General features: G+C 42.2%; 1 protein-coding gene across 1 annotated transcript; it reads left to right on the forward strand.

Moving 5' to 3' along the window:
* The first annotated feature begins 9,164 nt into the window (after nucleotides 1-9,164).
* TES (testin LIM domain protein) lies at nucleotides 9,165-54,681 on the forward strand. The gene is made up of 7 exons (XM_038387304.2): nucleotides 9,165-11,397; nucleotides 31,465-31,550; nucleotides 41,912-42,164; nucleotides 43,474-43,806; nucleotides 47,065-47,280; nucleotides 47,798-47,956; nucleotides 53,215-54,681. The coding sequence occupies exons 1-7, from the start codon at nucleotides 11,371-11,373 to the stop codon at nucleotides 53,404-53,406; spliced, it is 1,266 nt and encodes a 421-aa protein (XP_038243232.1). The 5' UTR covers nucleotides 9,165-11,370; the 3' UTR covers nucleotides 53,407-54,681.
* The last annotated feature ends 17,408 nt before the right edge of the window (nucleotides 54,682-72,089 follow it).

Consider the following 72,089-nt stretch of genomic DNA (forward strand, 5'->3'; position numbering starts at 1 on the left):
GCAGAGGCAAAGATAGAATACAGTTCACCAGAGTGGCATTCATCTGCCTAAGCCACAAGACCATCCTTTTTTCCTCCCTGCAATCCACTGCCTAATTCCGGAGATCCAACACACAACCCTGATTCATTATCTAGGTACCATTCATTCTGTATACTGAATGAGGCCATGACCCTGTGGAAAGAATAGTATATGATCATGTAATCACTTTACAATAAAACTTATGCACAAAGGGGGCAAATTAAATCACATCAGCAGCCTTACTTTTGGCATTTCCTAACTTTTGAGTGCTTGGCTTTGCAACCTGAATGTCCTTTTAATGCAGTAGTTTGTATGTAATTTCCTAGGTCTTTAAAAAAGCAGACTGAAAGGATGGAAAGAAAAGAAAAGACCTGAAATTCCATTAGCAGAGTTCATCAGCAGAGTTTAGAGCGCTCCTCACCAGTCCTTGTTTCCTCAGCTCACCTCATTCCTTCATCCCAATCCTCCATCTCAGTCTTTACCACCACCACCATCCACAACCATCACCAGCTCTCCAGGCATGGCTTTTTGACCTCTGCATTCCAGTCAAGATGTGTCTGCCTTCTCCTCCTTGCATGCTGCTTGGTTGCCAGGAGGGGGGCATTGTTCATGGGAGATACAGTCTTCCAGTTCTCAGTTCCAGCCACAGCTGCTGGTAACAGCAATTGCAGGGGAAAGTCCAGCTAATCCCCTGGGCTGGAGCCTGCTCAGGACAGAAGCTTGCGAGAATTCAGCTGTAACAAGTGTCCTCTGAGCATGAGCTCATGGGCAAAACAAAGTATTTTCCCTTATTCTCATTCCGAAAACAGCTGAAATTTTTTGGCTGAAAATAACAAATAAAAAAATAGCATGAGGCGGATACCCGGCATGGAAAATTTCATCCCAAAGGGATTCCGTATGGCAAAGGTAAAAGCAACTTGAAAACAGGGGTCTTACAATGAAAAGTGTTCAGCAACTTTAACTGCCATTTTTATTTATATGATGAAGGGGAAGGGGAGGAGAAAAGAAACAATGAGGTTGGGAACACTGCTTCAACTAAATATTTCCTTTCCTCATTGCTTTTTCACAAAAAGAAAAGGAGTACTTGTGGCACCTTAGAGACTAACAAATGTATTTGAGCATAAGCTCACGAAAGCTTATGCTCAAATAAATTTGTTAGTCTCTAAGGTACCACAAGTACTCCTTTTCTTTTTGCGAATACAGACTAACACGGCTGCTACTCTGAAACCTGTCATTGCTTTTTGTGTCTTGATCAGCTGGCTTGGTGATAAAGAACTGATGCTACAAAATTGTATTTAAAATATGTTGGTTATGAAGCAATCAAAAGGTGGATGGGATAGGTGAGCTCAGATCTTAGTTTCAGAGTAGCAGCCGTGTTAGTCTGTATTCGCAAAAAGAAAAGGAGTACTTGTGACACCTTAGAGACTAACAAATTTATTTGAGCATAAGCTTTCGTAAGCTACAGCTCACTTCATCGAATGCATCCGATGAAGTAAGCTGTAGCTCACGAAAGCTTATGCTCAAATAAATTTGTTAGTCTCTAAGGTGCCACAAGTACTCCTTTTCTTTTTTCAGATCTTAGTGATTCCTTTAGAGAGAGAGAGACAAGGGAATTTAGATGCAGTTAATAGAGCAGCACATGGACAAGGAGGACAGAGAAGATATGTGGCAAATATAAAGCAAAGTATGAGCAAAGGTTGTGAAAAACCCTTATTTTGACTTTTTTATTGTCTTATCTTACTAACGTATTACAAATCCTTTTCAGTCAGTATTAAGAGAGGTACATAGGCACCTATGCCCCAGATTTAGGCACCTAAATCCCAGTTTTGGCTCCACTGTTATCCACAAAACTCCTGCCATACCCCATAGGTGCCTAAACTCACTTGGTGCCTAAGTTTTCAGGGTAAAGGTTCCCTCCACACTTAAGTATCTGCCTCTGAACATGTGCACTGCTTCCTCCTTCTAGGCATCCAGATGCTTATCTCCCAATTAAACCCCAGAGCAAATCACAAACCAAGGGAAGATGGGCATTTGACTGCCTAGCTCATATGTGGGGACAGATCCAGTAGATAGCCTCTAAGCACACCTACCCAGCCAGGTCCCACATAAAGTCTGGCTGGAGGAGGAGGAGTTGCTCGCCATATAACTTTTAGCCTAGTGATTAGAACACTTGCTGGGGATGTGGGACACCCGGGTTCAATTCACTCCTCTCTGCCAGAGGGGGAGAAACGATTTGAATAGGAGCTTCCCACCTCTTAGGAAGCTGCTCTAACCACTGAGCTATGGGATTTTCTTATTTGGGGGCACTTCGTTTTTCCTTTTCCTCCAGCTGTTTTATGTGTGAAGCAAAGCAGACACCTAACTCATTGCCTCAAGAAGGGGTGTAGGTACCTCCAGGCAGCAGGTTCCTGGATCGCTAAGACGACATAGGTACCTCCCTGCAACCCAAATTTAGGTGCCTCTCTCTGAGCCAGGGCTTAGCAAACACCCCTCTTGTTGGCATTTCCCATTGGTAGCTTAAGTGGCTCCCTGCCTAGCGTGCTGACTTTTGTGGATCACATTCATTGTATAGGTTTCAGAGTAGCAGCCGTGTTAGTCTGTATTCGCAAAAAGAAAAGGAGTACTTGTGGCACCTTAGAGACTAACAAATTTATTAGAGCAGTGAGCTGTAGCTCACGAAAGCTTATGCTCTAATAAATTTGTTAGTCTCTAAGGTGCCACAAGTACTCCTAATCATTGTATAGGTTTCAGAGTAGCAGCCGTGTTAGTCTGTATTCGCAAAAAGAAAAGGAGAACTTGTGGCACCTTAGAGACTAACAAATGTATTTGAGCATAAGCTTTCGTGAGCTACAGCTCACTTCATCGGATGTATTCATTCATTGTATAGGGAGACTCGGTATCTCAACTGGTTTTGTGTACTGCAGTGATGTTCCTGTGCTTTTCTAGGCATTTAAAAGTTAGGTGTTTTGATCCTCAGCATTGCAAATGCTTAAGTCCTTTCATGGATCCTACCCCTTGTGCTTAACTTAATGCCTGTCAATATTCCCTTTGAAAGCACTGGGACTAATTTAGAGTGTAAAGTGAAGCACATAGGTAAGTCTTTGCAGGATCAAGGCCTAAATAAAGACAAGGCACAAGAAGTGAGTGTAAAACATGATGGTGTGGTTAGGCTCATGGCTGCTTGTGAGAGGTTTCTGTGTTAGAAGAAAGATACTGAGTAGGGGTGCCAACTTTCTAATCGCACAAAACCAAATACCCCTGCCCTGCCCCTTCTCTGAGCCCCTCTCCCTCCATCACTCGCTCTTCGGCACCCTCACTCACTTTCACTGGGTTGGGAGGGGATGACGCTCTAGCTGGGGGTGTGGGCTCTGGGGTGGGGCCAGGGATGAGGGGTTTGGGGTAAAGGAGGCTGGCGAAGGGGATTGAGGTATGGGGGGGTGGGCTCTGGGAGGGAGTTTGGATGCAGGAGAGGACTCCAGACTGGTGCAAGGGATTGGAGTGCAGGAGGGGCTCAGGTCCGGGGCAGGGGTTGGCGTGTCGGGGGGGGGAAGGGAGAGTGGTCCCAGCGGCGCTTATCGTGGCTCCCAGGAAAAGGATGCTAAGTCCTTGCGGCCCTAGGCGTATGGGTGGCTAAGGAGGCTCCGTGCATGAACTTGTGCCCACAGACACCACCCCCCGCAGCTCCCATTAGTTGCGATTCCTGGCCAATGGGAGCTGCAGAGCCAGGACTTGGGGTAGGGGTAATGCGCGGAGCCTCCCTGGTCTCCCATGTACTTAGGGGCCACAAGGACCTGGCGGCCGCTACCGGGAGCCATGCCGAACTAGGGCAGGCAGGGAGCCTGCCTTAATTCCGGGCCCTCGCTGCACTGCTGACCGGACTTTTAATGGCCCGGTCACCAGTGCCGTCCAGAGTCACCAGGGTCCCTTTTCGACCAGGCACTCTGGTCGAAAACTGGACGCCTGGCAACCCTAATACTGAGTCTTTTTTTTAAATTCATAATAGACCTAGAGGTCTCTCCAGCAAAAGGCTTAAGAACAAGGGGCTGTCCAAGTTGCCTTTAGAAACACTTCAGCATATGAGGGATGTGGTGAATTACACATAAGAAGCTAAAAAGCAACTATTGCTACCTACAGCAATTACTGCTGTAATTCCAGTTTTAAATTTTAATTGAGTCCCAAATATGGAAAAAGTTTTCCATGGATGGGTCCCAATGCCCACAGGAAAGGGTTCTGCTGGTACACGATTCTGTCCACACAGAGCAATCTGCAGGACTGGGGCCTAAATTGGTACTTAAAGAGGATACCTATAGCTACATTAGGTTAACTATGCCTTACTATTCTGTCATGAGAGTCTGAAGAAAGATTTGAGTGTGACAAGAAAAGGAGTACTTGTGGCACCTTAGAGACTAACAAATTTATTTGAGCATAAGCTCAAAGTGAGCTGTAGCTCACGAAAGCTTATGCTCAAATAAATTTGTTAGTCTCTAAGGTGCCACAAGTACTCCTTTTCTTTTTGCGAATACAGACTAACACGGCTGCTACTCTGAAACCTTTGAGTGTGACAGTAACCCTTAAAGTACTGGAATAACAGGTTAAAGGATATGAAAGGAGGGAAACATTTTAGCATTTACCCTAGATAACTACTTCCAGTTCATTTGCAGATGTAGGGAGGGAACTACTTATCATTCTGATCAAAGCTTCTTCTAGTACTGTTCTATCAGGATTTTACAACTTCTCTCTGATTTATTGAGTAGTGCAGGGGGCCACTTCTCAGTTGGGAATCTCTTTTTCCAGTCTAGTTAGTTTTTCTGGGCATGAAATAAATAGAGGGGGAGACTTTGAGCTATTCAGTATTTCAAGTACTAGCTTGGCGATGCATGACCCTGACAGCATTATTAATCCACTTCAAGAAAATGCTCTAATTGTGCAGCCAAGCCTGGAGTTTTTCCTAGGGCTAAAAAAGGAATCAGTATTTAGGAGGGTTGATGCATAGAGACTGTTTCCTAAGACCTAGCTGGCTGGGTCTGCTTGGGTGTGGCTGGCAAAGCTCACAATAGCCTGTAATACCGAATGACAGAATATGTAAGTCGATTACTGTTTGTTTTAGCATTTGTAGCCATAAAGCATGATCTCATGTGATGTGACGACGCTTCTTAAATAGTGTTTGAGCCTTTCTGGCAATCCAGATAGAGGTTATTAAATAATACTTTATGCCATAAAAATAACTATTTTTCTGACTAGAGGGTTGTTACATTATTCCCTTATGAAAAAAAATGCAGTTAATCTCTAAATTACTACTAGTGAAAAAATAAGGGAGCTATGATGAGTGCTGGAGTCACCTTGCAAGGGAGGGAGTCCAAATGTAAGATCTCATGATTTCATATTAGTGTTTTTTGCTACTGGATATTCTTTCAGTGACCTTTGGTCCGGATTATAACAAGGAAAATTCTACGTTACTGACTTGATTAAAAGTCAGTGCATTTCTGAAAGCCGGTTTCTTTTTATTTCCTTGTCTTTGTGCTTCTTAGGGTAGAAGATGCAGAAAACTAGATAAGTGTTCTGAATAAAGACAAGATAGAAGTATGTATATATAGTAAATACATGGAAACAAGGAGAGCAACAACACAACAAAAAGCACAGGTAAAATTAACCTAGCTGTCTCTTGGTTATTTTCTCACATCTTCATGTGAAGCAAATGACACTTCTATCACTGTCAAAAACCAAATGAAATATTATGGAAACTATTATTGTGTAATCAGCTTTTCACAGAGCCAAGGAGTATCTCTGGCCTTATTTGGTACTTTTCTGACATTTTTTGGCTAACTTTATTTGTTTAAACTATAGATTGTTTTAACATATTAAATCGTGTTCAGGTAGGAGCAGTGCACTTCAGAATGTACATAACTACTGATTTTGCTATTAGGAATAAAAGATAGAGCACTAATAAGTGGACTAAAGAAGCAGCTCCATTTTCCCAGTAATTGATCTCTCCTCAAGCCATTACACCAGTATTTGTATCTGTTTAAATATAACAAGACAAATGTCATCCCTTTTTAGGGCTGAATTGTTTTCTGAAAACTAAATTAATGTATTAATCCATGTTGAGGTAAAATATGCTACACTTCAGATTATACTTAAGAAAAAAAATTTTAAAAGCACAACACTGTCATTTTCTGTAACATATGAAGGTTTGAGTAAACAGCACAACCAGAAGAATTCAGCTGCAAGTTAAAGTGACATAGCCACTTTAAATGTTTAAATAAAAGAACTGTTTATTGAATATCAGCTTCACCAGAAGTGAATTTTAAACATTATGAATAACCATTATGACATCATCCTACATCAGATTTAGGGTTGGATTTATCAAGGCATCTGTCTAATCTACCTAATGCATCTGGATTGTTACTTATAATGCACTCATTACTTTGGTATCTAGCCCTCATGCCCTCTTAAAAAAAAAAACGCACCATCCTCATCGCTGTGGAACATGATGCAAATGCTGGTTATGTCAGCATCACAACTGCCAGCTGGTGCCTTCCACATTGTCTTTTCTTTCATTTCTCATCATGACGTGACCTAAAGAGCCACCGTTGCATCTACTCTATAGATCCCTTATTAGGAGCAGCTGCCTGCTACTAGAGTTCCAGAATAGAAGTCAATTGGAATTTTGTCATTACTTCAATGGGCAGGACTGAACTTTCAACAGCTGCTGTGATGTGGCCAAGAACCAAAGGATCCTATATTAATTTTCCTTTCCCTGTAATAATGTCTCAGCAAACAATGGCAGTAGTAACATTTAAAAAAAACCTCAGGTTTCAGAGTAGCAGCCGTGTTAGTCTGTATTTGCAAAAAGAAAAGGAGTACTTGTGGCACCTTAGAGACTAACAAATTTATTTGAGCATAAGCTTTCGTAAGCTACAGCTCACTTCATCGAATGCATCCGATGAAGTGAGTTGTAGCTCACGAAAGCTTATGTTCAAATAAATTAGTTAGTCTGTAAGGTGCCACAAGTACTCCTTTTCTTTTTTAAAAAAACTCAGATTCCCTTCGCCCTTTTTGTAAATAGGAACAATTGACACACCTTTCCCTACTTTCCATGCACTTTCTTTACAAATTTCAAGAGTTCAGAGCGTAACTATGGCACATAAATGTTTTATTTCAAATAGTCAGGAAAGGTGGAATGTATTGCTTCAGATCTAAATAAACAGAATAACTGTTTCCATGCCAAGAGCCTTATCCAAAACCCATTTCATTCAATGGAAAGATTCTCAGGGCTAGATTCACAAAAGGTCTTAGGTGCCTAACTGCCACTTTGGGCACCTAAATCCCAGAATCAGGCCCCACTGAGATACACAAAACCCCCACTTAGCAGCCCCTAAGGCCTTTTGGCTCCTAAACTTGCTCAGCACCTACATTTTTGCAGTAAAAGTTCCCTAGAAGCCTGTTTTTCTCACTGTGCACATGTATACTGCAGCCCCACGCTGGACATCTAGACACCTAAGCCCTAGAGTGAGACCCATTGAGAGACATTTGGGGCCCAGTACATCGTATTTGCTGGGGCCCCACCAACTCCCATTTCACCCCATTACAGATTTTTTTGGGGGTGGGGAGGGCTGAGCTCAGAACCCCAATACAATTGTCTCCCTTTTCTCCCTCCCATCAGCCCTTCCTTTGAGTGATGCACAAACTGGGGACAGATAAGTGTTCCTCAGCCTAACGTGCCTGCGGGGCCCAATCCAATAAGTGTGCTCAGAGCTTACACAAAACAGCTGGAGGAAAAGAACTTTCGTCAAAACTTGTAGCCCAGTGATTAGGGAACCCACCCAGGATGTGGGAAACCCCCAGTTCAAATCCCCTCTCTGCTTGAGTGGGAAAAGGAGTTGAACAGGGATCTGTCACCTTTCAGGTGAGTGCCCTTGCTATTGGGTTATTCTGATGGGGAGGGCTCCCTCAATCTCTCCTGTTGAAACTTTAAAAAGTCATTGTAGCTGGGGGACTTGACCCTGGCTCTCCCACCTCTCGAGTGTGCAAACCACCAGGCTACAGAGGCATTTTCATTCTTGCTTTTTCTTCTTTCATTAATTAAGTACCTACCTCCAGGAGAGGGCTAACAGCTGACAACCCAAAGAAGAAGGGTTTCAGAGTAGCAGCCGTATTCAGTCTACTTGAATGCATCCGATGAAGTAAGCTGTAGCTCACGAAAGCTTATGCTTAGATAAATTTGTTAGTCTCTAAAGTGCCACAAGTCCTCCTTTTCTTTTTTCCAAAGAAGAAGGCTTCGTCTCCCTGCAGCCCAGACTTAGGCACTGAACTCCTTGAGAGATGTGTAATTTAGGACACATCTCTCTTGCTGGAATCCCCCATAGTCTCCCATAGGATTGTGTAAACTACTGCCCAGGTGCCAGATTCGGTCTTTGTGAATCTGGCTGATTTTCTAGGTGCCTAAATCTGGGATTTAGGCAGCTAGGGTGGAATCCACAAAGCTATGTAGGCACCTAGGTCCCCCACTACGACCCACAAAACTCCCACTTAGTGCCTAAGTTTTTCAAAGTAAAAATTCTCTCGGCACTTAAGTTTCTGCCCCTGGGCATGCACATTGCTACCTCACTCGAGGCATCCAGACTCCTATCTTCTGCCTAAGACCCAAAGAGATTCATGAACCAGGGAATATAGGCATTTGACCACCTAATTTTCCCATGGGGCTTCATCTGGCAGGCATGTTCAGAGGGCACCTACTGGCATCAGGCTCCATTTAAAAACCACCCAAAGCAGATGGAACCCACCCTATAATTTTTAGCCCAGTGGTTAGACTAGTCACCTGGGATGTGGGAGACTGTGATGATTCTCAGGGTACATAGAACTAGGTTTACAAGGGTGCCAATGGCACCATGGCACAGGGCCCACACTCAGAAGGGAAGAAGGGGCCCCGCTCCACCCACTCGGCCTCTTCACCCTGAGGCCTCACCTGCTGCTCGTTCCTCTCCGCCCCCGCCTCCCTGCTGTATCCACTGAAGTATTTCCCTGTGATATCCAGCTCCTGACAATAGCTACTCACAGAAATCCCAGATCCTCTTCCACCAAAGGAGCAGTGTATCCCAGTTTTACCTTAAATCACCATTCCTGTATCACACACAACACTTGTAATGAAACAAAAGAAGGTTTATTTAAGAAAGAATAGAGACTCCAGTAGAAACAAGCAACAGTGATGGAAACAAATGGTTACAATACAAAAAAAGGTCAAAGTGTGAATTAGGGCCTACACTTATTAACAGTTACCTTTCCGATCTAATAAAGTAGGATTTCCCCCAAACTTCAGTCTGTTGCAGAGATGGCTGGCTTCACAGGAACCAGGATCTAATCTTTCATGAAAAACACTCCCACTCAACAATATATCACCTCAGTGAATGGATACAGAGTGCTTCTTTCCACTCTCAGGAGGGTGCTCTAACAACTGAGCTCTGGGATAATCTGATGTAGGGCTCTCTCAGTAGATCCAGTTGAAGCTGTTCCACTGTATATAAATCCTTAAATGGTCAATGGACCACAGAGAGAAAGAGTGGGAATAACTCAGTGGCCCCAGGTATTAGGAGACCATGTGTTGAGTCACCCCTGTGCCAATCACTCTTTATTTCTCTCTTCACCAGGAGAGACGGAGGGAGCCCTATCAGCCTATCCCGCAGCTCAATGGTTAGAGCAGCCTCCTGAGAGGTAGGACACCCCTGTTCAAATCCTTTCTCCTCTGCCAGGGTTGCGGGAATTGAACCCTAGGTTCCCAGATTAATGTTTAGCCACTGGGATAAAAGTTATAAGGGGGGGTACCACCTCCATCTTTGTGTGGGTCAAGACAGGCCCATAACTCTTTCCCAAGAAACTATATAGGCACCTAAGCACGGAGACAGGTCCCAGATGTGGATCACTAGCAGAGCTAGGCATCTCCCTGCAGCCACGATTTAGGCGCCTATTTCTGAAAAAGGGGCAGGGCTTAACACATCAGCATCTCCCATTAGTCAGTTTAGGCATGCTCTCTTTTGTAGATCACATTTTAAGGCACCTCTCTCTCCCCATTCTATAGAGAGTCTAGGTGTCTAACTCTGCTTTGTGGATCACAGGGCTGTTCTTGTGATTTTGTAGGTGCCTACAAATTAGGAGAGTGTTGCAATGCCTAAATCCCTTTGTGGAGTCCACCCTTTTGTAAATCCCATTGTTAATGGAATTTTTAGAAGTGCCTGGATGGGTGGGTGCCAAATGCCAATGGAGTTTTATATACCTACATACCTTGAAAAATCTGACTCTAAATCCCCCAGTGCCTAACTCCCCAGTTTTCTAATCGCCTCTAGGCACTATGAGAATACAAATTAGAACAAATACAATAAACAAATCAGAAAAGAGGAAAAAAGTGATGCCCCAGCCAAGCAGCCTACAATTAGCCAGATGGTGCAAACTGTAGCACAGACAGAGCCAAAATCTAACCCTCTGACATTTTCTTTAAACAGAGCTTGTGTCATCTTGACATTCAGATGAGCTGCTTTGTGACCTCAGTGATTTATCGGTGAAATTCCTTAAAGCTTCGACTACCCACAGGCAGTAGTAGAGCTGAAGGCAGAGGGAATACATTTATCAAGTCAAACCCCAGGAAAAAAAAAAAAAAAAAAAAAGCCAGAGACTAGTTTCTGGCTGGGAAGTTATCCAACGTGTGAGGACAGCTTTAGGGAGGCAGGCCGTGATCCTGTCGCCTGCCAATACATCACTCGATTTCAGGCCATTTCCCCTTCTTGGGGAGGAACCAAACTTCCAGGCGGATCTGCCCAAAGCTGGAGAGTTGTGCCAGCAAATACCTTCTCCCTGACCTTATCAGCTGACTCAGGCTGTGAATGATTCAAAAGCCAAACTCACAGACCCCTCTGCCCCCCTCCAACTTCGCAGCTCCACCCAGACCGACGCCTGGCTCCGAGCACGCAGAGGGGCTGCCACGGGCCGCTGGTGCGGCGGCTGCACAGCGCTGAACCGGGGAGGTCGGCAGTCCCGCCCCCTCCCCGAGTCGGGCCTTTTGCGAGCCCCGGCCTGGGGCCGCTCAGCCGGCAAGCTAGCGGGTGTGAGACTCTGATTGGCTCGCAGACCAGGGAGCCGCTACACCGGGATTGGCTGGGGGGCCGCCTTTGTTGCCTGTCCACGCCTTCCACGGCGGCCCCGGCCGCGGGGCAGCGGAAGTTTGAGTGCAAGAGCGACGCTGGCTGGGTGCACGCCGGCGGGAGGCCAGCGCAGCCCGCACCGCACCGCACCGCACCGCATCCGCGGGCCTCTGGGGAGCGTCTCCCTGCGCGGACCCAGCCTTGCTCCTAGCGGAGAGAGACAATGGACTTGGAGAGCAAAGTGAAAAAGGTAAGGGCGGGCCGCTGAGTCACCCCGCTCCTGGGGCGAACAACGCCCCAGCTCCCCGCCGCCGCTGCTGCTGCTCCTCGTTGTTCTTTTCCTATATAGCAGGAGCCCTGGCTGCTCTCCTCTCCCTCCTTCCTCCAGATCCATTGCCGCCGCTGTCCTGTCTCCAGTGTCTGATTGGGAGGGGATAGATAAACTCACTACACGGAGTATGCACCTCCTGGTTCAGTCAGAGCTAATGCGGGAGGGGCGGAGTGGGAAACCCCCCCCACACACACAAACACCCCCCCCCCCCCAAATTTTATGTTGTGCAGGATCTGCTTGTATTGTGTTGACTTTCCCCCTCGAGCTGCTGCTGTCTTCTGGAGGGAGCGAGAGTTGGGCCAGTTAATTGGGGCTCCGAGTTGGGTCCCATTAGAATACGAAGTGAAGGCATCCGATGAAGTGAGCTGTAGCTCACGAAAGCTTATGCTCAAATAAATTTGTTAGTCTCTAAGGTGCCACAAGTACTCCTTTTCTTTATGCTAACCTGTGTTCATGTATATACCCTGTATAAAGGGCACCTTCAATTGAATCTTTAGCTAATTCAGTAAGTATAGTGTAGGGATACTCAAACGACCAATTTTCAGAGTAGCAGCCGTGTTAGTCTGTATTCGCAAAAAGAAAAGGAGAAATGCATCCGATGAAGTGAGCTGTAGCTCACGAAAGCTTATGCTCTAATAAATTAGTCTCTAAGGTACCACAAGTACTCCTTTTCTTCAAAAGACCAGTTGACTCATTTTGGGGAGAATATTCCATCTTGAGTCAGTTATGGATTTCTTTTTCTGTATGTCTTGCCCATTGATGACCTTGCTTTATTGATGTGGAAAATGGGCTCTTTGCTACCTGACAGCAAACTTTTCTTTGGGACATCACAATTATTTGATTTGGAGACAAGTAAGAGAAGCTGATGGAGAGTCAAAGTTTTAGTTTAATGCAAATTTCTTCAATAATGAATTTTGGAAAGGCAGATGGAATATCATATGTGGAATTCTGTAACATGTCATCTTAAATAGATTTGAGAAATCATCATTGATTTTTTTCTAGTGTGGTCTCAACTTAAAACTGATTTCATATTTAAAAAGGAACCTTGCTATTTCATTTATCTAGTGTAGTAGTTCTCAAACTGTGGGTTGGGACCCCATTTTAATGAATTCGCCAGGGCTGGCTTAGACTTTCTGGGGCCCACAACTAAAGCCCGAACTCCACTGCTTGGGGTTAAAGCTGAAGCCTGAGGGCTTGAACCCTGGATAATGGGGCTCAGGTTACAGGCCACCTGCCTCGGGCTGAAGCCTTTGCACTTCGGCTTTGGCCCCGCCAGCTCACGGTGGTGCAGCTCAGACTTTGGCCCCTCGTCCTGGGGTCATGTAGTAGTTTGTTGTAGTCAAAAGGGGGTTGCGGTACAATGAAGTTTGAGAACCCCATGTCTAGTAACAAATATCACAAATGCAGAAGAAACCTTGCATGTGTGATAAACATAAACCTGGAAGCATCTTAAATAGTTATGTCAAAACTTGTCTTGAGGAACAAAGGTTGTGTTCAAGCGTGAACTTTTACATTTTTCCATGTATTTGGCTAGATACAGAGGTTTATAAATGATTTTATTGCTCTTTTATCCAAACGTGCAGATATCCAAAATGTTCCTTTGTTTTTAAAAAAAAGTGGAAATGATGTTTATAAGAGACTTAAGAAATGTTGGTTTATTAGCCAGAAACTTACCAAAATGACAAGGGTGTCATGGGACTGTGGGTTAACAACTTATTTGTGACTCCTACTCAAGTATAACCAACTTGCCTAACTCTTCTCAACCTTTCACTGAGTTAGTGTGTGGGGAATGTAATCTGTATGAAAAGCCTGATTGATTTTATAGAATCTGCATAAAACGTTACTTAGGCCCTGATCCTGCAGTTGACTGTGGGTGGGTGCAGCTACACACAGATCCATTGATTTTCATGTGGCTGTACAGAAGGGCAGAGACATGCCTGCACAGTCTCTTGTATGTTTGGAACCTTAATTAGTTTAAAAAAAAAAACTTTTTGAATGCAGTTATGAAATGTACTCTAAGCCCCTGTACAATATTTAGATGTTTGACAGCCTCAGGTTCCCCACTCTTTCTGAAATATTACTCCCTCTTTGTATAAGATGAAGAGCTGGGGGAAAGAGTAAATCTAAAATTACACACCTGTTTTCATAGTTTCACATATTAGTTGTGAAAACAGATGGTATCAGGTTCTACGTTTGCTTAATAGTTTGGTCTTGGCTTGAGCAAAATTGTCATGGGTGAACACCTGCTTTAAATCATAAAATAGCAAATGGAAATAGTGAAAGATATTATTACACGCAGGGCTTTTCTGTTTGTTCTGTCTTGTTTTTACCCAACTTTCACTTCTCTCTGACTCCAAAACTAGTCTTTGATATCAGCAGAAAAGTCTTTGGTGAGAGACCTATAGACTTCAAAGTGGACACAATAAAAAGAGCAATTAATTTTCATAAATTAACCTGATGAAGTCAGGGATATGGGGGACTCCTCCCGGCCCTCCCAAATGTATACATTAATAAACTCTTCATCATTCTTTTTATCACCTCTCCTCAATTTTTTTAAACAAAAGAATAATACATTTACATTTCTCAAAATGAAAGAAAGTGGCCCTGTCAAGGTTCCTTCCCCACTCTGAACTCTAGGGTACAGATGTGGGGACCTGCATGAAAACCTCCTAAGCTTACTTTTACCAGTGTAGGTTAAAACTTCCCCAAGGTACAAACTATTTTACCTTTTGTACTTGGACTTCTACTGCCACCACCAAACATCTAACCGGGTTTATTTTTGAGAAAGCGTTGTTTGGAAATGTCTTCCCTCCCCCCCCCCCCCCAAAATCCTCACCAAAACCTTGCACCCCTTTCCTGGGGAAGGTTTGATAAAAATCCTCACCAATATGCATAGATGACCACAGACCCAAACCCTTGGATCTTAAGAACAATGAAAAAAGCATTCAATTTCTTACCAGAAGAATTTTAATAGAAGAAACAGTAAAAAGAATCCGCTCTGTAAAATCAGGATGGTAAATACCTTACAGGGTAATTAGATTTAAAACACAGAGAATCTCTCTAGGCAAAACCTTAAGTTACAAAAAGACACACAGACAGGAATATCCATTCTATTCAGCAGATCTTATTTTCTCAGCCATTTTAAAGAAATCCTAATCTAACGCATATCTAGCTAGATTACTTACTAAATTCTAAGACTCCCATTCCTGTTCTGTCCCTGGCAAAAGCCTCACCCAGACAGACACAGACCCTTTGTTTCTCCCCCCTCCAGCTTTGAAAGTATCTTGTCTCCTCATTGGTCATTGTGGTCAGGTGCTAGTGAGGTTAGCCTAGCTTCTTAACCCTTTACAGGTGCAAGGGTTTTTCCTCTGGCCAGGAGGGATTTTAAAGGTGTTTACCCTTCCCTTTATATTTATGACAGGCCCCTGACAGATCCTGTTGCTGATGAACTGAAAGCTTCACTGTGTGATCCTGTGTTTAGTAGTAAATCACCAGCCTTAGTTGTACAACTGCTTTTCTTTCCCTAATGGGGGGTGGTGGGGGAGTGAAATGTTTTGATTAAAATGGTTTTATATTGCCATGAATTTACAAAAGGCCACAGCCCTGAATTTCCACATTACACAACAAATGAATCCCTGCTGTCTCCTTTCTTCCTAATGCCCTCTCTACTCTTTATTGAGCCCCGTTGTCTTTTCTCCCATTTCTTTCCAAGCCCCTTTTCACTTTATTTTCTTGGAACTTTTCTCCAACTGTCTCTCTAACAATCAAAAATAACCTCAACAATGCCAGTCAGGTTTGCCACCCCAGAGTTTACACTCCATGCATCTGATGAAGTGCGTTCTAGCCCATGAAAGCTTATGCCCAAATAAATTTGTTAGTCTTTAAGGTGGCACAAGGACTCCTCGTTGTTTCTGCAGATACAGACTAACACGGCTACCACTCTGAAAGGTAACTGAATAATCACTATGTCCAGACTGAAGAACCTATTCATTTTTGGCGGGAGGAGGGGGGAGAAGAGAAACTTGGCCTGATGTTTAGTCGGAAGTAAGAAATGGATGTCATTGTGGTTGTATCTGATGCCCTAAATCTACGATGTGGTTGGTGCACAACAGTAGTTCATTGTCCTGAAAGACTTTAGATTCTAAAAAGGAACAAGGGACAATGGACTGAGCATACACTTAGCAGAGTGTGGCATGAAAACTCCAAAAGATGGTGTTGATAGAAACTAGAAATGGAAAAGAGACATTCCATTGGTTTTTCTATAATACATTGAGTATCTTGTTTACGTTGCTACTAAATGCATCAAGTGATGAAGCTTCTAATATGATACTTCTAGGACTCCTGAAGCTCTAATGAACAAAATTAGAGCTTATAATTCTTCCTCCCTACTCCCACGCACATAGCCATTGACAGCCAGGATGGACAGGGATGCAAAACTATGCTCTGAAGTGTCCCTAGCCTCTGTTTGCTCCTGGAAGCTGGGAATGGGTAATGGGATGGATCACTTGATGATTATCTGTTCTGTTCGTTCCCTGTGAAGCACCTGGCATTGGCCACTGTCATCAGACAAGATACTGGGCTAGATAGACCATTGGTCTGACTCAGTATGGCCATTTTTAAGAAATCTTTCATTGCCTTTAATTTAGGCTAAAAATAATATCAAAGCAAATGCTTACTGAATTGCCAAATTGGTTCAAGTGTGGGTTTTATTTTATTTTTTTAATCTGGTTCAAATACACTATTTTAGGGATATGCTTTGATGTAACTGGATTCATTTTAAAAATAGGTACACTGGCACCGCTGCTGCGTTTTTTTTGTTTTTTTGTTTTTTTTTACAAATGTCTATGCTGGACAAAATCTGGGTAAGCCTTATCCCCTGTACCATTTATCCAGGTTTGGAGGTGCTTTAAGTCTAAGCTAGTTGGCTGAGTGGGGGCCATGGGTGAGAGCCCAGGCTCCACTTTAAGTTGGGCTGGTACCTGCTCACTTTGCAGATGATATACCGGCCCAAAAAAAAAAATCACTGAGCCCTATGCACTTCCCACAGTTCCTCCCTTCCCATCTCCCCCACCCCCAGGATAGACAAGTGTTCTCACAATTGACTGGGAAAGTTCTTAGTGCATCTCAGAACAAAGAGCCATGGGATGTGCCCCAGACACACTCAGGCAAGTGCACAAATGGTGAGGAAGTAGTAATGTGGGTAGATCTTTGAAGTGGGGGAAGATCACATCCAAGCTAGGCCCAGATTCAGGTGTGATTACTTGGGTTAACTGTGCAGTATAGACATAGCCTAATGTACACAAACCCAGAGACTCTAGTTCCCCTCCAGACCAAGAGCTCTGAGATGGAGGATACAAAGTAGCAGGAAGCTGTGCTCTTGATCTACGCCCTTCTTTTTTTAAAACAGTTCTGTAGTTCAGTTATTTTAAAATCCTCTTTGAGGAGAGCTGCAGTGGAGACAGTGGGGAAACTAAGGGCACAAGCAATTCAGGATCAGGCGCTGGCTATTTCATCTTAACTTAATAGTGAATCTGCCTGCTCTGTAGTACTCATTTCACCTCCCCCTTGCACTGTAAAATTCTTTGGCTGTCCTTAACTCATTTGGCTATCACTAACTCAATCTTTGTGTGTGAGATTCTATGATACTACCAACACATGAGCTCAAAGACTGATGAGCATCCCAGAATTCATGAGGTTTGCCTAAAAATCATGAAATAATTTTAAAACAGAACAAACATGGGGGGGGGGGGTTAATCTGTATCCTAGTTTCTGAAATACTCCCATTGTGTGGTGTGCTTGTGTTGGTTTTGTTTTGGTTTTTTTATTTTTTTTTTTTGAATTTTCAACCTGTAAATCACAGGCTGAATCTGAACATACAAAAATGCAGGTCTCTGCTCTCCTCCCCCCTCCCCCCCCGCCAGTCCCTTGTCTTCTCCAGCTGGACTGTTGCCTTCATTAACTCCTCCTCCCTGCACTGTGTTGGGGGAGGGAAACTGCTGTCCATCTTAGAGGAGTTCCTGAGCTAGCAACCTGTGTACTTATGAGATTGAGTGTCCCCCAAAACTGCCCTGAAATTGCAGTACTGACAATAATATAACAGTACAACAGTAGTTGGAATAAGTAAACTTGGTTCTCTTTTTAATTTCTTATTTTAATTTCACTGTTTCTAAATATATAAAAAATTCATCTTTCCAATCTATTCCCAACAAAATTACTTTAAAGAGTTAAAAAAAAATCTTTAATAAACTAGGGATAACAAAAATGCCTTGTATCTAAGGAGGGGATGAAGATTATACAATAGATGTAACCTAAAGTACAGTACGCTAAATATTTGAGAGCATTATAGGCATATATTGTATTTGATAGAAATAGTAGTTTTAGTCTTGTCTTATAACTTTCATTAACTTCACTATGGGAACATAAGAAAACTGAACAGTTACATTTCATTAAATTCCCTGTTAAGACCTTTGTTCTAAGGCTTTGTCTACACTGGCACTTTGTCTGCAAAACTTGTGGTGTTCAGCAGTGTTAAATACCCCCCCGAATGGCAAAAGATTTACCAACGAAAAGCACTGGTTTGAACAGCACTTTTGACAAAGCCACTGGTGCTTGGAGGGGAGGAAGCTTTTTTTGTCAGCAGGAGAGCTCTCTCTTGCTGACAGACAGCTACACTGCACACCTTTTAGTTGCACGGCTGTAGCAGCACAGCCATGTTGCTAAAAACCTCATAGTGTAGCCATAGCCTAAATCTGAATTGGCTTTGCCCCTGTCTGTCACATTGGTGACCTTTGTAAAATGAGTCATTAGGTCATAGTCCATCCTGCATTGCAAACAATGTGATAATGCTGTAAGCATAGCTTTCCAGAGGAAAGGAAAAGCTGTCAATGAGTTCTATTATTCTGTACAACTTCTGTGGTACAGTACTTGCTTTAAAAAAAGTCTACATAGTTATGATAGAAAAAGATCAAAGCACTGCTCTTAAACATGTGGAATGTAAGCTATCTTTCCCCCGCACCCATAACTAGAATGTCAAAATACTCTAGTATGTTGTAAAAACTGAATGCAAATGGTGAAACAACTTGGGAAACCAATAGTAAAGGTATTTGGGGAAAAAGCGCAACACTAACTTGACATGGGAACAGTCTACTTTCTGTGTTTTGCAGGGCATGGTTCAGGAATTGCTCTTGAAATGCACTTCCTGTTTGTGACTCTTCTGTTTGGTTATTACTGCCATGGAAACCAGTTATAACAAAGCTCAGCCCAGTCGCTGTCAATGTAGTGTTCAAAAATAAATAAATAAAATTAAGGAAAATCCATTTAACTTCAGTGTAAACTAAATTTTGCCTGCAAGGGGGGAAAAAAAAGCCAAACTGAAAGGGGATAGAGGGGGACAATGACTCTAATTCCATTTTAATCGATCTTGGAGCAATTTCTTTTCTTCATTTGAAGAAAATAAAAATGAGGAAATGCTCACATTGTGCATCCTGACTGGCTGTCTGGAACATGTGTTCTACCGATCAGCAAATCACTTCTGAAGTGAAAAAGTTGTCCTATACTTAGGCTAAGATGCTAAAAGAAGACTACCTCCAAGTGTGTTTGGAAAAGATAACTAGCAGTTCTTTCCTTATAAGCAAAAGTAATGAGGCCCAAACAACAAGGTCACTAACAATGTTTGGTGCTGAGATTTTGCTAAGAGAATAATGGTTAACATCCTCTTTTGTAATTGTCAAGGTTCCTTCCCCACTCTAAACTCTAGGGTACAGATGTGGGGACCTCCATGAAAAACCCCCTAAGCTTATTTTTACCAGCTTAGGTTAAAACTTCCCCAAGGTACAAACTATTTTACCTTTTGTCCCTGGACTTCATTGCTGCCACCACCAAGTATCTAACAAAATATAACCGGGAAAGAGCCCACTTGGAAACGTCTTTCCCCCCCAAGCCCTACACCCCCTTTCCTGGGGAAGGCTTGATTAAAAATCCTCACCAATTTGCATAGGTGAACACAGACCCAAACCCTTGGATCTTAAGAACAAGGAAAAAGCAATCAGGTTCTTAAAAGAAGAATTTTAATTAAAGAAAAAGTAAAAGAATCGCCTCTGTAAAATCAGGATGGTAAATACCTTACAGGGTAATCAGATTCAAAACACAGAGAATCCCTCTAGGCAAAACCTTAAGTTACAAAAAGACACAAAAACAGGAATATACATTCCATTCAGCACAACTTATTTTATCAGCCATTTAAACAAAACAGAATCTAACACATATCTAACTAGATTGCTTACTAACTCTTTACAGGAGTTCTGACCTGCATTCCTGTTCTGCTCCCAGCAAAAGACACACAGAGACAGAGAGAACCCTTTGTTCTCCCCTCTCCCCCCCCCCCGTCCAGCTTTGAAAGTATCTTGTCTCCTAATTAGTCATTTTGGTTAGGTGACAGCCAGGTTACATTTAGCTTCTTAACCCTTTACAGGTGAAAGGGTTTTTCCTTTGACCAGGAGGGATTTAAAGGTGGTTGACACACACACCCCCAAATCACAGGTAGATAGGGTGAAATGCTGGCTGTGATTTCTTCTTGGAGCTCTAGGAGAACAGAATTAATAAGACGCCTCTAAATATACTACCATGTATTTAAAGACTAACAATATTTTTCACATCTCAAGGACTATTTTAACCAGTTGATTCTGGGAAACTTTCACGGAGCCACTTTATTAGAAGCTCCTGAGATGTGTTGGATGTCAAAATCAAAATCTTGGAGAGCTAAATTCCACCAAATAAGTTCTTTATTTCCCACGGCGTTATGAAGCCACTGTAGCACAGCATGGTCAGATGGAAACGCTGTCCCCAAACATATGGGTGTAGCTTTTCCAGAGCGTAGACAATGGTGTAACATTCTTTTTCGCTGACTGACCAGTTGCTTTCCCTCTCAGACAGCTTCTTGCTGAGAAACACTACAGGGCGGAATTTTTGATCCGGTCCTTCCTGCATTAAAACTGCTCCCACACCATGCTCGGACGCATCTGTGGTTCCTAGGAATGGTTTGTCAAAGTCTGGGGCCCGTAGTACAGGGTCAGACATGAGTGTCACTTTAAGCTGATTAAAGGCCTTCTGACACTCTTTGGTCCACCTAACAGCATTTGGCTGTTTCTTTTCGGTTAGGTCTGTCAGTGGGGCGGCGATTTGGCTGTATTGCGGTACAAATCGCGTGTAATATCTAGCCAAGCCTAAGAAGGATTGGACCTGTTTCTTTGACTTTGGGACAGGCCACTTTTGGATAGCATCCACTTTGGCCTGTAGGGGGTTGATAGTTCCTTGACCAACCTGATGTCCAAGGTAAGTCACTCTGTTTAGGCCTATATGACACTTCTTAGCCTTTACAGTTAGTCCTGCCTCCCTTATGCGCTCAAAGACTTTGTAGATGTTCCAGGTGTTCTGTCAAGGTAGGCGACTGCATATTCTCCTAATCCCGCTAGGAGGCCATCTACAAGTCTTTGGAAGTTGGCGGGTGCATTCTGTAGCCCGAAAGGGAGTACATTAAATTCATACAGCCCAACGTGTGGTGAAGGTTGACATTTCCTTGGCGGATTCATCTAGCAGTATCTGCCAGTACCCCTTGGTTAAGTCCAAGGTAGAGATGAACTGGGCCCGTCCCAGTTTCTCTAATAGTTCATCTGTGCGTGGCATTGGATAGTTGTCTGGGCAAGTTACAGCATTTAGCTTACGGTAGTCCACGCAAAAACATATCTCCCCATCTGGTTTGGGAACTAGAACCACTGGAGATGCCAATGCACTGCCAGAGGGGTGGATTACCCCCATCTGTAGCATATCCTGGATCTCCCGTTCTATAGCAGTTTTAGCTTGAGGAGACACCTGGTAAGGTTGGGATTTAATTGGGTGAGCATTACCTGTGTCAATGGAGTGGTATGCCCGTTCAGTCAGTCCGGGGATGGCTGAGAACGTCGGCATGCAGCTAGCTCCTTGATCTGCTGTCACTGCCTATGCCCAAGGGTCATGGAGAGGTTCACCTCTTCCACGCCAACATCGCTTTTCCCTTCATAGTAGACACCTTCAGGCTACTCAGCGTCATCTCCTCCCTAGGCTGTAAACTGACAGACCTTTAATTCTCTAGAATATTCTCTAATATTTAATTTTAATTCTATTTAATTCTCTAATATTCTCTTAGAATAAAAGGGCTTTAGAGAATTAATATGTTACACCTTGGGCTTTCAATTAGAGGTGGGGAATGCTATGAGATAATTAACAACTCCCAAGCACTCCTGGACCATGAATGGCCCTTCCCATGATGCTTCCATTTTATGGGCCTGGAGCGCCTTTAAGACCATGACCTGGTCCCCTACTTTGAAAGAACGTTCTCTGGCATGTTTATCATACCAGGCTTTTTGCTGTTTTTGAGCATCCTTACAACCTTTTTGTAGGTTTTCTTTAGCAAGGGCTAAAGAGGTTTGGAAGGTGTTTTGTTACAAAGCCCAGAATGTTAGCTCCTGGGGAAGGTGTAAATGCCTCCCATTGCTGCTTCACCAACTGTAATGGCCCCTTAATCTTGTGGCAATATACAAGTTCAAAAGTCCTAAACTGGGATGTGGTACAGCTTTGTAGGCAAACAGCAACTGCTGCAACACTAGGTCCCAATCATGGAGTGCTCATTTACGAATTTATGTATCACGACCCCCAAAGTCCCATTAAATTTCTCAACCAGGCCATTTGTTTGATGATGGTAAGGGGTGGCAACCAAGTGATTCACCTCATGAGCTTCCCAAAGGCTTTCCATAGTTCCTGCCAGGAAATTAGTTCCTGCATCTGTGAGGCTGGGCCAACCTACCCTGGCAAAAATGTCTGCTAGTGCCTGGCACACACTTTTAGCCCTGGTGTGGCTTAGAGCTACTGCTTCTGGCCATTGGGTGGCAAAATCCATGAAAGTCAGTATGTACTGCTTTCCTCCGGGTGTCTTTTTCGGAAAAGGACCCAGAATATCCACAGCTACTCGCTGAAATGGAACTTCAATGATGGGGAGTGGCTGGAGAGGGGCTTTGACCTGATTTTGGGGTTTTCCCACACTTTGGCATACCTCACAAGACTGGACATAGGTAGAAACATCCTTGCCCATTCCCTCCCAGTGGAATGACCTCCCCAAACGGTCTTTGGTCCTGTTCATCCCAGCATGGCCACTAGGATGATCGTGGGCTAAGCTGAAGAGCTTGACCCGATACTTAATTGGATCTACCAACTGTCTCTGAGGATGCCAGTCTTCCTGGTGTCCACCAGAAAGTTTCCTTGTATAAAAGTCCTCTTTCTACAACAAACCTGGATCGATTAGAAGAGCTGAGAGGCGGTGGGTTGCTCCGTGCCGCTGTCCAAGCTCTCTGGAGGCTTTCATCTACTTCCTGTTCGGTCTGGAACTGTTCCCTTGATGCTGGAGACATCAGTTCCTCATTGAATTGTGGACCTAGACTTGGTCCCTCTGGAAGCAATGTAGGGGATGGGGCTGTTTCCGTTGACTGTGAACCGCTCTCCGCTGGTGCACTATGTTGGGTTTCAGGCTTTGGCTGAGCCTCTTGTGTAGGGTTATCGGCTGCTGCTGGTTCAGGTTTGGTGGGGCCCTCTGGTGTTGGGGTTGCTGGATTCAGTGTTGGCAGTGGGTTGTTGGTGGTTTCGCCAGTTCCGGTTCTGGGACTAACTCTGTCTGGGTCTCTGGGACTGGATCCACTACTGCTGTTACAGACGCTGGCCTGGAGTCCGGTTCCATCACCTCTGACCGGGTCCTGGTAGAAGTTTCCGGAACAGAGCTAGGTGTGATGGCTTGCTTAGCCTGGCTGTGGGTGACCGTTCCCACCCTCTTAGCTAGCTTCACATGATTAGCCAAATCTTCCCCCAATAGCATGGGGATGGGATAATCATCATAGACTGCAAAAGTCCACATTCCTGACTAGCCCTTGTACTGGACAGGCAACTTGGCTATAGGCAAATTGGAAGGGTTGAATTGTCACTTGGATCTTGGGGTCGATTAAATTGGGGTCCACTAAGGAAGCATGGATAGCCAACACTTGTGCTCTGGTCCTCCACGCGGTGACCTTCTTCCTGCCCACACTCACAGTTTTGAAAGTATCTTGTCTCCTCATTGGTCATTTTGGTCAGGTGCCAGCGAGGTTATCTTTAGCTTCTTAACTCTTTACAGGTGAAAGGGTTTTTCCTCTGGCCAGGAGGGATTTTAATATGGTTAGCCTTCCCTTTATATTTGTGATAGTAAATAAAGAGCAGATCTCACAGATTCATAATTTTTTTTATACAGTTACTGAAATTGAACAAAGCATAAGAGGAACTTGAAGGAAATATTGATTTTTTTTTTCTTACTTCACTAAAAGTACTGTTACATCAAGCACCCCTCCTTTAGGATTGTATTTAAAAAGTCTCTCCTAACACAATTGTCCAATTTCAATTGATTGCATAAAATGATTGTTGTGCAGGATGCAAGCTACTGAACTCACTAAAGTGGGAATAGACTGAAATAAACGGACAGTGGTGCTTTGTGTTTGTGGCTAGTTAGTTTTTTCCTATGCCCCTTCCCCAACCTCTCAAAGCTGAGTACTCGGACTAAAAATCACTAGAATTGAATTGAAAGGTGGATGATGGTTTTGTATTGTGTTATGACCATGGTTATAATTCCCACATCTGACAGCTGGATGTGTATATAGCCAGCAAATACTTGTACAATTTGAATAAACACAACTAGCATTCTTTGACAATTTTAAGATTATGTAAGTCTCCTTAATAGCCTTAGGCTTTATCGCTAGGCAGTGTACCAGTGCCTTAATGTTTACATTCTGGCTCTTGCATACAATTTTTAGCTAGAGAATGTTGTAACAAGTGAATTATTTGACTACTTGTGTACTAATCTTCTACTGCTGCAGCCAGCTCCATGATTTATACTGTTGTCTGTGCTGCTCTGACAGTCTTCACTAATGATCTGCTCCTTAGATACAAACATTTTTCTGACATCTCTTAATATTGTTAAATGGATTTTTCCCCCCACAATGCTCCTAAATCATAGAAGTGTAAGACTGGAAGGGACTTCAGTAGGTCTAGTCCAGTCCAGTGCGCTCAAGGCAGGACTACATAATAGCTAGACCATTCCTGACAGGTGTTTGTCTAACCTGTTCTTAAAAACCTCCAATGACTGAGATTCCACAACTTCCCTAGGCAATATATTTATTTTAAAAATAAATTTTTGGTGTGTTTTTTTTTTTATACCTTCATAAAACCATTATCCTACTTAGACAGATTACATGCCACAGTTTTATGATTCTGCTGGGGGAGGGTGTAACATGATGCTCCTTGTTATACACATAGCTGTCACCAAATTTCATAGTCATTGTCTCAGAAGCCTACACCTACATAGAAAAGCTCTACATCAAGACAGTAACTCTTTAAATTTCTATAAATTGTAGTTAACTTGCAATCGTAAGAAATGGAATGTGAAATCTAACAACTCTTACTATTGCTGGATTTCATTTCAAATTCCATTTCATCAAGTTTATCTATTATAGATGCCAATCCAACAATGAAGGTAAACATAATCACCCGATCAAAATAGCATCAATATAGTATTTCCAGCAGCTGAATCTCTTGTGTGGATTTTGTCCTTTGTCCATATCTTTACACTTTTCCTAAACTAAATTAGGGTCTGTCAGTAATCTGTTTGTTTTGTGTGACTTTTTCTAAAGTGTGGTGGGGCCCTGTGGATAGTTTTACTCCCCTCCCTCTTTTTGTTGACTCTTCCACATCCATATAGATGAATAGTTGATTGCTTGAAGCAGAAGAACTTGTAGTTTGTAGCCAAGCTCTCAAGGACACCTGTATAAAAGAATGAAGGTAAAGTATGTTCCCTCGTGTTTGCTTTGAAGACTTGAATAATGTGGATGATTCTTCTCTCTCTCAATAGCAAAATAATGTATCCAAGAATACAGCATATTGAAGATTCTTCCAACATGAAGTATTGCATACCTTAATGTGACACTTCTCCTTGTGTAGATGCTTTAAGAGTTGAGGAAAAACTTTTCATTGGGTTGAGAACTTTGGAGAATGTTTTGTACAACTTCTTAAATTCTGGAAAGATCTGAAAACAATGGAAGTATTTAGGTACCCTTTGTTTCTGGAGATTCTAGAGGTTGACATTTTCATGGAGCTAGTTCAGTTTAGTTTCTGTGATTCATGAGGCAGCCAAATCAAATAGGCCTCGCTGGTTCCAAGTATAGAAGGTGGCTCTTAAAGGAAGAGAGGTACTCAGGAGTAAGAAAGGAGGCCTTGCAGCAGAAATTCTCTAGAAATGACATTTTAAGTTATGTCTCTTCTGCTCTTTACCTCCTTCACCTAGCTCTCTTCAGTTAAGCATAAAGGAAAACCAAGGAAAGGTGAGAATTCTGAGTGCTAACCCCTAGACGTGGGAAGAGGGTGAGACTGACTATGCTCATCTTTAAAGAGACTTCCAAGTAGCTTGTGCTAGAATTCTGGTGGACTCTAGAATTTTTATTTGTAATAGAAATTCAGTCAAATTTTAGGTATCTTGACTACATCTCCTCAGATGAGGTACCACTGGATGATCTGTTTTCTTATAATGTGACTTCCATCTCTTTTGTACTTAACTTTAGAAGTGATAACTCTTGGGCTAGTATTTCATAAATGTTTTTAAAAAAAAACAACAAACAAAAAAAAACCTCATAGTGGTTACAAATGACTTCTTTGTTTCTAGCGCTATGCGTCATTAGTCATCCATATTGTGCCAGGTAGGAATAATCACAAACAGCAATGGCAACTGAAAGTGATACTTGATGGTAACATGCTAAGACCTGAAACAAGTTATCCCCAAGGCAGGCATGTTGGAATGAATCTGAATCCGGAAATGTCAGAATGTTCTGCACTCTAACTTCATCCTTTCATTAATGACTTTACTCTCTGACCATTCAATCTGTAGCTTATAAACCAAACTGCACTTTTGGAGGGACTACCTACTTCCTCACATTGTTTCCCCAGTACCTCAGTGTTGAAGTGTCCACTGTCCATACTCTTAACTTTGTTTTAAAAACAAACAAACAAAAACAAAAAACACCACACCTCTATTTCCAGTGTAGTGGCCCTTTTGCAAGTGCTAATATCTCTTTAAAATGCTGTCAGCCTGATTTAAAATCGTATCTGATAAAAAGGCAGTAGGAAACTCTGAAGATATCTTTTATGCCAAATTTCAGCCTCAGGCAAATATTTGTGGTCTAGTTATAAATTCCTGATAATCCAGGCTAATAGTAGAAATTCAGGGCTGCTATAATATCAAACATATGAACAAACTATTAAGTGCTTATGAACAGCCACTGGGGTTGCTAAAAGTTCTGAAATATATAGATTGTCAGCTGTGACAGTTGGTTCAGCTTGGAATGGTAAAGTAGTCTTTTAAGAACATAAGAATGGCCCTACTGGGTCAGGCCAAAGGTCCATCTAGCCCAGTATCCTGTCTTCCGACAGTGGCCAGTGCCAGGTGCCCCAGAGGGAATTAACAGAACAGGTAATCAAGTGATCTATTCCCGGTCACTCATTCCCAGCTTCTGGCAAACAGAGGCTAGGGACACCATTCCTGCCCATCCTGGCTAATAACCATTGATGGACCTATCTTCCATGAATTTATCTAGTTCTTTTTTGAACCCTGTTATGGTCTTGGCCTTCACAACATCCTCTAGCAAGGAGTTCCACAAGTTGACTGTGTGTTGTATGAAGAAATACTTTTTTGTTTTAAACCTTCTGCCTATTAATTTCATTTGGTGATCCCTAGTTCTTGTGTAAAGGAAGTGTTTGTTTAGTACTTCTCATATCTACTTTCTCAACAGTTCCTTATCTACTTCTGGTAACACTTGCTTAGCTGTAACCATTTAAAACACTGCCCATGAGTCATGAAAGGAGCATGAAACAGATGTTCATTATATTTATACTATCTTCCATACCCGACCTGTCCCTAAATCAGCAATCTTGGTTGAAATACCAGATATTTTTAGATAGCTTTCTTAAACATTTTCTTTGACAGCAGTTGATATGAAGCCTTCCTCTGGCAGCATTTCATTTGACCTATCTATCCAGTTACTTCCATAATTCCATTTATGGAGAAATTGATTCCATCCTCTTTTCAAACTTGCATTCTCTACTTATGCACATATTCAGTCTACTTTGTTATATTTTTGGATACACTGACAGACTAGTCTAGCATAGAGTAACGGCACCACAGGTCCAACATAAAGTGCTATTCAGAAGCATGCCGTTTTGAGAAGAGGAATGGAGAAAATGCAATGCATTTCATTAGCTTCACTTTCCAATTTGGAGACTGTTTGTTTGAATGCTCCAAATGTGGTCTGTTCTAATCAGCAACAAATATTGACTACAGTTCTGTGGATATAGTCGGTCCTTACTGCTGAAGCAAAAGACACATCTGCTAAATATTCTTTGACACATGCTGGCAAGTGCAGAGTACACATGTGAAGGACAAAACTGCAACAATTTTGTTTATGGATTCTAAATTCTATTTTGGGAGATGTAATGAGTAGTTCTTCTGTCAACAAAGGCACTGAGTATGACCATATAGTGGGGTAGAGACTAGTGCATTTCTGAACATGAATGGTAGTTGTAGCTAGACCAATTCAGACTGGAAATAAGGCACACATTTTTAACTTTGAGAGTGATTAACCATTGGAACAACTTGCTACTCACTGACAATTTTTAAATCAAGATTGGATCTTTTTCTAAAGTATCTGCTCTAGGAATTATTTTGAGGAAATTCTATGGCCAGTGTTGTACAGGAGGTTAGAGTAGATGATCATAATAGTCCCTTCTGGCCTTGGAACCTGTGAATCTATATGAATTTACAGGCTTAACTTCTTTACAGAAACTTTGGAATTCCCTTGGGGGCGGGGGGAATGGGCAAAAATGGAGATGGGGTTAAGTATCAAACAACTCAAGCTCTCTAAAGTAACTAGTTCATGAGGACCCTAGGCTGTCCCTATCTAACTCTTTCCATGTTTTTATCCATAAAATTGCCTCACTACTCCCCAGGTTATATATCCAAAGATCTTATTAGCGCTTGTTGCCACAGCTGTGCACAGGGAGTTCCTATTGAATTGCTGGTTCACTAACCCCTAAATCCTTTTCCAAGTCACTGCTTTCTAGAATGCAGTCCCCCATTGTGTAGGTATGACCTTAATTCCTTGTTCCTAGATGTTTAACTTTCATATTTCTGTTTCAATGGGCCCATCTTACCAAGTGATCCAGATTGCTTTGTATGACTACCCTGTTCTAATAATTATCATTCCACTAATCTGTCATCTGCAGATTGTAACCCCAGCGATTGTTACCCTACTAGAAACACTATGATCAGATGGTTCCCAGTTGTTTACTTTGAGATCCATTAGTCACTTAGTTATCCATTTAACATATGCTTTATTAATAATGCAGAGTGCTAATTTATTCAGAATGTCACGCAGTACTAAGTCAAATGCCTTACAAAAAGTCTAGGTATATTAAATCCACAGTTTCCTTTATCAACCAAACTTCTGACTCTATTCTTTGACAGGTTTTGTCAAACAATCTTATTTTCCATAAAATAAAAGCATAATGCAGCAGAGGTTTTGTGAAATATACTAAGGCACCCAGCAATGAGGTGGTACAAAGTCATGTATTTCCAAACCTCTCCCTGCCCTCAGGTTGGCTTGTGAAATCCATTTTAAAATTTAAGCTTGGCTGATGTAGAGTCATCTTGCCTCCCCATCAGACAGGGGCTAGGATTTGCCCATTAAATAACAATGATCAGTGAGTTTCCCTATCAGCGTGTCTTATCCCTGAACCCCAGTTTGAAGGCCCCCTGCAGGGACCTGTTTTTAGCCAAGTCAGCTGGATGTTAATTTGTCACTCTTATTTCATAGAGTAGAATATGATTGATTGAGAGAAGCCCTGTCTCTTAATCCATCATCCAGCAAGAGGTAACTGACTGTGCAAACTAGGATCCATCACCTTGAATCTTCAGGGTGACGAAGGTGCAGCCATGATCAAAGGGATGCACCTTTGAAATGCTAGGTTTTTGGGAAAAGTAGGAGGGGAAATAGCTCCAGAGCTTTGCATAGGGATGTTAAGTTATGGGGCAGTAGCCAATAATAGAGGACAAAATACGTCCTCTCCTATACTATGGATGCATGGGAAAAGCCCAAAGACCACCGATCAGAAGAGTTCAAGGGTCATAAGGTGACAAGACATTTGATTGATCTTTCAACTGCCAGAAATGGCATTTCCTGTGACACTAGCTAGTTTGTTTTAGTTCTCTCCTATAAGGCTTGTTCATCAGTCTGACGTAAGTGCAGATTTCTCAATTCCAGATATGTTACTCATCATAAATACTGCAGTAAGAATGACTGTCTGTCTAAGATGGCACACTGCAACATAAGCTGCTGAGTAATTAATTGGAACCATTTAACTAAACCAGCAGTGCTCAAACTGAGAGTCGTGACCCCATTTTAATGGGGTCGCCAGGGCTGGCACAGACTTGGCTGGACCCAGGGCCAAAGCCTGAGCCCCACCACCATTGTTTGACACCAAAGCCGGAGCCAGAACCACACCGCTCAGGGCTGAAGCCAAAGCTCAAGGGCTTCAGCCCTGGGTGGCAGGGCTCAGGTTACAGGCCCTCTGCCTGGGGCTGAAGCCCTTGGGCTTCTGCTTTGCCCCTCCCCCCACCCAGGACATTGGGGCTTGGGCTTTGGACCACCCAAGGCAGCTGGGCTCAAGCTTTGGTCCCCCCTTCCTGGGGTCATGTAGTTATTTTTGTTGTCAGAAGGAGGTTGCGGTGCAATGAAGTTTGAGAAACCCTGGACTAAACTGTAAAAAGATTTGCTTTGCTTCATTGTTTTAGAGGCATAAGAATTGACATATTACAGCTAACCAATCATTTAGTCTAATCTGGTATAGTGATATTTGACACCACTGCTTCCTTTCTTCCCCCATCAAATATGCTGCTGACTATCTGAAGAATTTCGTGCACACACATGCATTTTAGTGGGTGGAGAAGGTGGGTCTTTTTGCACTGTATGAGGATAAGAATTGATGGTCATTGTCGTTCTAGCTAGTGTAAATAGAAATTCTGTTCATTCAAGTGTCTAGTCCTTTGGAATCTTAAACTCCTTAGCAGTAATCTACTTTGGTGATTCCATGAATTACCCTGATATACCCTTTAATTTTTTTGATAGCTGAAAAAAATGTATTCAACCTTTTAATTTCACTGCTACGTTGCTGTATTATGTGAATAGCAAATATCACTCAATTGTTGGCCTTTATCATACTGCTTATTATACTCTCTCCTGTTCTTCTGCATTCCAAGTTAAATACAAGCCCCTTTTATTCTCTCCATATGAAAGCATTCCCCTACTGTTTACTCTCATTGCCCTTCTCTAGATGTATTCTGTTTCTATTGTGTCATAGAAAGGTGGGCCAATGGTAATGATTGAGAACAGAATATGCTACACTCATTACAACACTGTTGAGGATGGGATATGTCATACTTTCAGCTATCCAGTGGCTAATAACATCTAAGCAATAACCTGCATTATCCTAGTTACGTTGTATTCTTTTAGTCCTGACCTCTGAAGTTAATGCATATAAATGTCTTGAGGGAGTTCTTGACTAGCTTATATCCTTCATTTGAACATATGTACAATTTAAATGTTTTCTGTATTTACCTTTCAAAACTAGATGAATAGCTTTTATGATTCTGTTCTTGGTTCAATCACTCAAATGTCATCCTCCATAAGTTGTCATTTGATTATTCAAACTTTTGTTCTTTTGACACTTAAGACCTCGATCATAAAAGGTAAGGGAAAAATGGAAACTGAGATGCAAAATATAATCTCTTGGAAAAATAATTTTAAGTTTCATAAAAGCTTTCACTTTACTTTTAAACAGATGGGCTTAGGTCATGAACAAGGATTTGGTGCCCCATGCTTAAAATGCAAGGATAAATGTGAAGGATTTGAACTACACTTCTGGAGGTGAGTACAAGTGTGACTTGGCTAAAATGTAAGGCTTGATCCTAAAAACACTCATGCACATACTTAACTTCTGGGGTACAGTAACTCCCCACTTAACGTTAAGCGAGAGGACGTTTCGATCTTGCCTCCCTGCGCAATTACAGAACGTGCTTCATTTAAAGTTGTGCAATGCTTCGATATAATGTTTGGTTGCCTGTTTTGTCCACAGCTGGCAGCCCCCTGTCCCATCAGCTCCACTATGCCCCCCCACCACAGCGCCTTCTGCCTGCCTACAGACCCCGTGGATCAGTGCCCTCCTGCTCCTGCTCGTGACAATCAGCTGGCTTGCGGCGTTTGGGAGGGGAGGGGGAGGAGTGAAGAGACAGCGTGCAGAGTAAAGGGAGAGGAGGGGAGGGAAGAAGAGGTGGGTTAAGGGTAGGGACTTGGGGGAAGGGGTGGAGTGGGCAGGCTTAGGGTTGAGCCCCCCGAACTTGGTGCTTGCAGAGTAGGGGAAGCTGCCGCTGCAAAGCCCGCTTTTCCTAGCCTACGGCACCTTCAGCCTCCTTGCCTGCCTCATTGTCTTCAGTGCCAGTGGGCTGTGCCTGTGTCGGGTAAGGCAGGGGCCCCTCTCAACTATAGTACTGTACTGTATGGCTAAAAAAAGTTTCCCTGGAACCTAACTCCCCCATTTACATTCATTCTTATGGGAAACTGGATTAGCTTAACATTGTTTCACTTAGTTGCATTTTTCAGGAACATAACTACAACGTTAAGGAAGGAATTGCTGTATAAGTAATGTTGTTGTCTTCAGTGAGACTACTCAAATGCTTCATTGTTAAAGCATATGCTCAAGTGTACACAGGATTAGGGCCACAATTTGGCAGGTACTTAAGCTGCGCCTAGTAGAACAGTGCAAATGGGGGGGGGGTTATATGTATAACTGTATCACACTGGGTTGGGTGTGCAGCTCTGACTATATACCAGTATAGTTAAAGCAGCAAAACTCTCTAGGGTAGACACATTCTCTCTCTTCTTTTTTTTTTTTTTTTAGACATTCTGCTGCAGCAGAATAAACTCAATCTGTTGGATTCTGGATCCACACTAGGGTTTTATCAGTATAACTATTTCAGTGCCCCGAACTGCTGACTCATCCTTCTTCTCTTGAATGGTCTTAAAAGTGAAGCAAGTAGTCTGTAAAGTAAATCATGCTGTATAGATGGTTACTGAAGAAAAAAAATAAAGGAAATGCAGACCTCTGAGTATGTGTTGCAGCAGTTCATCAGTCAGGAGGAGGAAACACACCTGAAAATGCATTCAATTGATCATACTAGTTTGAAATAAAAATGCTCATATTTTAAATAGGATGTAACCACAAATGGACAAAACCTTAACCCAATCAGCTTTTTCATTTATGTTAACTAGTAAATTCAAGGTTCTCTCTTTGCTGAGACAAGAGAATGTGGGTAACAGGTGTGGTGAGGATTGCAGTCTGAGTTGCTGTTAAGGTTGGGAGGCTTAAATGAGATCTCTAAACCCAACCATTCTGTTTTATTCTGCTTGGACATTTTTAACATCTGTCTGCTCTACTGTCTGATTACATTCTGCATGATACCAGTGTAGCACTACCCTCACTGGATGGAATTGAATCTGCTCTCCAGTGTTTCAGTTTTAATTGGTTTCAGATTAGTATCCATGTTAGTCTGGATCCGCAAAAAGAAAAGGAGGACTTTGTGGCACGTTAGAGACTAACCAATTTATTTGAGCATAAGCTTTCGTGAGCTACAGCTCACTTCATCGGATGCATTCAGTGGTTTCCCTTCATTTCTTGTACAAGGGTTCCCAAACTTTTTTGCTGTGTAACCCCATTTTAATTAATTCCTCCCAGGACCCCAGACAGCATGGAGGACACCATTTTTGAAGAGCAAAATGGCATCCCTCCACACATGACCTTGGATGCCCATATGTGAGGTCATGCCACATGGATGATGTCATATTGCTCTACAAAATGGCATCTTCTGCACAGCGTGACCTTGTATGTGTGGTGTGTGCAAGGTCACGCTGTGTGGAGGATGCCATTTTGTAGAGCAAAATGGTATTCTCCATGCATTGTGATCTCGCGCGCACCATACATAAGAGGTCACGCTGTGAAGAGTAAAATGGTATCATCCACACACTAGGGATTGCAGCGACCCCCAACTGCTGATAGTACAACCGCAGTTTGGAAACCCCTGCTGTAGTGTTGGGCCTGAAATCAATATAACACGCTTGAAAGTGCTGCTGGGGATTCTCCTTATGTTTGTGTGAAAGACCCCATAGGCTTTTTCTGGAGAACAAGATTGAGAGTTGTATGGCTAGCTGATGGCAGGTCATTTCCCTTCTTTGGAACAGACCAGGTTTGGAAACTATAAGCCTCTTTCTATCCAAAGTACAGGATGGCTTGGAAGACAGAGATGAAAGGATCTATGTCATAAATAGGGCCTCATGTATGGTGTGATTATGAAGCCATGTAAGTACAGGTATATTTTCGAATTGCTACAGAACTATTTGAAAGTCTAAGCTTTTAAAAAAAAAAAAAAAAAAAAAAAAAAAACTGTCTAGGCTTCAAGGTCATAATAATGAAGTGTAAGTCAATGTAGTGGTGTCTGCAAATAGCCTACAACAATACTGAGTGGCAGGGATGCACCCACTTCTTCTCGGTGGGGTATTAATACTGTAGTCTTAAGACTTCAGAATTGTCCACAACACTTATTTTTCCCTGAGCAGTTTAGCATTATCAGGCTAATTGTTTTGGGTTTGTTTTGTTTTTGTTGTGGCATGTCTGAACCACTATCACCATCAGGGTTTTTCTTTTTAGGAGATCTATTAAAAACCATAGGTAAAATAAAGACTTAAACTGTTGAAGGTAAGACAGCATGGAAGCTACTGTTCAAATTAGAGTACGAGGTGAATTGATGATAGACTTATTCCTGCAGGGTTTTGCAACTACTGGAAGTCAAGGAAACTGTGTTGAAATGCAGACTCCTATAAACTTGGCAAAACCTCCCTGCAAGGGGGGAGAAAAAAACTTTACACACTGACCAGCATTGTCTAATACGAATCTTCTACAGCACCGCTTCTCAACCAGGGGTGCGGAGGCATGAACATGTTTCAGGAGGTTTGCCAAAGTTTGGGTTTCAGCCTCGGGTGGGCAGGTTTGGGGAGGAAGCACCAGCTCAACCCCCAGCTCACCCCAGGAGGCCACCCAGCCTGTCTGGGCTGGGGGGGGTGCAACCAAAAATTTCAAAATTACTGCAGAAGAAAGATTTCTTTCCCCGCCCCCCCGCCCATCAGAAGGGATTGCCTCACAGCCATTGACTCCACGAGCAGGCAGCAACTAGCCAAGGAGACACACCGCTGCTCTGTCCTGCTACATCAGCATTTCAGGAAGCAGGGCCCAATGGAAGGCAGAAATCAGGGGGAGGAGGGCATTTGGACACGTGTGCCCCACTCCCATGTGTTGCCTCTGGTTGGCGGTCTGCAGGTTCATCTATTTATGTTTTTGGGGTCCCTGGGTAAAAAAGCTGGAGAACCACTGATTTAGGGCTTGTCTACACTGGCAATTTACAGTGCTGCAACTTTCTCCCTCAGGGGTGTGACCCCCCCCCCCAAGTGCAGCGAGCTTCAGTGCTGTAAAGCACAGGTGTAGACAGTGCAGCAGCACTGGTAGCTACACCCCTCGTAGAGGTGGGGGGGTTTTCTCTCCCAGCGCTCTGCTGCAACTACACAAGCCATGTTAAGGCGCTGCCGCAGCTTGCCAGTGTAGACTAGCCTTTACAGTATGATTACATACATTCCCATCTAGTGGGAAAGTAAGACTGGAGTCGAATAACGTAACCTATTACAAGCAGCAGGGAATGTTCTGACTTGCCCTTTGAAATGCAGTCTGAGAATTCACAATGCTGTGTAACTACCAAAAGATGCTAATAGCGTGCCACATTCACAAAAACGCTATTTGGGACTTTCCTCAAAGTCATGTAACCCTTCAGCACCTGGGTGGGAAATATGGTGGCTTAAGCCACATTTCATATCTTCCCTCATTCTGGGGCCAAAAGGCAGGTCCTTAGGCACATCTTGCAGCGGCACTGAGGATGTTTTAAATTGCACTGGCTCCAAGGGGCTATACCAGTAGAAGGGGGACTTTAGGATTTCCTTTGAGACCTTTTCCACTCTGCTTATCCAGAACACCTTATCCAGTTCTAGGAGAACATTTCATCTTGTTTTCTGGTAACTCAGGTTACTTAATTAGGCATGTAACAGCTCTATGCCCACATTGGATGGGTCCAGATGTGGGCTTGCATACGAGGTGATGCCATAATACCAAATCATGTGTATCACTGCACCATTTATTTATATTTTTCCTAGCTACAAACATCTATTCTTGAATCTAAGTGGTTTGGACACTGGGCAGATTGTGTGATAATTGCTTATGTCCTTGCCTTATCTAATTTCAAGCTTATCAGTTCAGGGTGTTCCCATTTATCTCAACTAGCCTGAAAACACTATCTCTAGCACACAGCCTGTCACACCCTTGTTTACAGTCTAACCTTGCACTCAAGTTTATTCATTTCCAGCAAGATATACACCTATGGGGGAAGAGGTGTGGAGTACCTGTATTCCCTTTATACTGAGGGTCAGGACCCTGAGATTTAGGGCTGTTAAACCAAACCTGTGCTAGTGAGGGGAAGGGGAGGGCATGCTATGGAACTCTTTTTCGCCTTGCTCAACGCATTTATTGCTCCTATGTAGTACAGTGGATATGGAACTCTTCTTGGGCAGCTGAATCTGCCAGCTTTATGTTTGCTCTGTGCCAGGAGCCAGCACAAAGTGGATATAGTAAAGACCAGAATGTGGCCCAGAGTTGTATTAATAGGTTGGTTGTCTCAACTTCTTCAATCCCCCCTTTCCCTCCACCTCATCCTAACACACACATCCAGGCAGGGGGAAGGTGAGGGCAGAGGCGCTGAACCTGGCCTTCATGAACTTTTAATTTGTTCTGAGTTAATAAACGAGTCCCCCATCCCCTGAGAATAGAAGGGAGGGGAAACCACTTTCCACAACCTGTAGAGCTGGTGGGAAGTATAGGAAAGAAGCTGATTTTCAATCCCCACGTCTCCACCCCCAAACATACACCCTGTAAGTGCTGCTGCCAGCTCAAGGATAAGAATCATAGGGTTGGAAGAGCCTCAGGAGGTCATCTAGCCCAATCCCCTGCTCAAGGCAGGACCAGCCCCAACTAAATCACCCCAGCCTGGGCTTTGTCAAGCCAGGCCTTAAAAACCTCTAAGGATGGAGTTTCCACCACCTCCCTATGTAACCCATTCCAGTGCTTCACCACCCTCCTAGTGAAATAGTGTTTCCTAATATCCAACCTAGACCTCCCCCTCTGCAACTTGAGACCATTGCTTCTTGTTCTGTCACCTGCCACCACCAAGAACAGCAGAGTTCCATCCTCTTTGGAACCCCCTTCAAATAGTTGAAGGCTGCTATCATATCCCCCCCCTTACTCTTCTTCTGCAGACTAAATAAGCCCAGTTCCCTCAGCCTCTCCTCATAAGTAATGTGCAACAGCACCCTAATGACTTTCATTGCCCTACACTGGGCTCTCTCCAATTTGTCCACATCCTTTCTGTTATGGGGGGGCCTAAAACTGGGTGCAATACTCCAGATGTGGCCTCACCCATGCCGAATAGAGGGGAATAATCCCTTCCCTCACTCTGCTGGCAATGCTTCTGCTAATGCAGCCCAATATGCAGTTAGCCTTCTTGGCAACAAGGGCATACTGTTGACTCATATGCAGCTTCTCGTCCACTGTAATCCTCAGGTCCTTTTCTGCAGAACTGCCGCTTAGTCAGTTGGTCCCCAGCCTGTAGCAGTGCGTGGGATTCTTCCGTCCTAAGTGCAGGACTCTGCACTTGTCCTTGTTGAACCTCATCAGATTTCTTTTGGCCCAATCCTCCAATTTGTCTAGGTCACTCTGGACCCGATCCCTACCCTCCAGAGTATCTACCTCTCCCCGCCATCTTAGTGTCATCCGCAAACTTGCTGAGGGTACAATCCATCCCATCATCCAGATCACTAATTAAGATGTTGAACAAAACCGGCCCCAGGACTGACCCCTGGGGCACTCTGCTTGATACCAGATGCCACGTAGACATCGAGCCCTTGTCACTACCCGTTGAGTCCAACGATCTAGCCAGCTTTCTATAAACCTTGTAGTCCATTCATCCAATCCATACTTTAACTTGCTGGCAAGAATACTGTGGGAGACCGTATCAAAAGCTTTGCTAAAGTCAAGGTATATCACATCCACTGCTTTCCCCATATCAACAGAGCCAGTTATCTCATCATAGAAGGTAATCAGGTTGGTCAGGCATGACTTGCTCTTGGTGAATCCATGTTGACTGTTCCTGATCATCTTCCTCTCCTCCAAGTACTTCAAAATGGATTCCTTGAGGACCTGCTCCATGATTTTTCCAGGGACTGAGATGAGTCTGTAGTTCCCCAGATTCTCCTTCTTCCCTTTTTTAAAGATGGACGCTATATTTGCCTTTTTCCAGTCATCCAGGACCTCCCCCGATCACCACAAGTTTTCAAAAATAATGGCCAGTGGCTCTGCAACAGGGTTGATTTGATTAAAATTTTGATTTTGAAATCATGATTTAAATCACTAGTCAGGAAGATTTGATTTAATCATGGATTTCTACATAAGTGCATTTGTGTTGGTTTTTATAACCTTAATACATATTCTTCAACTCAGAGATGTAGGTTTCATTTTTAGAAGGTACACACTATATATTTTTAAAGTGATTTTATTTTGAAAACTTTTCCATTAGTTTTACAGCTAAATCAGAAAATGAATTATTTGGTTATTTCATTTACCAAAGGTAATTGAAGTAGATATTTATGAAAGTCATTGGGAAGTGAATGATCTACAATTCAACAGGTTAATCATTAATATTTGGAGGATTTTCTTGCCATGCTGTATTAGGAGGCAAATATCACCAGACGGACATTTAAATTGTTTTAGTTAACTAAAACAACAACGTTGTACATTCTGGATTTTTTTCTTCAACAGCAAACATAATATTATAACAAAACAAGCATTTGAATTTAGTTAAACATTCAAGATTTTTAAAATCAGGTTTGTTTGTGTTAAAATTTGTTTAACTAAAATAGTTTAAATGAAATTTTATTTTATTTTATTTTTTTAGAAAAACACAAATTAAATCAACTGTCGGCCAGGTCAACATGAGAAACTTAAAATATTGGCTTCTACAGTTAACTCAGTCATCTTCACCTTCGGTTTCCTGTTTTGTTCATAATCTGAAAAAGAACAACAAGCTTTCCTGCTTTTTTCAGGTCCCAAATGATTTCTCAATTTGGAATGAATTATTCGAAAGGAAGAAAATATTCTTTCTACACCAGAAGAAGAAGCTACTGCTATTAAAAGTGAGATTATCACTTCAACAGTCTCTGAATCCAAGTGCTTACATGACTTCCACCATTTCACTGGTGTGACTTTCTTTAAAACATCATCAGCAAACGTATATTTCTTGAGTGGTTCACCCTTAGCTCTGAAGTTTATTACAGTTGGCATTATGGAGGGATGATTGATGGATATCCATGTCAGAGCCAACTCCTCTTCTTCAGCAGTTAAGGTTTGTCCCTGGTACCAAGTATTGAGAATATTTGCAAGAAATGAGCTGGAGACAGTGCTTGTTCCATTTGTTTTTTTTAATGCTTGTAATTTAAACTCTGTCATCTCATATTTCTCTTCTTAAGCTCTCACTCAGTTCCTTCCCAATTTCAACAGCATCAGCAATAAAACAGCTGTTTCCCTGCATTTTGTTCAAGGCTACAGAAATAGGCTTCAGGGTATTCAGCATGTGCTCAACATTTCTCTTAAGCCCAATGTTGAGAACTTTGGCTGTGACAGTGCCATCTATTTTTTCACGATTTTGTTCACAAACTATCATCAGATTAGGCCAGTTCTTGGTATAGGGCTCAAAACAGTCCACTTGTGAGTTCCATCGCACGTCTTGTGGGAGCATTAGCTTGGTTCCTCCCACTTTTTTCAGAGCAGCTGCTGCAAAGTGGTTGTTATGGAAACATTTTGCAATTTCAATAACATTCGCCTTTACAGAAACTCCTCACTTAGTCATCCCGGTTAACGTTGTTTTGTCATTATGGTGCTGATCAGTTAGAGAACGTGCTCGTTTAAAGTTGTGCAATGCTCCCTTATAACATTCTTTGGCAGCCCCCTGCTTTGTCCACTGCCTGCAGAGAGAGCAGCCTCTTGGAGCTAGTTGATAGGGGGGCTGCCAATCCACCCTGGTTCCAAGCTAGCTATCAGCTCCCCACTCCCCTAAGTTCCCTGTGCAGCAGCCACCCAGCAGGATATCCATTGCCTGGAAGGTCAGCTGTCCCCCGTCCCCCCCCCCCCACTGCCCTGTGCTGCTCCTGCCCTCTGCCTTGGAGCTGCTCCCAGGAACTTCCTGCTTGTTGTGCAGGGCAGGAGGGGGAAGAGGGATGCTAATGTCAGGGTATCCTCCTCTCCCTGCTCCTGCCCCCCACTCCTGTACCCCCATCTCCACAGAGCAGGGGGAGACACGACAGGGCTCAGGACAGAAGGAGCTTGCTAGCAGCAGCTGCTGTCTCAACATGCTGATCTACTTAAAAAGACAGAGTGACGTCAGCATACTTAGAGGCAATGCGCCACACACACACACACACACACACACACACACACACAGAGTCTTTTGTCTGGCGAAAAAAATTTCCCTGGAACCTAACCCCCCCCCCCCACACACACACACACGCACGCACTAATTCTTATGGGGAAATTGGATTTGCCTAACATCGTTTCGCTTAAAGTAGCATTTTCAGGAACATAACTACAATGTGAAGCGAGGAGTTACTGTATTTCTGGAACACTGAAGTCTTTGGCTAGGAAGTGCAGCAAATGAGCACTGCAACCGCATGTTGTTAGCTTGGGACTCTCTTCTAAATTTCTTCTCATCTTGGATACATTTGCTGCTTTGACTGTGACCAAGCTGTGTACTAGACTTTTGAAATTTTTTTCAGTTTGTTATAGTTTTTACTGCTACTTCTTGTAAGTATTCTGCTGTGTGTGCATTTCCTGATGTATCAGTTCTTTCTGTAAGAAAGACATTCCCTTCTTCTGTTGTCACACAAGTGCACACAACAGGATCATTGTAGACATTGCTCCACCCATCAAGACTCAGGTTAACAATTTCACCCTCCAGGCCTTTTGCACACTGCTCACTTTCTCTTTCATACACTTTATCCAGCAATTTGCCTGCAACATCTGCTCTATTGGGTGGACTGTATCCTGGTCTTAATGATTGAATCATGTTAATGAAGTGTGGGTTCTCAATCGTACAGAAAGAGTTTGTTGCATAAACAAACGGGGCAATTTTTTCATCAATTGCCTCTTTTTGTAATCTGCTGGTTCTTATCATAAATTTATCTATGGCTGTTTCTGGATGATGAAGATTTTTTTTTTCTTTTTGCTACAGGTATATACTATGGCTATGTGACATACATGATGTGACTGAAACACTATCATTGGCAGATAACTCTGAAACTGTAGAAAATGATGGTGATCTTGAAGGTGGATAGTCTTCAAAATCCTACATGGCAGGGATTGGCAACCTTTGGCACACTGCCTGCCAGGGTAGGCCCCCTGGAGGGCCGGTTTCTTAGGGATGCCCAGTGGGAGCCGCAAGTTCAGCCAATCGCGGCTCCCAGTGGGCGTCCCTAAACCTCTGACTGCCAGAAGCTGTGACTGGATGACGGGAGGGATCACTCGATAAATTGCCCTGTTTCGTTCATTCCCTCTGAAGCATCTGGCACTGGCCACGGTCAGAAGACGGGATGCTGGGCTAGATGGACCATTGGTCTAATCCAGTATGTCGATTCTTATGTTCTTTTCTTGTGGTAGCTACTTCAGATATAGATTTGCATTTGTCCTCTTAAGTGAATATTGCAATATCTGACCTTGTTTTAAACCACTGTGGGATGTGCAATAAAAGGGAAGTGTCGAAACTGGTAAACTACCACGTGAGGTTTATAAAGATGGCGTCTTTTAAGGGCAAAGAAGATTACTACAGGAATGATGGAAAACCTCTTTAATTTCAAAAGGGTCACCCAGTTTTTGCTCTATTCCTTTTTTAAAAACACTAAATTATTATAGGTGTAGATCTGCATTTTTGGAAGGCAGCAGATGTGCTTTCTTAATGGTTCACTTTGATGCATGTAACTAATGTGAGATGTGGCCTGCAGTTAGGGTGCTAACTGCCTATATTCCTCCAAAATTATAGAAAAATATGTCGAAACTGCAAATGCGGCCAGGAAGAACATGATGTCCTCACAAGCAACGAGGAAGATCGGAAAGTGGGGAAGCTCTTTGAAGACACAAAATACACAACCCTTATTGCAAAGCTGAAAACTGATGGAATTCCCATGTATAAACGCAACGTAATGATACTGACTAATCCAGTGTCTGTCAAGAAGAATATATCCATCAATACTGTGACATATGAATGGGCTCCTCCTGTTCAGAATCAGACACTGGTAAGAAATGCAGAACTTACTTTCTGCTTAGTGATAACATTTAACTGGGGTCTTGAGGTTTTGGGGGTTTTTTTTCCCTATTTTGGTGGTTGAAGAAGAGGCAGAGGGAATCCACAGTAAGGGGCAACATTTGTGGATCTTGTATAGAATCAAGTCCTTGGTTTTGATTGTATTTCTGATCCTGGTTTTATAGCTTTTTAAAATTACCAGTTGCTTCAAAACCTGATTCTCTCCTCCTCTTTTCCCCCTCCACCTTTCAAATAAAAGTGTGCTGGTATTCAGCCTGTGGACCCAATGTCTTCATATGGATTTCAGTATGTTATAGTTTACTGCACGCTGTCTGTCTGTCTGAGGTTTTTACTTTGGAAGTGGTGGGGAAGAGGCCATGTTCTTGTCTAATAGTTAGGATTAAACATTGCATTAGGCATATGCCTTTAGTAATGGCACTTAAGAGAATTTACAAATGCCCAAATCTGTCCTTTCTAGAAGGACTGAAAGAAATGGGATGTACTGTTTAAAAAAAAAAAAAAAACAATTTATGTCGTTGTTTAAAGGAAAGGGCAACACTCAATGCTGCACGTTTCTGTTACTGTATATGGTAAGAATGAGTTCAGTGTTGACCTCTAAAAGAAAAGCTCCTCTTAGTTTGTTAGCCTCTCAACCAGATGAGACACTTGGATAGCCTTTTGGGGACTTTTATTTTACTTTTTAACTTGAATTGTTGAATTTATCTACTGGAGTGCAATGTGATCCATAGCTGGAAATGCTCTCTTTATGGCCTGCTTCTAACTATGATAGGATGCAGTATCTTTTTTCAGTGACTTTCTTAAAATTGCATATGCTAAACCCTTCAGTACTTAACATTCATTTATCGATTTTGTATTTTTAGTTTTGAACTTGCTTTCCTGAAACACTATCTTCCTCTTTGCTACAATTATTTTTAACTGGGTCTATGCCCTGGGCAAGCTGCCCAATGCTTTTTGGTTCAGTTTCTCCATCTGTAAAATACTTTACATACATGTTGACAATGTTTTCAGAGTGCTATATAAATATTAAGCATTGTTGGATATTATTTAAAGGAGTAAATACTATTTTTAATGTAGTTATAGGCTTGGAATCAAGCATGTCTTTAACTGACTTCTGCCCAGCATGAATCTACTGCATTCATTTTGATCTACTAAAATTTGGGAGTTTAATGTTTATATAGAAGATTTTGCTAGTGATTAATTCAACTGTTGTTGGTTTTAGCCACTTGTTTAAAAAGCTAGATTCCATAATTGGCATCTGATATCTAATTCTTCTGGTTTAGGCTAGACAGTATATGCAGATGCTTCCAAAGGAGAAACAGCCTGTGGCTGGCTCAGAAGGTGCTCAGTACAGGAAGAAACAGTTGGCTAAGCAGCTGCCTGCTCATGATCAGGATCCTTCGAAATGCCATGAGTTATCTCCTAATGAGGTGAAGCAGATGGAACAGTTTGTGAAGAAATACAAGAATGAGGCACTTGGTGTGGGAGATGTCAAATTCCCTAGTGAGGTGGAAGCTAAAGCTACTGACAAGAATAATGCTAATGGTGATAGAAGCACCTCAGCACCTGTAGGAGCAATGGAGGACAAGTCATCAGGTCAAAAAGGATCCCAGTATGTAAGTATAAAGATAGCAGCAGGCAATATCAAAGGCTACAAGTAGACTGCTGTCAGATACCATTCAAACTACTATTTTAACCTGCTGAGCTTATATATAGAATGTATTTGAAATATCCTTAAATTGAAATACATGACTCTTGGCAGTATTAAATAAAAGTATACAGCAAATACCTCTAAACTTCCTAACTATGTAGACTATCATATCTTATTCTCATAAGTAATACAACAGTGTGGTTCTTAATGAATTGATCATGGATGAGAATAGTGTTCTTTCTTTATGCTATAAACTAATCTCCTAAGGGAAGGAATGCTCTTAGTAGTCTGTTTGCACGCTCTCTCTCTCTCCTCTTGCTGGGAAGGGAAGATTTTCTGAGGTAACTTAACTTGCTGATTTTTATCTAGAACTAAAGAAGAGCAAAAGATTATATATTCGTAATAAAGTAAGTTTCCTCACCAGACTGTGTAATTGATTGATACTTTGACTAGTCGGATTTTCATGTTGAGAACTACACTTTCTTTCTCTAGTATGGTCTTCAGTTCTATGCAGTGTTGAAGGGAAGCCATTAATTCCCAGTATTGGGTAGTAAATGTTTGTCTCAAGAAGGATCTGAATAAAATCTTAGTTGACAGTTCCACAAAAATGAAGCAAATAAGTACTACCTCTTGTGTTCCTTTATATTCTTATACAAGTATGTTTTAACTGTACTTGCTTTGTTAGGATTAGAGATTGCAAACTCCAGCTATGTATATCTTGGATACCTGTGTATAAGCAGTGCAGTTTAACTGCGGGTTAGACTGAACCACAGGTGACTTGTTACCAGAATTTAGGATTTTACCATTTATTTCTTACTGATTGCCCCTCCTAGCCTTGCTATTGGAGTTCAAAGAGCAGATAATGAAATTACTGGAATTCATATTATTCACATGAGCTATTTACAAGGAACTGCTACAACTGAATGAGTGTTTTTAGTAATTTTGGAATATTTCAGGAAAAAAACATGGAATAATGCATGTATTGTATGGGGCTGTGTGGGGAGGAATCTAACTTTAGAGTTCATTCTTTGTAAGTGTATCATAGGAGTTATTCCTAACATAGGGCTAGATTCTGTAGCATTTTGTCTAGTATATTCAAAGCTTTTAAACTAAGTGTGGACTGATGCAGTTAAGGAACTCTATCTGACCATCTCTGCAATCCTTATTCAACTGCTGCAGCGAACTAGATACTGGAAACTACTTTTTGAAATAAATAACAAGACTGCCATTGCAATAAGGGCTGCTACTACCACATGTTAAAATAACGTGACCATGTGTAGTAAATCACTTATTAACAGGCTATGGTGAAATTAAGCTATAATACAACAAGATATGTGTCATGCAGTCAGAACCTTCTTGTGATACTGCAGCATCAATCTTTTTCCTGTTACAAAATAAACTAATATTTTCTTAGAAACACCCCCTTGTGCAAAGTGTGATGATGAACTGCTCTGGATTACATTGGATCAAGGGAAACATAGCTCACAACCCCCTGTGAAGGAGCATTTACAGTAAATGTCCCTTTGCCAGTTCTCTCCCATTTAAATCTCCTAGGAGTGTGTAAGCTAAAGCGCCTCAGTGTAGCACAATTTGCCCAGGTAAGAAGCGGGCAAATAGGGACATTGTGACCCATATATATTTGTGTTTCCAAACTGAATTTAAAAGGGAGTGGTTGGGACTCTCCCAATACCTTGATAAAACCAATTTTTTACCTGTATCAGGGCACACTCAAATACATATTTTCATTTAAATGAACTTCTTGTTTTGCTATAAATAAGAAGCCTTGTAGAGCAGGGAGATTGAATAGTCAGGGTTCAGCGAGTCAAACTTTATCTATCTGGTGGGGGAAAAAAATCTTGTGTGAATAATACCCCTCTTTTTCCCACAAGGTTAGTGGGTTGCAGGGGAGATGGAGTACATGGAGGTCCTACTCTGGCTCACATTGAAACTAACTGGAGCCAGTGGGAAGTTTTCCTATGGGAACAGAAGCAGGCCTGAAGTAAGGATATGAGCCAAAAGAATGTTTATTACTTCTAGTACTTACCCCTTCAGCAGTTTCACTGCGCAATTTTTTATTTATTGTTATTTGGACTCTCCCTTTTATGTACACTTCCTGGAAATATTTTATTTGAAAGGAGTGAAAAGCAGAATAGAATATTTTATTGACTTCAGTTGTGGGGGGAAAAAATGAAAGGAGCCAATCAGAATAGAGGGATCACAGTAGCTAGTCAGTGGAGAGTTTCATATTCACAGTATAGCTATTGGAGAAAGGAAAAGAGGCACACAGTGAAACAAAACCAACTCAGTGCAGGAAGTGCGTAAGTGATAATAAGTAAACTGTATAGAATACATCATCTCTACACTCTAACTGGTGGACAAAAGCACTTCAGTATAGAATATAAATATTAGTAAAACAATATGCCTAGACTTCTTGGAACCCATTTGTTGTATGATTGTGTTCATGCTTTTTCCTCTTCCTTCCCCCTGCCCAAAGATAGATAATTGGACAACAGCTATGAGTGGCTCAGCAGCACAGGAGTGTAGGCTTAACACACATTTTTGAAATAGGAACAATATGTGCCTTCTTTGTTTGGCAGATACAGCCACTATTTTATAATCTCTTCAATACTTAAAAGTATGTGACCTTATTCTTATTTCATGTGATCCAATTTTACTCCAGCAGCTATTGTTATTCCTCCATTCTCATGAAGAGTTGGTCCACCGAGTACTAGATTAGCTAATGGGATAATGGTCACTCACCTTTTGGGCGCTGTTCTTGACTCTGCACAGATTCATAGATTTCAAGGCCAGAAGGGACCACTGTGATCATTTAGTCTAACCTCCTATATGACACAGCCCCTAGAACTCCTGTAGTAACATGTACTAATTTACTTCATACTGTTCCATGAATGATGTGAAATTTTCTGGTGGTCTGAATTCAGTTCTAGTGATAAATAAATATATTGCAAAAACCACCATCCAGTTAATTAGCTTTGATGCTATGCTGGCATAGCACCAATCTTCTTGTATTATTGCTTAATTAAACCTATTGTTTGACCTGGGATAAAATTTACTAACCTTGACCTTGGGAGTAACTCCACCTCCTTAATTTTAAGATAGGAAGTTAGGATTTACTGAAATACAAATTGTGGAATTTTTTTTATAGATATATTTTATATATCCTCATTTTATATCTAACTTAATTTGGATGGCTTCATTGTAGTCCTGCTACCGCTGCAAATTAAACATGAAAGAAGGTGATCCAGCTGTTTATGCCGAGCGTGCTGGATATGACAAACTGTGGCACCCCGCTTGCTTTGTCTGCTGCACCTGTAATGAACTTCTGGTGGACATGATCTACTTCTGGAAGAATGGAAACGTATATTGTGGAAGACACTACTGTGACAGTGAGAAACCCCGATGTGCTGGATGTGATGAGGTAGGCAAAGCCCCCAGCCCCCCCATGTGCATATTTAGAATATAGGTTTTTTACTGTGAACCAGTCTTTCCTTCTGAAAGTAATTAAATATTAAAACAGTCCTATACATAGGGATGAACGATACATTTTAATCAATTAAATGAGCTGACTTATGTGGAATATAATGCAGTTAGCTTGGTCTTGTTTAAATCTTTCTTGCTAAGGACACTAGGTGGAGTGCCTTGCTAAATTATACAAATATCTTAATGCAAAATGCAGAGAGCAGACATATTAATGCCATTGGAATCTACTGCATTAACAGTCATTAGAGGGTATCTGAAACAAAGCCAAGCAAATGTAACTTTAAATGTGCATGGAATGTACATTTAAAAGTGCAGGAACAATCTGGATTCAGAAACAGTGCAATCAAATGACCAATTTTTGGAAACCTGGCAATATGCCTTGTTAGTGGTATAAAGTTTCCTAGACAGAAATACTGTTCAAATCATACATTTGTGGTTTTTTTTCCCCCCCATAGCTGATATTCAGCAATGAATATACCCAGGCAGAGGGTCAAAACTGGCACCTGAAACACTTTTGCTGCTTTGATTGTGACTGTGTCTTAGCTGGGGAAATCTATGTCATGGTAAATGACAAGCCTGTCTGTAAACCATGCTACGTGAAGAACCATGCTGTGGTAAGATGCTTGAAGTTACCTTGATTTTGTAAGAAATGAGAATGACAATAACTTTTGATGGTACAGTATACAATCACATTCTCATCCATGCTATCTAAGGTCTGAATTGTTTCAATCTGGGTCAAACTCCATCAGTTGTCTTCTGCTTTCACTTGATACTGAAATAATTTTCTAATTTGTATATATAGAAGCAGTTTAAAAGAATGCAATCTGTTAACCAACTAGACAACTTAGAGCATTTAGTATGTAAACTTGAACCAAGACTTCCTAGAACCTGGAAGATTTGAAAATGGGTTAATGATGATTTTGTGGGTGAGGTAATATATCTTTTACTGGACCAGCTTCTCTTACTGAAAGCTTTTGTCTCTCAACCTTACAAGGAGCTCTTCTTCAGGTCTGGGAAATGTATTTAGCTTTGACACTCGGAGTACATTTCCCAGATCTGAAGAAGAGTTCTTTGTAATCTCAGAAGCTTTTGTGTGTCTCATCAACAGAAGTTGGTCCAATAAAACCATCTTACCTCCCCAACCTTGTCTCTCTAATATCCTGGGACCAACACAGCTACAACAACAACAACACTGCATACAATGACGACTTATGTAACTTACAAAGCTAGCAGAATGGTTTTAAGATATAGTAGACATTAAGTCATTTTGCTAACAAACCATGGCTACCACCATTTTCACACAGTTTCATCAGTGGTTTTTTTGTTTATCTCAGATGTCACCACTACATTTCAAGTATTACTAATTACACATAAAATAATAGTGCAGATCATCATGAAGTAGGAAGTGAGTGTGGTCTGGTGGGAAGAACAAGAGAGTTGGATTGGGATTTTGACTCCCACTTTCTAGTTCTGTCAGTAACTAATGTTGCATGTTAGTTAACCTCTGTGTACCCATCTATTAAATTATTAGAACATCTATTGTAGGTATGTTGATTGATTGAAATCCACACAGGAAAAGCTATAAGCATTAATAATGCTTTTCATCCAGGTTTTCTTCTTGGCTTTTTTTTTTCAGGGGTGAAAGTAAGATAAATTACTTACTGGTACGGGGGCCTGGCCTTGGGTGGGATTGGGGGGTCAGTCTCCCCCAGCCAGCCCTTCCATGCTGCCCGGCCTATGCCGCCTGCTGCTCCAGTGGCAATTTTAAAGGGCCCAGGGCTCTGGCTGCTGCCACGGTAGTAGCGGCTGTGGCCGGGAGCCCCAGGCCCTTTTTAAATCACCAGGCCCTGGGGCAGATGCTCCTTTTGCCTCCCAGCCCCTTTGGCGGTCCTGGAGGCAGGGGGCAGTGACACAGCGCTTAAACATCTGCTGTGTATGGGCCGGTACCAGTGGACACTTCTTATCGGCCTACTTTCGCCTCTGCTATAAACCTAGTCCTGCAATCCACTGAAGTGAATGAATACAGTGTCTAGGCATAATACGATCACGTACGTGTGTGTGTGTGTGTGTGTGTGTGTGTGTGTGTGTGTGTGTAGTACTACAGCAGAACCTCAGACTTGCAAAAACCTTGGGAATGGAGGTTGTTCATAACTGAAATGTTTGTAACTCTGAACAAAATATTATAATTCTTTCCAAAGTTTACAACTAAACATTGACTTAATACAGCTTTGAAACTTTACTATGCAGAAGAAAAATGCTGCTTTTAACCATCTTAATTTAAATGAAAGAAGCAGTTTCCTTACCTTGTCAAATCTTTTTTTTAAACTTTCCCTTTAATTTTGTTAGCAGGTTACATTTAACACAGTACTGCACTGTATTTCCCCCCTTCCCCACCCTTTTGAGTCAGTGTCTGTTTGCTGCTGCCTGATTGTGTACTTCCAGTTCCAAACGAGACGTGGTTGACTGGTCAGTTCGTAACTCTGAGGTTCTACTGTATGTAAAAGTAGGAACACAATGGCAGTTACAGCTATGGGAAACTACTTTTATGGATGTGACGTGTGTGCTACTTCAGAAGTTTATATAATATAATCCCAGTACTTCTCAGTTCAGATTTTTTAATTTGTGGTGTTTCTGCTGCTATTTGAGATGCTTCTTTTGAAACACACTGTTGGAAAGAGCATGTCATTCTTCTCAGTCTGACCATTGTCCTTGTAGCTTAAATGAACTGACCTGAAACATGTCTTTCCATTTTCATAACATTATTTTAATTGAATGTTGCATAACTCCAAAAGGACTGTACTTCAGGCTTGGTTACTTAACCGTTAAGTCTGAGGAGAATGAATAGTTTAGTAGCTAAAGCTCAGCCATTATGGCGTGGTGGTGAGGCTCAGTTCATGAATGGCTGACTGTAAATCACTTTAAGATTCTTGGAAACAATATATCATAGAAATAAAATACAAAACACTTTGATAAGAGTCTGGCTTCCTCTGGTGGTGCATCCATAATTGTTGCATCACTTGGGAAAGGAAATATAAAATCAGAGTGCTATTCTTCCTTTGGAGCAGTGCCAACGACATTCAGCATTTTGGTCCTTGAATAGTCTTAACTAACTTTGCCACAACAGCAATGCCTGCAGGCCAGGTCTGGGCACAGGGCACAATATAACCGTAAACTGAAGCAAGCTCTTCAAAGAAGATTTTTGAGCTTGAATCTCCTTGGTCAGACTGTCGTCTCAACTGCAACTGTACAACTCCCTGTATACAGGCCCCTAAAGGGTGTGTCTACACTACATTTTTAAAACCCACAGCAACTTCTGCTACATGCTAAAAACAGTTGTGTAGCCACCCTGGCTCTGAAGCAGAGGAGGAAGGTGGGTATCTGAGTCTGAGCTCCAGCCTGAGCCTGAAGATCTAAACAGTTGTCATCAGTGCCATGCACAAGCCCAAGTCTATAGACGCGGGTCTACACTGCTGCGGGTTTTAAAAAGCAGTGTAGATATACCCTAAGATCTTCATGAATCTGCAGATTCAATCCACGCCTCAGATTTCATCCACCTGAAAGTGGTTTAAAACAGAAGATCAGAGGGTGGATAATGTTGGAGTAGTTTTGTGAGGTTAAAAAACCTAGCACTAGAGGGTCTAATCAAAAAAGTAGGGGTGGGGGCATGAGTTTGTGTGGGGGCATGAGTTTGTGTATGTTAGTTAAGAGTTTTGCTACCATTTTTTTAACTTCAACATTTAAATTATCTACCCAGAAACTTTTGCCTTTTCCTGCTAGTTTGGACACGTTGATTTGTCAAATGTTGACCTGACTCTCTGCTTTTTTTTGGGCTGGCCAAATTAGCATTTTTATTTCAGCCTGCTTCTGTCTTATATTTTGCAGTGTTGCATAGATCCAGATATTTAGAATTAGCATCGCAGGGAATCTTATTCTATGAACTGTTGTATGTCCAATAACAATAGTTAAGACAGACATTCCACTTGAGGATTCCATATAGTGACAGTGAGTATGTGTGTAATAGAATTTTAAAAACACAAATCATCATTGTGCGTACTGGAGTGAAAATGCTCATTTAAGAATACAACTAAAATATTTTGAGAGAATATTTTTACTGGGCATTTTAAATCCAGTGTATACAATGAAAATAAAATATCCCTTTAAATTCTGAAAACCTGTTAGTCATGGTGTGGCTTTAAGACCGTAACTGACCATCCAAACCTGGACCTTATCTTTTGGAAATGTTATACCATTCACCATAGTACGTGGTTATAATCGGAGTTTTACCAGAGTAAGGATTTCAGGACTGGCTTGTGATACGAGCCAAAGAGTTGTAGTGTATTACGGTGAAAAGCAAATCTACTCCAAAATAGTCTTTGCAGTTCCTATTACTTTAAAGGCTGCACAGTGCCACCAGAGGGACGAGAGGAGGTGTGGAATTGTGCAAGAAACTTAGTGCCATAATCCCAGTAGGGAAGAGGGGTGTGGTAGTAAGACAGATATTAGGTTGCTCGTAAGTATGACATTTGAGGGCAACTGCAACCATATTCCCCCTCTGTGGTCCATCAGGGCATCTGCTCTCAGGTTTCCAGCTCCCCAGCCATCACCTCTCTTGGGCCGAGACACATGTCTCTCTCCCTACTGACCTGGATATTTCCAGGCTGCTGGATCCTGCCTTCATTGTATTAGTTCCCCAGCAGGTCAGATTGCCTAGGCAGCCCTGCTTTGCCTTCTCCTCTGAGGCTATAAACAGCATAAATGCCCCCAGTTAAGTTACTGCACAGCCCTTTCTAAGCAAGCACATTTATTCTTAAGGTGAAAGAACCTTCACATGCTAATAAGCTTACCAAAGCTCACTGCAATTCCAACAAGGGGTCTGGCAGATGAATAGTCTTTAACGCCATACAGGGGGTGTTCTGTTGTCACAAGTTCATAACACCTTTTTGCTCTGACCAAGAATGTTTATGAATCTAAAAGTCACTTCTTTATACGGTTTTGGATTCTGATTTGTTCTCGTGTAACAGGTGATCAGCTGACAAAGGCCCCCTTCTCAGGGCAGGGTTTCCAAAGGCTGAGTTCTTATATAACTGGAGAGGGTACATTGTTTCAGACAGTCCTCTGAAGCTCATAACGCTTTCCAGAGTTTACATTAGTCAGGTCTCCCTCCACAGACTTTACATAAAATTCCATAATAATATAGACACATTTGCATTTGTAATACAATGAACTCCTAAGATACTTAAACTTAATTCAGTAAGGTTTGTCCAGAATACTTCAGGAAATTGCCATATCTGTCACAACAGGAGCTACTGACCATACTGGATTGTTACAGAAATCAGAAGGTGAAAAAGGCAAGTAATTGCAGAGGTCAGTGATGGTGTGAGGTAACTTCCCCTATGGTGGCTATGCAATTTATCAGGTTTGTCAATGCTGTGTTGTCAGTGGCAAACTGTTCCAAAAATGACAATGACCCTGGACATGGAATTTAATATGGTGTTGTATACAACATGTAGCACAATGAGGACTTGTCCTGGTTGGCACCTCAAGTCACCATCGCTATATAAATGTTTTAAGGTTAGGCTCTATTGCAATGGGTTCTTTGATTTATTGTTTTGGTTTAATTTTTAAACACTAGTGTCTGCTTGCTTGCTTATTTTTTTAACATGTACGCTGACTACTTGAAACCATCTGATAGCTGAATTAGGCTTTCTTTATAGCTTCCTTTTGGCCCAAAAGAGTTCTTACAGTATTTATTCCCTTTCGTGCATCCGTCATTCCCAGCTAGTAATTCCTATTGCCTTCCATGAGTTCTACCCTTTCCTCAAATTGGAGAGAGAATGTGTTTTATAATTTGATTGCTGTTTTCACTCATCAGGTCTGCCAAGGCTGCCATAATGCTATTGATCCAGAAGTTCAGCGTGTAACATACAACAACTTCAACTGGCATGCCACAACAGAATGCTTCCTGTGTTCCTGTTGTAGCAAGAGTCTAATTGGCCAGAAATTCATGCCAATAGAAGGAATGGTCTTCTGCTCAGTAGAATGTAAGAAAAAAATGATGTCTTAAGAGTGGTATGTGTACATGAAACTAAGTATCACCATGTTTCAAAGTCATTGCATTTCTACTGTAAAATGCAATATCTGGGCATTTAAAAATTGGCGTAGTTCCCAAAGACTGAATGAATAACCAAGAAACTTGCTCTGTAACTTGCTTTAACTATAAGTAATACTTTGTGAAAGTTTCATATTTCTCTATTCTTTATGGTATTGCTTTTGAGCACTTAATGCTAACTTTTTCATATCCCAGATATGTAGAAAAATGTAATGTGAGCTACATACCTTAACAGCTGGCTTTGCCAAGAAGACTTTCCTCCTCTTGTAAAATGCAGGATAGAAAACAAGCTTAGAACTAACAGATCATATTTCCTGGGTGTGGCTCTGTCTCTTTGTGAATGATACATACAGGTTTCTCACTTCAGTTAGGGCAGTAAATTAACAGTTTTAAAAGCATTCCTGCTTTCATCAAGCACTTTGCTAAAGCCACACATTTTGTCTAAAATAAAAATGCACCCAGATTTATAGAACTCAATAAACGTGGAATGCAATCTGTCACTTAATCTTCTTAATTTACTCTCCCTGAAAACAACTTTAACTTTTTAGTAGGTGTACATGAAAATTAAAGAAAACTGTTAAGCTGGAATATTTTGAGTGAGGCTTCATTCTGCTAGTTCAAAAAGATTGGGCCAGTCTGATTTTGGGCATATCCTTTCTCCTCCTCCAATAAAGAATTTTAAACTGGCTTTTCCGGTATTTATGAATGCCCTTTTCCTAACTTGTGCAGTTTATCAAGGGGCATGGCACAGAATGACACATCTATTTTATTCTGAGAATCTGGCATTCTTCGAAAGGTGAAGGACTTTTACATTTTAAGTGATCTGAATTTTTATCCAGAAGTTAGTGGGATATGTAAATTCTTAGCAGAAGCAGAAACAAAATGGATAACTTTCTCACAAGACCCTTTCAGTATTTGTATTTGAAAAAAAACATTACAGTTCCATACTAACTTTCCTTACTCTAGAACTCAAAATGGATTAAATATTGTGATTATTCTGGGGAGAGATCTGATTGGGGTTGGGGGGGGAACTGAAATTTAAATTTGTTTACTTTAAGAATAACAGTTCTATGCTGAAATGTCTTAATCTGTGTAATACAGGTGCCAAACATGAATATGAGAGATGTTGGCTTTGTAAAGAACTATGCAAATTTCAAATTCAGCTCTTTAAGAATTACACATCTATGTATGTACTTTTATGGCTCACAAATAAAAAAAAGCTTTGCTCAACTTAAGTTGCATAATTTGTATTCCACTCTTTTAATTGATGTAAATATGCCTTTACTGCAGTAGGGGGAGTTAACGTCAAGGACAAAAAATAGTCTTTGGGTAACTATTTTAAGCTTCAGGCTGTTCTGAAGACAATACTTGTTGGTGTTGTCTTTTGTATGCACTTTAGAATACAGAAGGGAAAGGTCTGTTCAAACTATGAAGTGATCATGATCTTGATATGAATTTATACAATTTTGTTCAAATACCACTAGTTCCAATTTTGTATCAAAGGTCTTGTGTTTAAGGCACGGGAGTGGGAACTCTGGGATAGGACTTCTCTCAGCTTGTTTGCTGAATGAGAATGATGTGCTAGAACAGCACAAAAGCATTGAGGCCTTTGTAAAGTGCTTTAAGAGCCTATGAGTGTGCTGCAAAATAATACCATTGAAACTACATGAACAATAACCAATTTAGTATTACAAATCTAGCAGGACAAACACAGGTTCCCTGGACCCTTTATTATGGAAAATTGTACCACCTTCTTGGGCTTGACATCCTAATGGCCAAGAGGGCATACCTAAAGTGCATGTCCCTGAACCTGTACCACCATGGACTGAGATCTTGCAAGCTAAACGGGTTCAGGCTGTGTCAGTAGCTAGATGGGAGACATCCAAGGAAAACAAATGTGCTATAGGAAGTGGTGAAGGTGATTTCATGAACAACTCATTAAATTAGTACTTAACCAAAGACCTGTTATGCTGCTGGAGATGCCATCTGTTGGATGAGAATAAAACAAGGTCCCAATCACTTCTAATGATGTAACTGCTGCTTTTTTTTTTTTTTTTTTGCAAGTGGTGGGTGAATCTGCAGTGATGTCTGACCAAATTCCATTCTAGTAATAGCATGTGATCTCCCTATATGATCCTTTAATTGGCCAAGATGTTCACTTTGTCCTTCAGCTGTCATGTGATTTTGCTGTTCCCAGGGTAATGGCAACATTCAGATGCCCCAGAGGGGCTGGGTGTAGTGATTTAATTGATAAGGTTTCACACCTTGAGGCTTAGATAGCACTGTGTGGGGGTTTTAGACAAAACTGCCAAACTGAGGCAATGCACATACATCTTAATGAGCGACTAACAGTTGTTAATGAAATCGGTCAAGCTGAAGCCCAGTGTTTTGTAGTAACGAGCTCACTGCTTTCTCAAGCATGCCAGCCTGGTTCTCTTCTCCAGCTAGCCTAAAGACATGCTGCTCTCTGACTAACCTACTTCCTCTCTCTGCTTCACGCTCCTGGGATGCCCATGCCCGCCTGGGTCCTGGGTGCTTCCAAAGCAAAAGTTGATCTACCTACCTGTTAGCAGTTTGGGTGTGTTTGCACAGCCAAGAAAAACCCACAGCTGGCCTGTGCCAGCTGACTCGGGCTCAGGCTGCAGGGCTGTTTTCATTGCCGTGTAGCCTTCCGGGCTCAGCCTGGAGCCCAAGCTTTAGAACCCTGCAAGGTGGGAGGGTCCCAGAGCTGGGGCTCCAGCTTGAGCTCAGAAGTCTACACAGCAATGAAAAGAGCCCCATAGTATGAACCCCACAAGCTATGCTGTGTAGGCATACCTTTTGTTGTATTCAGGGCTGACTTAAGCCAAGCTGAGGCTCCACTCCTGCATTGGGACCCTTCCCCTTCACTATAGCTATGTGCCCATGCACTGTGACCCAACCCCCGCCCCATCCCCATGGACAAAGATCCTAGCCTAGTTGTTTGTGCCTTCATTGCCTCTCAGCTGGACAATAGCAATTTGATATTCCTGGGCATGAAACTTCCAACACTTAGGAAACTCCAACTAGTAGAAAATATTGCAGTTCATCCCCTCAACAACACAGGCTATCATGAGCACATCACACCTGTCCCACCACACTTTACATTGACTTCCGATAGACTTTTGAAATCAAGTTCAAGGTCTTGGTCTTTTATCTTCAAGGCACTCCATGGCCTGGGTCTAGGATACCGAAAACATTGTCTAAAGCTCTGGGATGAAGACCACGGTCAACAATTTCACTCCTCAGCCACAATGGAACTCTCAACCATAAGAGTCAAGTTTGTCTGTGCAGGAGCTAGAACCTTCTCAGGAGTGGTCTGAGACTGGAATGAACTCGCCCAGAACCTAAGGGCCATCACAAACCTTGCCACTTTCTGCTCCAAAGGCAAGGCACAGTTCTTTAATCTTACCTTTTCTGTTATAAACACATAGCACCAGGTATATCTATCTAATGCATTTAAAAAATAAACAAACCCCTGATGACAAAACAGGTATGGCTGCCTTGTATGGTGGCAGAGCGCAGAACTAGTACATTCTTCAATAGTACAGTACAACTCTTTGGGGTGAGCCTTGATTGTGTAGCTCAGACTGCATTTGAAATGCTCTGTGGTGTAAACATTCTAACAACACAGAGGTTCTCTTAAACATCTGTAAATAGGCCAGCAATTTTGAGGAACCGGTTGGGGTCTGGGGAAGAAGAAAAAAGGAAAGCTTATTGATGACAAAACAAGACTTCACTGCACATGCTTCTCCCTGGGGGAGAGGATGAGAGAGAACAAACACGTGACATATGTAGTTACAGTGCTTAATGCAGTTATGAAGGCGCTCAGAGACTACAGTGATGAGTGTGGTGCAAAAACCTATATAAGACTACAAGGCAGTATCAGGAGTCACCTGCAGAGAGCCATCTGCTGGGTTTGTGGGGACGGAGTGGGCCTCTCCCTTTCTGGAACCAGCATGTTCAGGCAACCTGGGATCTGTCCTGGAAGACAGAAGATTTGGGCTCAGTGCAGCTCCCTGTATGAGATTGTCCCTGCTGACACTAACCCAGCTGAGTCATGCTGGTGTGGCATCAATGAGGGCTCCGTGCAGAGTTCTCCACTGTCATGATAGTGCTGGGGCCCTCAGAGCAGTGGGTTTGATAGCAACCCAATAAAATACATCCAAGGCTAGGTTAAGTCACATGCTATCAAATAACTATTTTAAGTAATGAAGCCATCTGGTTCACTGGCTAACAATGCCACATCATCTGGCCTTGATTTTGCCATCCTCACCACACAGTCATAAGTAATTACATGAGTAGCCCCAGGGGCTTCAACAGGAATACACGAGCGGCCCCACGGGTGGGGGAGTTAAGTGTGTACCACTTGGTGGCTTCCTGTGCAGGAGCACACCTTACAGGGAACTTAGTTCTAGATCCCAGTATTCGTATCTTAAATCCCTTATTTAAAAACAAAATGAAAATCCTAGCCTGTTCCAACTCAATCTTCCAGAATACTACAGCAGCATTACTGTAAACTGAAGCCTTTGGATCATTATGGTGGAGTACTTTTTTTTAAGAGCTAAGGAATGAGGTGGCAGCATGGTTTTAGTAGACTAAGCCAGTGGTTCTCAACCAGGGGTCCACATATCCTTGGGGCCATGCAGAGGTCTTCCAGGGGGTACATCAACTCATCTAGATATTTGCCTAGTTTTATAACTGGCTACAAAAAAAGCCCTAGCAAAGTCGATACAAACTAAAATTTTATACAGACAAAATTAGAAAGCAAGCAGTTTTTCAGTAATAGTGTGCTGTGACATTTTTGTATTTTTATGTCTGATTTTGTAAGCAAGTAGTTTTTAAGTGAGATGAAAATTGAGGTATGCAAGACGGATTAGACTCCTGAAAGGGGTACAGTAATCTGGAAAGGTTGAGAACCACTAGACTAAGCAGTGTGACTGTAAACCAGAACTCCTAAACTCTAATCCCACACCCCTCTTCACTTCCTGTGCTAAATCTCTTAAACTCCCTGTTCCTCAGTTTAGCCCTGTGTAAAATGGGCATGATAAATACATTACCTCATTGTAATGATCTGAGGCTTGATTCACTAAAACCTGTAAAGCTTTTTAGAAATATACAACATTGCAGAAGTACAAGGGATTATTAAATAGGGCCTTAGTCCTCTTTTATATGTTATTACCTTCATTTTGGCATTTCCGTACAGAACGGTAAAACAGAATCTGAGGTTTATATTTATAAAGCCTTGTAATCATTCCGTGGAGTTAAAGAAGTTTGGCAGTGATCTGGAAACTTAAGAGGTAATGAAACATTACCAGCAGGAATGCAGAGCTGCCTTGTATGGTGGTAGAGCGTAGAACCAGTACATTCTTCAATAGTACAGTACAACTCTTGTCTTCGGGGTGGGCCTTGATTGTGTAGCTCATACTGCATTTGAAATGCTCTGTGGTGTAAACATTTTAACAACAGAGGTTCTCTTAAATAGGCTAGCAATTTTGAGGAACCAGGTGGAGTCTGGGGAAGGAGAAAGAAGGAAAGCTTATTTTGTTCTGATAGTTGTAGAATTCACTGCCCTAAGCTCAGTTCTGCTCTTAATGTAAGCACTTTAAACGTTCCTTCATGCACAATTATAAAATGTGCACTTGAACAAACTTGGAATGCACAGTGTGTTCCAGAGTGGTACAGGGTCACACCACGTGCAAACCTTTCCAAAACTGGTATCCTAAACAGCTGGTGATTTATTACCACTCAGCAAGGAGGGTTTCTACGGTAATCGCATTGTAAGTGTGGAATTACTTTTTTAACTGGATTCTGCTTATAGTGGAGGGGGGGAGGAAAAAATTATTGTAAAGCAGTGTTTCCCAAACAGAGGATCCTGACCAGACTCTAGATAGGTCGATGGCCCAGTGTAGAGGGGAGGTCCCAGAGGGGGGTGGGCGTTGGAGAGCAAGCCCACCCCACACTCAACCCACAGTGGCAGCTCCAGTCCTGCAGAGCTAGGCCTGGCTTCCTGGTCCAGGACTTGTGACCTGTGCATGGGGTGATGGAGGGGCAGCCAGGCCAAACCTGAGTGGAACTGTGACCCTGTGTGCGAGGTTGTAATACCCCTTGCTGACATTGATGCTGGCCTCCCCTTTGTCATGTCCAGGCAGCAACTCCTGGAGCAGGGAGGTAGGAAAAAAAACAAAATGCAGCTGATGAACCACTGCAAAAGTCTGGGAACCATTGCTGTAGCAGATAACCTAATAATGATTTTACTAAAGGCTTGTCTACACTTACCAGGGGATCAACGAGCGGCAATCGATGCATCAGTGGTCGATTTAGCAGGTCTAGTGCAAACCCGCTAAATCGACCGAATATCGCTCTCCTGTCGACCCCTGTACTCCAATAGATCGAGAAGAGTAGGGGGAGTCGACAGGAGAGCGTCTCCCGTCGACATAACGTAGTGTGGACCCCATGGTAAGTCGATTTAAGCTACGTCGCTTTGAGTTATGCTATTCACGTAACTCAAATTCTGTAGCTTAGATTGAATTTCCCCTGTAGTGTAGACTAGTGACCTAGACAAATTGGAGGACTGGGCCAAAAGAAACCTGATGAGGTTAAACAAGGACAAGTGCAAAGTTCTGCACTTAGGAAGGAAGAATCCTATGCACCGCTATTAGTTGGTGTTAGTCCTGCTTTGAGCAGGGGGTTGGACTAGATGATGTTCTGAGGTTTCTTCCAACCCTAATATTCTTCGAAGGCCTAAGTTTGGTCATCAACTAAAAAGCAAGTTCAGTGGTAGTGCATGAGGTATAGAGAGGATAGGATTTTTTTTTAAAAAAAAAACCTCAAGCATACTTATATTGCAAACAACTACAGCAATAAGACGTGCTTATGTTGGCATAACAGGCTAATTGGTCACTTAAATTAGTGGTGTGAGCACAGGACTGGGAACCAGATACTCTTTGGCTCTGTCATTAACCCCTTTCACCACTACCCACCTTAGAAAACTTTTCTGCCTTAGCGTCCCCACTTTAAAAATAGGGATGACAACACTTAACAGAATCTTCTGGAATTAATTGACATTTGTAAAATGCTTTAAAGATGAAGCGTTGGGTATTATTTCATTTTTTCATATCGGCAGAGTGTGTACTAATACCTATCATTAAAGCTGCCCAAACATTTTCATTATGAGGATCATTTTCAGATATTTTAACTCTTCATGCTTTTATCTTTCTAGATAAAATTTGCTGTCAGAACAGGTGTGATTTTGAACAAAAAGTTCGGCAGTTTTTGCAAGCAAAGAGTGAGAGAAACCCTGTTGCCATTAAGAGGATTTTTTAAAAAGATCTAGTGCCTCACTGTCAGGGACTGATGCTGTAAATTTAGAGATATGCCTATGTGCCTTTTAGTGCTCTGAGAAGATTCAATACTGAGATTTAGCTGAGTTATGAAGGGTTAAAAATGTACTTCATGCATGTCAACTATATTTGTTTTACAATAAACTTATTCCAATATTCCACTGGCACAGCACATGTGTGCATAGATCAGTGGAATGGAAACTTCAGATGAATAAGTGATCTCGCAGTATTTCACCAGATTTGTACATGTGCTTGTGATATAGAGGAGTCTGTGGGAGGGTGAAGGCGTCCAAAGGAAAACAGCCTTTTTCTAAATTACGCTGCATGTGGAAGGTAGCAGGTCTCCACTGGGTCCTACCTTCTTTCAATCAGTGCATGTATATGGACGGAGGCAGGGGTGAGAAGAAACTCTGCTTCACTACACACAATATGTAGGGTGGATATAATGGTCTAAGAAAGTGTGCTACCTCCTCCTATCAAATATTTAAAGGTGCATAAAGGAGGAATGAACCCTTCCCTCACTGAGTATACATATGTTCTTGTATAGGGAAGAGGGATCTTCTGTTTTCTAGAAAATAACTGTACATCATGGAATCTGTCTTCATTTTGTTGTTGTTTGTTTTTTAAAAACCTAGGAAATTCCACACACAAATCTAAATTAAGAGTGATGTGCTCAAAAGCCAGGCAACAACAAAGTTGCATTCGCCTGCGCAAGACAAAATCGTAGAGAAAATGAAAGTGAAATTCATATAAATTTTTGTCCAATTTTCTTGTTATCTTAAAAACCTAGAGTAGCCACCATAGGTGCCGACTTCCTCTCAGCCTAGGGGGTACTCGACCCCAGGACTGCTCCAACTCCATCCCCTCCTCCAAACCCTGCCCCGCCTCTTCTCTGCCTCCTTCCCCGAGCGCGCCCCATCCTCTTCCTTCCCCTCGCTCCCAACGCCTCCTGAACGCCGCTGAACAGCTGTTCTGCAGCGTGCAGGAGGTGCTGGGAGTAAGGGGGAGGAGTTGCTCAGCGGGCGGGAGGTGCTGGGGGAAGGGGGGAGCTTGGCTGCTGGTGGTTGCTAAGCACCCACTAATTTTTTTTCCATGGGTGCTCCATGGAGTTGGCGCCTATGGTGGCCATATATTTGGAGGAAGTCTGGGATATGGTTGGTTAGAAGCAGGCCTGTGTACTGCAGTGTGGACACTGGTGCCACGGGTTGGGGGATCAGGGTCAAAAATTCTCAATGGGGGCTCAGCAATCAGTGTAGACTCTGAAACACAGGGTTAGTTGACTCAGGTTCCACTAACCCTGGGCTTACATTGCAGTGTAGACATACCCTAAGACAGTTTCTGTATTCCTCCTTCAGCCCACTTCTCCCTATTGGCAGAACCCTTTGATTTGACTGATATACAGTTACTGTGGCACTGTAGCCTGTAGATTGTAAAGCGGTGCTTTACCTAAGATGTAAATACGTTAGCATGTAACATAATCTTCAAAATCTGAAGTGTTTTCTTCACTTTGTTTTGATTAGATCTGTAACAACTCAAACAATATAATAAAAGGCAAGGCACTGTTGCTTATTCAGTCCTCCTCTTCCCTAAAACAATGATATTGTTGGAAAAGAGGTATTTTAGTCTTTCATGCCATTTTGAAAACTAAACCAGGCAGCTTAAATAAATCAAAGTCAATAGAGCTTTGTCACAAATGCAGTATGCTTGCTATAGCACAGCAATAATGTTTGTGCCATTTTAATCATGTTCAAAACCCAGACATAAAATTGAGCAAGTTAACAATGTTATCATCTGTCTAATGTGTATAAATACCTTTTAACTTTTCAAGGTCAAAGTGCTACATATTTTTTGCATAACGCTTATCCAGATTGCTATGTAACAAAAAGCCTTGAGGATGAGACTGTGATTATAAGTTGACATATGCTAAAATCAAAAGTATGGAAAATACCTAGTGACAGATAATTTTGTGCTTCTTAGCAGCCTGATCCGGTGGGAGGACTTAAATGGAAGTTATGGGGGCTCATCACCTCACAGAGTAGTGGAATGGGAAAGTGTGTGTCCTCCACATTGTTCAAATATCTATTTTTGCCCACTTGCACTTTATACCAGCTTGTAATAGAGCCAGACTCACCCGGCAGCGCCTCCTGCTGGTTGTCCTTGGGAATTAGCTCATCAGCCTCTCGAGCGCCCTCTGCTGTCTGGTGATCCGCCTTACTGCCGGCCCCAGTCCCTCCCAGGACCCAGTGCCTCCTCCCACTGGGGTGCTGCCCCCTGGCAGTAAACCCCAGTACCTAATAGGCCCTAATCTAGGCCTCACAGCTGAGGGTTTCCAGGCTGGAGCTCCCCAGGCCTTTTTCCCTCAGCCCTGCCCCAATGTAGGTATTCCCTCAGGTCCCTGCAGCCAGGCCCTTCCCTCTCTGAACAGAGAGAGAGAGAGAGACTGGCTAAGCATTAGCCTAGCAGCCCCTTTATAGGCCCAGCTGCGGCCTGATTGGGGCATGGCCCATTTCCCCAATCAGCCTAGCTTTTCTTGCTCTCAGTCCTGGCTCTCTCCCAGGGCTGGCTTTTAAGCCCGACAGGGCAGGAGTGGGTAACTACCCTGCTACACAGCTCATAAGACAAATATGCATCAGTGCTACTGGTGAACATTAGATGAGCTAATGATGGAGATTATGTCGCTGCTCTAAATATTCTTGTCTTTGTAGATTTTAATCAAAACCTAACTGAAAATACTAAGCCATTCATTAGTTTAGGGCCAAATCCCAAGAGGTGCACGCACTCAGGGTACTCCTTTAATTCCCATCACTCTGGAAAGCAACATGGACAAGAAAGGCCCATGCCACTTCCCGCAGCACATTCCCCGACCCACGCCGCTTCCCGCAGCCCCCATTGACCTGGAACAGCGAACAGTGGCCAGTGGGTGCTGTGATCGGCCGAATCTGCAGATGCTGCAGGTAAACAAACTGGCCCAGCCCGGCCCGCCAGCGGATTTCCCTGACAGGCTGCGTGCCAAAGGTTACCGATCCCTGGAATACACTGAATGTCAATCCAAATAACTGGATCAGTTTGTGCACCCCTGAATCTCACTGAGGAAGAACTCATTGAAATCAATTGAATTATTTAGGTAACTCCTCAGCCATTTGAGTAAATGGATCTGAAGACAGCTATTGATTTGCATTCCCCCATGATTGTTTTTATCATGCACATCCTGATGTTAACTTCTTGGTCTTGAGTCAATTGAAAATTGCCACTTGGTTTTGTTCTTTTTGTTTTCTCTGTACTTTGAGATTATTATTTTTTATTTTTAAAAATTGAGTTGATTATTTCACAATGTGGAAATATGTTTCACATATTTAGCAACTTTGTTTTAGTCCTTCTTAAATGTCATACTTTTTAGTAGGCAGGATGGGGAAAATACAGGTATTTATGAAATATGATGAAAATACAAGTATAGATGTAATACTCCTGATTATACACCATAATCAGACAGCCAGGGGTGTCTAATTGCAGTGTAGACATATCCATAGGTGCAGGGATCGGCCCACATAAAGCTCACTGCATGATTGGGGCCTAAGCTCAGATCCTGAAAGGTACTAAGCTTGTAACTTCCACTGATTTCAAATCAATGGAATTAGGACCCTAACCTTTGAGGATCTGGGTCTTTATTTGTTTGCCTAGAAGTGGGTTCAGAATATCATTGGAGTGCTTTCAGGCTCTCTACCCAAATGAATATGTTCCACACTGATGATGAACAATGCTGATAATATACGGATGTTTTTTATTAGGATCTAAAACTAGTTTCTACAATCTTAAATTCTGAGTACCATCAAGTGTATACTGGGGGAAAAGATTTTCCAGTGTGGTGCAGTCTTCCCTTGCTAATGAAGCACTTGGCTCTATCTATAACAGCACCAGCTTCCCTATGCTACATTCCAGAAAAGTGATTCAGAGATACCGTAGCCAGATATGGGTGAAAGCACGCAGCCTTGGTTTGGTTGTAAAGCTGACAGATACTGGGAAGGAAGAATCATTGGGAACTTCTTTGCAGCTACAGCAGCTACTTGGCATACGAGTAGACTCCCGATAGCCTACGGGTCTGATCCTTAGCTGATATAAATTGGCATAGAGCCATTGACTTCAGTGGAACTACACCAACTGAGAATCTGGCCCCATGTTTTCTCCTAATTGGAAGAATACAAAACTCTTCTGAAAGACAAAATCAAAATGACTACAAGCCTCCTTTGATTAATTTATTTAGTATTTCTTCATGGCACTACGTGCCCTTGGCAATATTTGCAAATTCAAATATTATTTTAATTTACAATGCCATCCATTTCACCCTCTCCTCTCCAACCTGAACAAAAATAGCACAACCAAAAAGAGGCAATGAAAAATCTCTCTTCCCACCAGTGCTCAACCTCAGATTTCTCTCCTCTCTCCCAAAAACAGGGAGAATAGGTGGGCTTTGCAGCATGCCTTAATGGTCACCAGATTTGAGCTGTTTTGGATTAAGGTGGGGAAAAGCAAGTTTCAAAGTTGAAAAGCTGTTTTAGGGACAATCCTGCCAACAACCCCTCTTTCTCTGCATGCCAAGGGAGCTCCAACTTGAATGTCTCAATGGCTTGCAACTGTGGATGCATGTTCAGGGTGGCCATCCAGGGAGATAGGTCACAGGTCCTAACTGGCAGTTAGTGAAGCACACAGAGTAGCTGTGTAATATGCTCATGATGAATCATACTATTTAGCCAGGGAGCTGCCAAATTTTGCGCAAGATTCAATTACTGGATGGGTTTTAAAATATAGCACTATGTACAGTGCACTGCAGAAGAAAAAGGGGGCCTAACAGTGTCCGGTCAATTAACAAATGTAAAGATGACAGGTTTCAGAGTAGCAGCCGTGTTAGTCTGTATTCACAAAAAGAAAAGGAGTACTTGTGGCACCTTAGAGACTAACAAATTTATTAGAGCATAAGCTTTCGTGAGCTACAGCTCACTTCATTGGATGCATTTGGTGGAAAATACAGAGGTGAGATTTATATACACACACAGAGAACATGAAACAATGGGTTTATCATACACACTGTAAGGAGAGTGATCACTTAAGATAAGCCATCACCAGCAGCACGGGGGGGAAAGGAGGAAAACCTTTCATGGTGACAAGCAAGGTAGGCTAATTCCAGCAGTTAACAAGAATATCTGAGGAACAGTGGGGGGTGGGATGGGGGGAGAAATAACAAGGGGAAATAGTTTTACTTTGTGTAATGACTCATCCATTCCCAGTCTCTATTCAAGCCTAAGTTAATTGTATCCAGTTTGCAAATTAATTCCAATTCAGCAGTCTCGTTGGAGTCTGTTTTTGAAGCTTTTTTGTTGAAGGATAGCCACTCTTAGGTCTGTAATCGAGTGACCAGAGAGATTGAAGTGTTCTCCAACTGGTTTTTGAATGTTATAATTCTTGACATCTGATTTGTGTCCATTCATTCTTTTATGTAGAGACTGTCCAGTTTGGCCAATATACATGGCAGAGGGGCATTGCTGGCACATGATGGCATATATCACAGCATTTGCTCAAGAAACTCCCTGAAAAAACACAAGAACAAATCCGCACAGACACACCCCTAGAACCCCAACCTGGGTTATTCTATCTGCTACCCAAGATCCATAAACCTGGAAATCCTGGACGCCCCATCATCTCAGGCATTGGCACCCTGACAGCAGGATTGTCTGGCTATGTAGACTCCCTCCTCAGGCCCTTCGTTACCAGCGCTCCCAGCTATCTTCGAGACACCACTGACTTCCTGAAGAAACTACAGTCCATTGGTGATCTTCCTAAACATACCATCCTAGCCACTATGGATGTAGAAGCCCTCTACACCAACATTCCACACAAAGATGGACTATAAGCCATCAGGAACAGTATCCCCGATACTGTCACGGCTAACCTGGTGGCTGAACTTTGTGACTTTGTCCTCACCCATAACTATTTCACATTTGGGGACAATGTATACCTTCAAATCAGCGGCACTGCGATGGGTACCCGCATGGCCCCACAGTATGCCAACATTTTTATGGCTGACTTAGAACACTTCCTCAGCTCTCGTCCCCTAATGCCCCTACTCTACTTGCGCTACATTGATGACATTTTCATCATCTGGACCCATGGAAAAGAAGCCCTTGAGGAATTCCACCATGATTTCAACAATTTCCATCCCACCATCAACCTCAGCCTGGACCAGTCCACACAAGAGATCCACTTCCTGGACACTACGGTGCTAATAAGCGATGGTCACATAAACACCACCCTATATCGGAAACCTACTGACCGCTATTCCTACCTACATGCCTCTAGCTTTCATCCAGATCATACCACTCAATCCATTGTCTACAGCCAAGCTCTACGATATAACCACATTTGCTCCAACCCCTCAGACAGAGACAAACACCTACAAGATCTCTATCATGCATTCCTACAACTACAATACCCACCTGCTGAATTGAAGAAACAGATTGACAGAGCCAGAAGAGTACCCAGAAGTCACCTACTACAGGACAGGCCCAACAAAGAAAATAACAGAACGCCACTAGCCATCACCTTCAGCCCCCAACTAAAACCTCTCCAACGCATCATCAAGGATCTACAACCTATCCTGAAGGACGACCCATCACTCTGACAGATCTTGGGAGACAGGCCAGTCCTTGCTTACAGACAGCCCCCCAATTTGAAGCAAATACTCACCAGCAACCACACACCACACAACAGAACCACTAACCCAGGAACCTATCCTTGCAACAAAGCCCGTTGCCAACTCTGTCCACATATCTATTCAGGGGATACCATCATAGGGCCTAATCACATCAGCCACACTATCAGAGGCTCGTTCACCTGCGCATCTACCAATGTGATATATGCCATCATGTGCATAGAGCAATGCCCCTCTGCCATGTACATTGGTCAAACTGGACAGTCTCTACGTAAAAGAATGAATGGACACAAATCAGACGTCAAGAATTATAACATTCAAAAACCAGTTGGAGAACACTTCAATCTCTCTGGTCACTCGATTACAGACCTAAGAGTGGCTATCCTTCAACAAAAAAGCTTCAAAAACAGGCTCCAACGAGAGACTGTTGAATTGGAATTAATTTGCAAACTGGATACAATTAACTTAGGCTTGAATAGAGACTGGGAATGGATGAGTCATTACACAAAGTAAAACTATTTCCCCTTGTTATTTCTCCCCCCACCCCACCCCCCACTGTTCCTCAGATATTCTTGTTAACTGCTGGAATTAGCCTACCTTGCTTGTCACCATGAAAGGTTTTCCTCCTTTCCCCCTCCCCCGCTGCTGGTGATGGCTTATCTTAAGTGATCACTCTCCTTACAGTGTGTATGATAAAACCATTGTTTCATGTTCTCTGTGTGTGTATATAAATCTCCCCTCTGTTTTTTCCACCAAATGCATCCGATGAAGTGAGCTGTAGCTCACGAAAGCTTATGCTCTAATAAATTTGTTAGTCTCTAAGGTGCCACAAGTACTCCTTTTCTTTTTGTAAAGATGACAGTAGTAGATCTTCATCCAGAAGAATTATCTAAGAATTCTGTGAGTGATTTTCTAAGCAGAGTAGGGGATTTAGGGACAGCTCCACTAGCACCTGGCAGATAGTCTCCCATCACTCAGAACACTGGGTTCAATTCCTGGCTCTGCCACAGACTTGAGTATGTCTACACTAGAACCACTACAGCAGCACAGCTCCACCTCTGCTCCCTCTGTCGTGCAGACACTTACTACAGCAACTGGAAGGATTCTTCTGTCTCTGTAGTAAAAGCAACTCTCCAAGAGGCCATACCTAGGTCAATGGAAGTAGCAGCGTCTACATCAAGCTTAGGTTGGCTTAATTACATTGTACTTTTTTGAGCGATGTAGTTTAGCTGACTTAACTTTGTAGTGTAGAACAGCTGTTCCTATAAGACCTTATGCAAGTTGCTTAGGCCCTGACTGTAACCATATGGGTAAATGTTTGCAGGGTTGGAGGTTAAATCTCTCTGTGCCTCAGTTCCCCATCTGTAAATGATAATACTTTCCTACCTCACTGGGGTGCCATGAGGACAAATAAATTAGAGTGTGAAGTGCCAGATACCACGGTAACGAGGGCCATATAAAGCACCTAAAATGTCTAGATGGATAGAAAAAGGTCTAGAAGGGAATATAGGTTTGTGTTCTGTTTGGCATGGGATGAGGCCTAGACAGTTCCTTATGTGGTTGCTTAATGGAAAAGTGTGAGCTAGAAAAGCATAAATAGTGACCCACATATATCGTCTGTCTGCACTACAGTTAAAATCAAGTCATTAGATAATACAGTTGTCTGCTTGCTTGGCTATAACACAGATCACTTAGTGTAGATGGGACCTTAACCTTCATCTGAAACCTGGAACACGCTCGGAAAGTGCAACCTAGGCATGCACTTTCAAATTTAGTCTAAATGTCTATGTGGTATACAGTATGTTCTTGCATAAGAATTTCTCTGCATGCATCGTGTCTCTCAGTTACTTAGTCACTTACTGTGGTGATCAGGAAAAAAGAGTTCTTTCTTTAAAAGACTGAATGTCTCAAATGATGATCTTAATGCACAGTTAACATCCTCCAAGATATTACACAACAAATATCTGATACCTTGTTTTGAGATGACTTATGTGGTTGGCCTGTTACTCATTCTATTTACAAGTAATCCAACTCTAGGAAAGAAAATGAAAATCAGTTATTATATAGCATTTCATACTGCTTCCTTAAAGACAATGGAGCTTTAGTAGAGATTGTCAGCGAAACACAACAAAACAAAAACAGTGTGGCCTTTTTCCCCCTTACCAAATTCCTTTAGAATCACAGACATATCAGACAGGCCCTTAGAAATCTTAACTATTTTGCAAGCATTTTTCCTGGTTGTTTGTTCTTAAGTGCCATATATTATATGTACTGTCGTTATTGGAAAGTTTGTGATTCTGCTGATCAAATGACCAATATGCCCAATGGCTCTGGGGCACACAGAAAAACAGCAGCTACATAATACACCATTGTACACCATCCATCACAAACAATTGTCATTCTGGATTTAATCCTGTTCCTAATGAATCCAATAGGACACATCCTGCTCATTTTACTATTATGTAGACCTGCTGGAGTCCATGTGAATATGGGGATAGACTGAGGGAGTCAAGAGTCTCCATTTTTATTAAAGATTCAGCTTATGGACACAAGGGAATGAAAACGTGATCCGAGGATGCTGTTAGGAGACAACTTAACTTTAGTACCTGAGAAAGGGCTACAAAGTCCAACACCCTGTGGATAATATTGATTGACATAGCCCTTAGGGTGACCAGGTGCCCAATTTCCAACCAGAATGTCTGGTCAAAAAGGGGATCTGACAATGTCCAGTCAGATCTACTGACTGGACACCTGAAGTCCAGTTACTGCAGGCAGCGGAGACACCAGGTCATCATTCGCGCCAGCTCTTACTCAGCCAAGGCTGCCTCCTACCTGCATCGGGTGGCTGCAGCTCCTAGCCCCAGCTGTGCAAGTGAGATCCTCCCGACCCCAGTAGAGGGAAGGGGGGAGCAGGGAAAAGCAGCGAGTGCTGGGGGGGTATGAGGAGTAAACGTGGGCAGAGCCTCAGGGGAAGAGGTGGAGCAGGGTGAAGCCTCAGGGGAAGAGGCGGGACAGGGGAGTTTCCAGCACTCCTGCTAGAGTGTCCAGTTTTTAAATATTACAAAGTTGGCAACTCTAATTAGTCCCTAATTTGGGAAAGCACTTATGCAAGGCCCAGATTCACAAACTCCCATTGATTTCAATGGACATTAGGTGCTGAAGTACCTTTGTGAATCTGGCATTCTGTGCTCAGTGTTGTAAGGCCTAACTGATTTAGAAGCCTAAATCTCATTTTCAAAAGTGATTTAGGTTCATAAGAGCTTACATCCCATCCACTGTCAGTTCCCATCAACTGCTGAGCACAGCTACATCTAAATACCTTTAAAACTCTGGGCCCAAATGCTTAACTTTAATGCTGGCCCCAGTGTAATCAATGGTAAAACTTCTGTTGACCTCAATGGAGCCAAGATTTCACATTCAGCTCATTTTCATATTCTTCATCTTGTTAGTTTCACTAAGTACCAATATTTTAATTGCATTGTAAAGCATTCTCCAATTCAAACTAGAGAAAGAAATGGCCACACAATAAACACATCTGAAGCAATGAAAAAAATGTTAGCTGGATTTCACCGAACTTATTACAGTTCATTGATCGGTCTCAGTAAAATGCTTACAAGATTCCAGCATTCAGAAGTGGATTTGTGTACTTCATTCTGGCTAAGTTATTCTTTTAAAAAAAATATTTTTTGGAGCTTCATATAATTTTCTAATATTAGTTCCTCAAATTTTCCTCATCTGGTTAAAAAAGCATGGAGCATTTAACTATTTCTGGATAGTTTATTCTTAGCCTCTTCTAAATTCTTTCACCTCCAATGTCCTTAAGCAATCTCTATACACATTTTACGTCTGTTATCCACATTGCTTCTTGGCCACAGTAGTACTGTCCATGAACTGGTTTCAACTTTCCTTTTTTGTCATCCAATTTTCTTCTCTATAATTTGCATGAGAAGTATTCATAATCTGGCAGCAGCATTGCTGTCTAATCGCCATATGTGCTGTAAACTTTCCTTATTATTGGCTCTCCAACAAAAACTCAATGGCAGACATTTGGGGAAACATCAATGCCTTATATATGAAAAGGCAATCCAAGTTACCAGAGAAGGGGAATAAGTCTGACACTGTTTTATGAGGTATGGAATCCCTGTTATTTATATACAAATGGCTGGTTTTGCTAATGGAAAATAATTTCTACAGACCAAGTGGAATAATGTGAGGTGCAGATGATGCCCAGGCCAGTCAGCCAAATGAAGCACAGCCATTTGTCTATTGTTTAGCATTGTTCTGTTAACTTTCTGATGCCAAAAAAAATCATTTGTTCCCTTTCACCAGCCTAGAAGGTCACAAAACAGGCAGTTCCTTCTTGATTACTCTAAGTAAATAAAAGTCTGATTCAGGGAGGGGAAACAATTATTTGCCAACTGTCAAACCCAATAAAGGGCAAATCTGCTTTCACTTTTTGAGCCAGATTGATGAGTCACTTCAACTGTGACTAATACCCACAAATATTAAAATGTACCAAATAATATAACCTCTTTTTGTACTGCTAAAATAGTTCACTCCCTGTAGGACCCCAATCA

This window comes from Dermochelys coriacea, chromosome 1 (assembly GCF_009764565.3).
Source record: "Dermochelys coriacea isolate rDerCor1 chromosome 1, rDerCor1.pri.v4, whole genome shotgun sequence".
In the NCBI taxonomy this organism is placed as follows: Eukaryota; Metazoa; Chordata; order Testudines; family Dermochelyidae; genus Dermochelys; species Dermochelys coriacea.

Excerpts from the sequence above, each read along its gene's own strand:
- TES (XM_038387304.2), top strand. The coding sequence starts at position 11,371 with ATGGACTTGGAGAGCAAAGTGAAAAAG. Across the intron at positions 11,398-31,464 it reads TGGAGAGCAAAGTGAAAAAG|ATGGGCTTAGGTCATGAACA; the intron begins GTAAGGGCGGGC and ends ACTTTTAAACAG. Across the intron at positions 47,281-47,797 it reads GATGTGCTGGATGTGATGAG|CTGATATTCAGCAATGAATA; the intron begins GTAGGCAAAGCC and ends TCCCCCCCATAG.